Genomic DNA, 60948 nt, shown 5'->3' on the forward strand with positions numbered 1-60948 from the left:
ACCATTATTGTACCCTTATCATGGACCAAAATTGGACTGGACATTTTCACAAATAGAGTACATTTTGAAAACAGAAAGAAAGATATTTTATTAAAACAACCACATCACAAGACTTTTCACGCTTTCACTTCGTTCGATAATCAAATGACGTGAAAGGTATTCATCACTGGGTTTGGTTTTTGGGGAGACACAATTAGGTGTCTATAAAAGCCCTACTTTGACTGAGTTTGGAGAAATGACATGTTTCGAAAGCAAAAGTCAAAGTAACGATAGGGACGGAGAATGATTCAGAACGTTTTGCGATCCTAAATCATTCTTATAACACCAATACCTGCAAACTAGCGTTAGTTAAAACAGATAAGAGAGTTAAGAAACGCGTATCTTGCACCGTTGAGTATAGGTCTCTAGGGTAACCGTTTTTGTTGTGACGACCTCCACAAGCTAGGGGACATCGCTTGAAGACGGCTCTGCTTGTAGCTGTCTTCAATTTTCGCTGTAACAGTCTTCCACATCTTAGGGAACACCATCGAAGATTTCTCTGCTTGTAGCACTCTCCTACCGCTTTGTGACCATTTTCCACATCCAAGGGAACACGGTCGAAGATAACTCTGCTTGTAGTCATCCTCGGATTTTTGACCGTCGAAGATAACTCTGCTTGTAGCCATCTTAAGCCTTTATAACGATCTTCCACATCTTAGAGAACATCGTTGAAGATCGCTCTGCTTGTAGCAACCCTCTATTTTTTCGTGATAACCTTCTTAGGAAAGTTATCGAAGATCACTGCTTGTTGATCCTCAGTTTGCTAGTGCTTTGCTGGAATGTTTGCCGTGCTGTTGCTTATATTTTTTGCAGTGCATTTGATGTTTGCATTTGCTTTATGAACTAATATCTTGGTGCTTGCGATGAGCCAATATTTAGGCGCTTTTAAGCTATGTGAGACGATCATCATCTGGTCGATCACTTACTGTGATTGTAATTGAGCCGATGACTAATCATGTTAATTTGCTTATAGGGGCTAACTAGCATACCAAGGAACCTAAAATTTTTGCATGAGATCCGCATAAATCAATATGGGGGCCACAAATTGTGTCACTGAGGAAAGGGAGCCAGTGCGCGCTGCCATGCTTTATCGCAGCGCGGCATGCCTGCCGTATCGCGCTGGAGTTGGGTTTTCCGTATTTAAACCCCTTCTTCCACATTTTGCTGTTTGTGCCTCTTTCTTGCTCGCTTTCGCTCAAAAACTTCTCTTTGCTCGTTCTCCTTCGTTTCTCAACAAAATGCACTTAAATTTTTTGCAAATCAAAGCTCTTGATCTGTAGTTTGCCGATCTATGTAAGTTTTGCTCAAACTTACTTTATTTTGTGCGAATTTTGTGCGTGTTTTCTCGTGGTTTTCCAGAAAATTCGGAACTTATGTTGCTTAATTCGCTTTGTTTGTTGAATTTTATGCCATGAATTTGTTTGTTTATGTTTGTATATCACCTTAGGAGCATTTTGAGACTTGTTTGACTCAATTTGGTGAAGAAATGAGCGATTTGCCATTGTTGAACTCCTTGAATTCGTGAGAACAATGTGACTTGTTCTTCATGTTTTTGCTAGCTATTCATGCTCAATTTGTCACAATATTTGTCCTAGTATTGCAAGGAATTGTTTGATTGCTTGAAAATGCTATTTCTTCTTGAATTAAAATCATGCTCTGTTTTAGTACTACGTACTCTGTTTTTCTACGAACATAGTATCATGCAGCTAGGCGAACCTTAGACACTATAGAACCTTTGATTTACTGTTTGCTTGCATAATTAGCATGACTCCACGAAGCGTTTCTGGCTCACGCTCTCGTGGGGCTCACCGAGAGGACGAGCCTGTCGACCCCGACGAGGGTACTTCCACCAGTCTAGGGGAGTTCCCTGAGTAGGATGGGCGTACCTTGTACTTTGCGCCCCAGTTTCACATCTCGGAGCGAGTTCGTCTTGGGATGACCGACGAGCGAGTTCGTTGCCACGGCTCAGGCAACGACACCATCGGGCAGCTATACGAGTCTTATTTTTGCAACAACGAGGTGTTGCGCGGACTGTGGGAGTCTTGTGGTCTGACCCCACTGTTGCAGGCCACTTAGGTTCTCTATTCTGTCTTGGAGCCGTTTTCTGATTCGTGCCTTGGTGGAGTTCTTTTGGGACACCACCAACACTTTTTATTTTCCTTGGGGTGAGATGCCTATCACTCCTGTCAACTTCACTCTCATCACCGGACAAGAGTTCCGGACTACTGCAGTTCCATTTGGCAGCGGTATCACCGTTTTCTCTCCCGAGGTAGAGGAGCTACTTAGTCCTATCGCTGGTCGAGCTCACGGCGAGGCTCGACCGTTATAGATTAGTAGCCGATGCATTCGTCGGACCATGATCCTAGAGGCTTTCCGAGATGATGCAACCACCCCGGAGCAGCGAGTGCGCATCTTTGCTTTGATCCTTTTGTCAGGGACTTTCTCTCCTGACAAGGGTAGCCGAATGCTACTCTACTACCTGTCTGCTCTTTGTGACCTTTATATGGTCGGGTCATATGATTTGGCCAGCATGGCCTATGCTGACTTCCTACTTGGATTGCGACTCGCTTGTCGCCATCGCAGCTTTGGTGAGGAAGTCACACTTTCTAATTTCTAGAGGATCGTAGAGGTTTACCTTGCTTTTCTTTACTAAAGTTTACTTTCGATACGTGTTGGCACTTGCTGATGCTTCCCTATTATTATAGGTTTGGTTCTACGAGTACTTCTCGTCTCTTTCACTGGCAAGGCCTTCGCCTCGAGGGCTCCCCATTGCTGCTAGTTGGGGAGGCCGCTACAGTGACCAAACTGCTACCGCCCATGTTCGAGAGTTGATTCTCTCGGTATGCTTTGCTTACCTTTTTGTTCTTTTGCTGCTTAGTAGGATCCTATCTCATGGGTATTTATTTGGTAGGGGCCCGAGATTTAATTTCGGCCTGGGCCGATTTTGACCTTCTAGCACGGGCTTTCTAGTATACAGCTCAACGTCGCTATTTTCAGGGGATGTATGACGTTGTGGTGTATCCGGGTGAGAGAGTTGCGATTCAGCACTCTTTAGAGTCCTTTGTCGTTCTTGTTCGTCCCCCACGGCATATGTTAGACCAGACGGACATGAGAGTCCACCTAGGTAGATTACCAGCTGGTACGGATTGACAGCGTCACATCCATCCGGACCGGAGTTATGGCGAGAGTCATATGCCGCATTTGGCTCCGCCACCTTGTATATCAGAGGAGGCGTAAGTACATTTCGTGCCTTTGATTTATTCTCTTGATAGCCCCCTAGCAATTTTTAATCACCTTGATTTTACCTTGACAGGCGGCGGCAGCGGCTAGGGAGTTTGTGCCTTCACTAGTGTCTATCATCTACCAAGGGTCTTTCGGCCCGGTCGAGGAGATGATTCCTCTGGCCCCTGAGCCCTAGCGCTTGATAGAGAGGTCGATACCTCGCCACCAGACCTCGGTAAGTCTTTCATCATTATTTTGTTATGCATGTTCTTTGATTGATTCTGACTTTATTGATTAACAGTTCTCCCGCGAGGTGATGACGAGGATGACGAGAGCCATGGACGCCTTTCGTCATCCTCGAGATTGAGTCACCGAGCTAGGTGTCGCCGTGGTGATGACGACATGGAGGAATTTCTCTTGACATCCTTGCTTACTCTATTTGCTCGTTTTCCCATGTTTGACTTGATATGTTTTTTCCATTTCAGCCCGTTCCTCTGACACGCACTCGTACGAGACCCGAGGATCGGAGGGAGAGATTCGGATCCGGCTCGAGGTGTCGACGTACTTCGACAGGGAGCCAAGGTGGTCGAGTGGAGTCGGACCACTCTATGGTATTGGAGGATTCCGGTTCTTCCTCTGAGGGTGCTTCGAAGAGGCCGACTGGCCAAGGAGGCGCGACATCGCCTCCTTTAGAGGGTGGTGGGACGTATGAGGTTGGCTTATCGTCGCAGCAACCACAACAACCTCAGCAGTTGGGGGTGCAGCAGCAGGGTGAGGCAGGATGGATTGGCCCCACTCTTTCGATCCCGACCACTAGTGATCCTAATGCTGGCGAGGGGTTGAATCCTCGGGCTGTACAGTTCATTGACATATTTAGAGTTCCTCCACATTTGCGTCCTCCGCCATAGTTGTACCTGTATATATTTTTTATTTTTGACTTTGTAGGACTTCGCCTATTTGACTTGATACTTGTGTTAGACATATTGTATATATATATATATCCTATGATTACTATGTCTGTTTTATCTTTTGCACTTTTATTTTTCATTTTATGAGCATATTAGTGTGTGAAAAAATTGTGACTAATTTTTTGCGTAAAAATTTCCGTCATTTTTATTATTAATGGAGGGTATCCGACTTTCTCCCCCAAAAAGAAAAAATGAAAAAATAAAATCAAATTTGACTAAAAATAAGCTTAGATTTAATTAAGCTCAAAATAATCAAATATGGGATAAGTGTTTAGAAATAGATTTGCTAAAAAATAATGTTTGGATAAGGCTTTGAAAGGAATCAAAAGTCAAAGGATGAATCCAAGTCAAAGTCGGATAACATATGGTCAGCTAAATGCGTAATTTTGACGTGGGAATAATTAAATTGTCGCGGCGCGCTGGGTTTGTTTTTTCGAATCCTTCCGGGATTCGGTTTGCGTCAGTTTTGTTTATAAATAGCCCCCAAATCTGTCGATTTTGGTATAATACGAACTAAAAAAAATAATCTCCTCTTTAATTTTCCATCATGTCTAAGAGTTTTAGCGATTTTACTCGTGAGTGGTGTCGGTCTTTGACTACTAAAGAGAGGAAAGAGCTTGAATTTTTCCACTTGGGGGGTTTGTATGGCATTAAGGGGGTAGATCTTGACATAGACTCTATTCATACCGCCTTAGAATATTGGGATCCAGACACTCATTGCTTTAGATTAGATCATGATGAAATTTGCCCTTTACCGGAAGAATTTGGCGCCATTCTTGGTTTCCCTTCTTTAGATCTTGCGTTAATTCCTAAGGTGAACGAGTATTATTATAAGGATTTTGAGCGTTTCCTTAACCTTAGGGATAGGGACTTAAAATATATAGTGCATGGGAATGTGGTTAATTTGAAAGAATTTGCACGTTTTTATTTTGATAGACCACGCTCGGAGTCTTTTCATGTTTACAAAAGAAGGGCTTTCCTCTTTTGCATGTTTAGCCAGTATCTCCTCACTAGTGGTAATATTCGTGAGGGTCAAGCAATATTAGTGTCTGTCATGGAGAAAATTGAATCATGAAGAAATCCAATGCCATTAATTGTTGGAGAAACGGTGCTTAGTTTAGATGAGCTTAAAAGAGATCCAAAAGCACCTCTTTGAGGATCTCCAATATTATTACAGGTAGAAAATTAATAATTTTAATTGCAAAAATCAAAAATATTGAATTTTGTATAGTAATACTAATTATTTGAATTTTTACAAATATGGCTAATGGAGAGGCTTGAATTAACCTCCTGACAATATTGAAAAATATACACCAAATTGCTTTGTAAGGAGTAAAAAGCGCTTCTCCATAAAGATGGGCCGCCGGGAGTGGAGTAGGATCTCTGAAACTTGTGATTTTGCCATCAAATGGGTTGTTCCTTGGTGGAAGATTGAGAAGATGGTTGGTGTCAACAACCAACCTTTTTGCCGTCTTCCTATCTTGTCCAAGTTGACCTTTTATTACCCTTCTAGAGTGAAGAGATAATATGGACTTGCTCAAACCATTCCCTCTGGAGATCTTCGTCGCCGTTATGAATTTCCAGTGTCACAAGAAATAGAGAGGTTTGATGACTATTGGTGTGCTAGACCTTTGTGGGAAGTTGTTACCCAAAAGGTTCCTCCTTCTTTATCTAGGGATGTGAAGCAGTGGTTAGTTGGTAGATCTCAAAAGGACAAGAACAAAGCCCGAAATATGAGCAAGACTAATGTGAAGGACCGCCTAGGAGATAAGAAAATTCCTCCTAAGGAACTCTTAGGTGAAAGAGTTGAATTCAAGACCCCTGTTATGCCTAAGAAGAAAAGTACTACAAAGGGAAAGGAGAAAAGAAAGACTGACTTTGCAGAAAAGAAAATATGGGTTGAAAAGAAACATGGTGTAATGGCTATTGGAGAATGATGGGTCTATTTTATATATATTTTTATTCCCCGTCCCACGGTCATATATATGCTTATTTGAGCTCTACGGAGCTATTTTTATTATTAATATATGTTTTCTAGTGTTTTTGTAGTGTTGGTATTATTTTGTAGGAATTTGCAGGTTTATGTCGATTCCCGAGCTCATTGAACCACTACAAAGATATTGGAGTTTGATCGTATTTTATGACCGAGTATTTAAAGATGAAGGTCGTACTAAATAAATTTAGTTCGGTGATTAAGGGTTCATTTTAGTGAAGAGTCCAAGTTTTACAAACTGCATTGGACTGAACAAGTTAATGATTGGACTCAAGCTTAAGAAGCCCACTCCCATTAGAGCAAACCAAAAGTTCAGCTGGGCTAAAGCATTAAACAGCCCGGGCTTACTAAGTTAGCTGGGGGAAGTTATATAATGGGTCCGATCGGGCGGCCCAATTCCCGGTCAGTCCTAATACATGTCGGTTGCTTCAAATCTTGTGAAGTTTTATTGTGAGTGGGATTTGTGGGCTTATTCCTATATAAGGGGGGGGGGGGTAGTACGTAGGGCTGAAGGGAATAGTTTTCTTAGTATTAGTTTTTTTAGTTAAGTTTTGAACTATGAGATTCTTTTAGTTTTCTTCCATAATTTTCATAGCTTTAGCTTTAGTATTATTTCTTTGTTTAACTTGAGTTTATTGTTTTAAATATAGTTAATTTATTATTATTGATTTTATTATTCTTTATTTAATTGCTTTGTGCTTTTAATCATTCTTTCTTTAATTGCTTTGATTAGTCTAGTTTTAATTATGCACGAGTAGTTTTAATTCTAGGGTTGTGGGGATCCATGATTAATATGAAGGGATGCTTTATTATTGTTGATTGTTAATGTTGTGGGTTAATTTCCTATTGATTGATTTAATGCTATGCAATTAGATTTGCGCAGGTTTAATTGTATGAGTTGTGCAATATTGATTCGAGATTCGAGAGATGAGAATTGATGTTTATGCTTAGTTTCAATAGACAGATTAGGTTATAAATGGTTAAGTTAAGATTCGAGAGATGCGATTTAATACCGGTAGATTAATACTGTGATTATAATACGTAGCGAAAGCCCTTTATAATCTGGTTAATTTATGCATTGATAATTGATTGTTATGTTTTATCCCGGAGCATTTATGCATTGATAATTAATTGTTATGTTTCAAAATTTGGCGCCGTTGCCGGGGATACGGTTTTATTTTTATTTTTGATTGTTTTTGTAGTCTAAATTATATTCTCCCGTCTCGGAGAACGCGAGTTCTTTGAGACAATTTTCTCATATTTGTTTGTTCAGTTTTGTGTTTATGCCCAGGAGTTCTAGATCAGGTTACATTCCATTTGATCCTGAAATCGAACGGTCTTTTCATAGATAGAAGAACCTTTTTAGATAGGTAAGAGACACTTCTGAAGGTTATCCACCTTTAGAACCCCCATATGATTCTAGAGATTCGTTTCTTTAGAACCTGAATCAGAGATGACGGCAAATCCACCTCCACAGCCACCTCGCAAGCTTAGCGATTATTCGCAGCCGTCGCTGACAGATTTTCCACACCTTACTCCTACCCCAGCCCTTGATGGAGTGCAATTCGAGATCAAGCCCCAATTTATCAAGATGATAGAAAGGAAGCAATTCAGTGGAGCTAAGGGTGAAGATCCTAATCTTCACATTGCAGATTTCTGTCAATATTGATATACCATTGGGCAAGCTGGGGTCACGCAAGACCAAATCAGGGAGATTCTTTTTCCCTTTTCTTTATGTGGAAAAGCTAAATTATGGTATAACGGATTGAATAGAACTGCCCTTGGTATTACTGACTGGAGTACTCTTGCTTTGAATTTCTATAATAAATATTACCTGGCAGAGAGGACAGCTTTGTTAAGGAGTTCGATCCTAAATTTTGCCCAAGAAGCTGATGAAAGTTTATATGAAGCTTGGGAAAGATTTAAGGATTTGCAGAGAGAATGCCCCCATCATGGGCTAGCATAGTGGCAGATAATCCAAGCCTTCTACAACGGGCTTGGATATAATTCAAGAATGATTTTGGACTCTGCAGCTAATGGAAGATTTATGAATTTGGATGAGAATATTTCGAGCATTGTTGTCGAAGAGATGGCTATTCATAATTCCCAATATGGGAATCCCAGAGGATTTGCAAATAAGGGAAACCACCAGGTCGATTCTATATCCTTTTTGCAAGCACAATTGACTTATATTAGCCAGAAATTAGACAATATTAATAATTCTAATTCATCTTCCGTTGCTAATGTTTCTGCTATTGGTACTAACTCTGCAATATTTTGTGATAATTGTGGTCTTGTAGGTCATTGGGCGCAGGAATGTAGGAGTTCACTTGAAAAAATTAATGCTTTTCAAACCTATAAGCAATTTAGTCCATACTCTAACACCTACAATGCAGGGTTGAAAAATAACCAAAATATGTCATATAATAGTACGAATGTGCTTAACCTCCACCCCAAGTACATCAACCACAGCATAGGTACTACCAACCTCCACATCAGAGACCACAACAGGTTGTAACTCTTCCGTCTGATTCTGGCCTATCAGAAATCAAAACAATGTTAGCCAATATGCAGAAGCAAATGTAGAGTAGAGATGCGCAAATTGACTCATTAATAGCACATAATAAAATGATAGATACTCATATTGCGCAACTTTCCTCTACTCTGCAAACTCGCCAGCAGGGAGCCCTATCATCACAGCCAGTACAACCAACAGAATACGCAAATGCAATTGCCCTGAGGAGTGGTTCACACTATGATGGGCCTCCTATGCCCAAAGATGATGAACCTCTTACAACAAAAATTGCTAATCTTGATTTCTATTAAACCAAACAATGTTGTTACTAGCCCTACAGGGCTCCAGGGTAAAACTAACTCTTCTAATAATTCTTTGCAGGGTAAACCTCAGGATAAGAGTAGAGATGTGCAGGGTCTTGCTATCAAACTTCCATTCCCTAATAGACATTTAAAGAGTAAGTTGGATAAGCAATTTGGTAAGTTTCTAAAGGTTTTGAAGAATTAGCATGTGACAGTTCCTTTCACAGATTTAATTACTCAAGTTCCCGCATATTCTAAATTTATGAAAGAAATTTTGACTAGAAAAAGATCTATTAGTGAGGTAGAGACAGTTGTTTTTACTGCAGAATGTAGTGCTATATTACAGAATAAATCTCCACCTAAACTAAAACATCCGGGTAGTTATTCTATTCCATGTCATATTGGTAATCTGATGATTGATAAAGCTTTATGTGATTTGGGCGCTAGTGTAAGTGTTATGCCATTATCTTTGAGCTCAAGTTAAATATGGGTAAATTAAAAGCTACCAATATTACTCTGCAAATGGCCGAACATTCTGTGAAATACCCTTTAGGTGTTTTAGAGGATGTTTTTGTTAGAGTAAGTAAATTTTATATACCTGTTGATTTTGTTGTTCTTGATATGGGGGAAGATTTGCGAATTCCGATTATTTTAGGTAGATCATTCCTTCATACTGCAGGGGCAATAATAGATGTGAAAAGTGGTAAACTTACATTATGTGTAGGGGATGATAATATTACTTTTAATCTAAATAATGTCCCTAAAAGTCCCATGTTAGAGGAAAAGTGTTATGGTGTTGGTGTGGTTAATGTAAATAATTTTTCTAATAAGCCCCAAGCTCTCGTTTAGAGATCCCTTGGAGGCGGTATTTTGTGTTGCATCTTCCGCAGGAAAAACTAATACTTAGAAAGATGATGTGGATGCTATAGAAAGAGCTCTAAATTGTGTAGGGCTCGGGTTTGAAGATGAACAAGTGGAGATTAAGAAGCATATTGCAGAAATCAAGCCTTTAGAGAAAGTTCCACCCGATTGGGTGACATTTGCTCAATCAAGCAAAAATACGAAGAAAATCAAGGCCAAAAAGGAGTTTCGTACAGCAAGTCGTGAAACACCAGTTGATCAGACTCTTGTGGCGGGCCCGGTCGGGCCACGCTCGCCAGGTCTGGCGCGGGTACGCGTCAGAAAAATTCATCAACTTTGACAGGCCATAAATTTCTCGTTTCTTATTGGTTTTTGGCGTATGACCTATAGTTGGAAAGCTCTTCAAGTCTAATTTCCAATGCAATTAGAATCACTCTATTATCATTTGTATAAAAAAAGTTATGAGCAAAATAGTAAACATGACTCGTTTTTGCCTCTTCTCATACTAACACTTTGTTTCTTTTTTGTCCAAAAATGTACCAAGGTGATGAATTACAATGTTTGGGATGGTGGTGGATACGAGTTTGATGATGAGGGGTAGTCACTTGGATTACTAACTTTCCTTTAAGTCAATGTGGACATTGTCTGATTTAGCTTAGGGGGAATTTCTTATATATATAGGTACTCTTTCTTTCCCTTTTCTTTTTATTTTCTTTGGTGTGCCTAGTTTAGTTTTAATGCTTTCATAGTCTAGATTTTATTGCTTTATTAGTTTAAATTTATTGCTTTCTAGGTTAGTTTTTATTGCTTCAAAAAAATTAGGCTCGTCTTTGGACATGTTTTTTCTCACACACAGAACAGGGCCCCCAAAAATCAGGGGCCCACAATTTTTTAAAAAAAGTCATAACCTTACATACTTCCCTTCTTCACCATAAAAGACCACCATTTCCAACTAAAACCTAAAAATTCATCCTAAATCTTTGACGTTGCCTTTTTCCAAAACAAATTTAAATTGATTATGAAGATATAATTGAGGATTTTGCTTCAAAAAAATATTAGAAGGATGACACTTTTTAAATAAAAAGTTTTTGTTTGTTGTTTTATTGAATTACTATTAAACTTAGTAATATGAATATTTTAGCTCTATAATAATTTGTAGTACTATACTAAAACAAAAGACATTTTATAATAATAATATTTTTAACCTTTTAAAATAGTCCTTCACCGTTATTTATGGATATACATCCCACGGTTTCTTCTCAGGTTCCTCCTGTTCTCCATTAGCTTTCACTTTTTTCTTTGCACTTTTCCGTCTTGTCTTATGGATCCATCTTGATATCAAGGAACTTTTGAAGTTTTTGAACCTCTCTTGTACAAATGCTAAAAAAGATTTTCTCTTGGCCGGCTTATCAACAATATTGAACACGCTCTGGAACAATATATGAAAACATCCTCGTTAGGAAATGGCAAAATAAAAAAAAAATAGAACTAAAAAAAAATAACCGGGACCACAAGCAACTGCCCAGGCCAGTGCAGTAACCCAAGCAGCTGCCTAGGGAGCTGCAGCAGCACCCCAGGTAGCTGCACAGGGAGCTACAGCAGCACCCAGGCAGCTGCCCAAGTAGCTACAGCAGCCCAGACAGCTGTCCTGGGAGCTGCAGCAGCCCAAGCAGGTGCCTAGGCAGCTGCATCACACCACGCAGCTGTATTGGGAGCTGCAGCAGCCCAAGCAGCTGCCCATGCAGCTATAGCACCCCAGGCAGCTGCAGCACCCCAGGTAGCTGCCTTGGGAGCAGCAGCTGCCCAGAGAGCTGCAGCAGGCCCGGGCAGCGGCAGAACCTCAATGTTGTTCGGTTTTCTGCATTTGCCACTTCACTTGAGTTTGTGTTTGCCTTTGTCCTTGTGAATTAGTTACAAACTCGGTAACAACATTATCCGCAATAGGGGGGAACATTCAGCTGATCTTCATATTCGTCAAGCCTACGTAGCAACTCATCGTGAGCTTGGTCTTTTGGTTCACCCAAATTTGTCTCCTTGTTGATATCATACGCCTCATCATCTGATTGAGAATTCCCATGGTCTTCATCATCCATATTCTCATCACAATGAAGGTACTCATCATCACTGCCCATTATATATACACACCTAACATCACAAGTAAACCAAATCATTAGTCATCATTAAAGACAATCAAATTAATGGTGAGTACCCAAAATAGCCAAACAGTTACCCAACTTCTTTGTTTTGAAAACAAATTCACATCTAATTCATCTAACAACTCATATTTGGTATATATAACATGTTTATAAGTACAAAATGCTCACAAGTAATTGTTTTCATGCAAAAAGAAGCTCCTAGGAGCGAAATAAATTCAAAATGGCTTAAATGAGGTTCTTACTTCCCTAATTCTAAATAGTCATTAAATGTCTGTATCTAATTCATCTAACAACTCATATTTGGTATATATAACATGTTTATAAGTACAAAATGCTCACAAGTAATTGTTCTCATGCAAAAACAAGCTTCTAGGAGCAAAATAAGTTCAAAATGGCCTAAATGAGGTTCTTACTTCCCTAATTCTAAATAGTCATTAAATTTCTATATCTAATTCATCTAACAACTCATAATTGGTATACATAACATCTTTATAAGTCCAAAATGCTCACAAGTAATTGTTTTAATGCAAAAACAAGCTTCTAGGAGCGAAATAAGTTCAAAATGGCCTAAATGAGGTTCTTACTTTGAATAAAGTTGAAAATGCTTACAAGTAATTGATTTCATGACCAAACAAGATTGTAAGAGCGAATTAAGTTCAAAATGGCATAAATAAGGTACCTCATTCAAGTATTCCCTCGTTGGGGTCACATCGAATATAATTTGCATCATTGTCTACATCATTTGCTATATCAAGTCTGGGAGCAGTGAAAGGGGGAGAATCATCAAACACATCATATTCTTCCTCGTCTTCCACATCTCCAACCCTAAAATCCTTCGTTTGCCAGCTAAGACGATATACCATTTTGGATCGGCTGGGTCGGTTACATAGAACACTTGCTTAGCTTGTGACGCAAGGATGAATGGTTCCAAACTATCCCACAAATGGCCAAGGTCTACAAGAGTGAAGTCGTCATGTCTAACGTTGTGCCTATTATTATTGATCCATTTACACTTGAAAAGACCTACCTTGAACTCACGGTAATCCAATTCCTATATTTCCCGAATTCGACCGTAGTAGGATAATAGTGCGTCTACTGGTGATGTATCCTTCGCACTTGCAAACTTTCTTGATGAAGCCACTAGAGTCACACCACTATTTTGAGTCGATGAGGATTTCTGATCCCGACGCTCAGTCCAAAATGTATACCCATTAATGTCATATCCCTCAAATGAATGAACATCTTCCTTTGGACCATAAGCTAGCCACTTTATTGTATCAGAGACACTGTCATCCAATTGACGCATCACTCGATCATGGAACCACGTCACAAACATCTTATTATGAAACTGCATTAGTGCCCTTTCCCCTTTTGATGGAAATTCAACTCGCAAACTTTCCATGTGCTCTTCTAAATATGGGTGTACCTCCACTACATGATGAAGCACAAATAGCTGAGCTTGCAAGAATTGTTCTCGAGTGGGTGAGATCCGTTTCGACCCGATTGTGCCATGACCATCAAGTCTCCCTTTATGTCGGGAAGTGGGAAGCCCAATATGTTCGGCAATGGCAACATACTCTGCAACAAAATTACCAATCTCCTCATCCACAACCCCTTGAATCATACTACCTTCCGGATGGGCTGGATTTCTAACTTTATCTTGCAATGTACCCATGTGTCTTTCAAAAGGGTAGCACCATCTCATAAAGACTGGACCGTACAACTTAATCTCACGAACCAAATGAAGAATCAAATGCACCATTATGTCAAAAAGTGACGGCGGGAAATACATCTCAAATTTGCACAAAGTAACAACAAAATTCGCCTAGAGAGCATCAAGTGTAAAAGGATTAAGCACTTTGCTGCATATAGTATTGAAAAACGAACAAAGACTAGTAATAGCTTCTCTCATGTGCTTTGGTAAAATACCACGAATTGCAATGGGTAGAAATACTTGCATCATCATGTGACAATCATGGGATTTCATACTTGTCAACTTCAATTCTCCATTTAAGGAAATGAATCTTTTCATGTTTGACGAGAACCCAGATGGAAGCTTGATGTCATACAAACAAGCACAGAACTTTCGTTTTTCTTCCTTTGACAATGTGTAGCAAGCTGGAGGTAAATAAACCTTTTCCTTCTTGCCGGGTCCATCATCTGTCTTCTTTGATACACCCGTGGCCTTTCCCTTGCGCTTCCCTTTATGTGTTTTGCCAGCATCTTTGCTTCCCTTTTCCTTTTCCTTTGCCTTCCCTGCCTTTAGCTTAACCCACAATTCCGGACGAACCCCCCACACTTCCAAATCTAATCGCTCACCCTTTCCATCCTTTGTTTTTCCTGGAATGTTCATAATTGTCCCACCAATTGCATCATAAACATTATTCTCTATATGCATCACATCGAGACAATGTCTGACATCATGTTCTTTCCAGTACTCAAGCTTCCAAAAGATTGATTCCTTTTTAAAGAGAGCATGTGGATCAACAGGTTTTGATGTTTTACCAAAAACAGTTGGTATACCCTTCACTCGAGCATAAACCTCCTGTCCACTTAATGGCCTAGGAGCAGCATCCTCTTCTACTTTCCCATTGAAGGCCTTTTTCTTCCTACTATATGGGTGATCTCGCCTAAGAAATCTTTGAGTCCTCACGTACACATCTTTGCCGTAGTGATCAAGGTACACGTTCGGTGTGTCATCGACACAAATGGGACATGCTTTGTGCCCTTTGTTCTTGTACCCGGACAGGTTGCCATATGCTGGAAAATCATTAATGGTCCACAACAAGGCTGCACGCAATAGGAACATCTCGTTCTTATGGGCATCATAAACGGAAACTCCTTCGTCCCACATCTTTCTCAAATCATCAACAAGGGGCTCTAGGTAAACATCAATGTCGTTTCCAAGTTGCCTTGGCTCCGTTATCAAAAGTGAAAGCATTACGTATTTGCGTTTCATGCACAACAACGGAGGCAAGTTGTAGATCACTAAAAGTACCGGCTATGTGCTACGTTTGGTACTAAGAGTGCCAAATGGATTCATACCGTCCGTGCACAACCCAAGCCTTAAATTTCTTACTTCATCACCAAATGCCCTAAACTTCATATCGATGTTCTTCCATTGTGGAGAGTCGGCCGGATGCTTCAACAAACCGTTTTTCTTTCTTCCCTCTGCATGCCATCTCAAGTTCTTAGCGTCTTTTGGAATTGAAAATAGACGCTTTAACCTTGGAATAATGGGAAGATACCACAACACTTTAGCAGGAGGTCCCTTCATCCCAGCATTGCAGCTTGTTCGCTTGTAACGCGACATACCGCAACGTGGACACTCCTCCAACTTTTCATATTCTTTTCGATACAAAACACAATCATTAGGACATGCATGTATCTTTTTATACTCCAAACCAAATGGACACATGAGTTTCTTTGCATAATAGTAGAATTAGGAAGTTCATTCCCTTCTGGCAACATGTCACATAATGCAGTCAACAAAGAAGTGTTAGCACGGCCGAGAGTTTTGTGTATTTTTTGGACCCAGGATACAAAGCCTTTTTGGCAGCCTCTGATAAGGACTTAAATACATCGGATCGGTCCCTGAAGTCACCTTCAGCATCATGCATCATCTCATCCAAGTGATCAACGCCACCATCCTCGATCTCATCCCTCCCCTTATCCCCATCTTCACCATCATCAGTCCCATATTCCTCTTCCACACGAATCTCGGCACTCTTATCATGCGTATCATTTCCAACAACATTCTCTCTATAAGATCCCTTTTCACCGTGCCAAACCCACACATGATATTGAGGCCTAAACCCATGACATTGTACATGAACCATGATAGTATCAACAATATCGACTAATGTGACATTATTACAATTCACACAAGGGTAATAAAGGGCATTGACACTCGTTCTGAGCTGATATTGTGAAGCAGTCTTACAAAACTCTTGAATACCATTAAAGAATTCCAATGTATCACGTCTACCATACATCCAACCGCGATCCATCAACGTTTTTAATTGCCTTTAAGCATACCAACACATATATGATTAAGCATACCAACACATTTATGATGTCAATCAAAGTACAATCCATATATATAATTCATATTGCGTAAAAATGAATGCTCCAAAAAGGTCCTTATCACTCCAACCTAACCCATCCTTGAATGTTTAATCTCACTAGTGAATGTATGTCAACTTTCCAATTTTAGGGAAAATCCGGCAGCATTTCCCCCCAGTTCTCCAAGTACACTATGTAGGTAATAAATTACCTACATATGCATCCAGAGAACAAGGTGGGAAAATGATAAGCCAAGATATTCCTTAAAATCGAAAAAGAGACATACATTCACTACCTAAGTGAGATCAAATGTTCAAGAACAGTCCCAACCAAGGACTATTCAAGATTTTCTCCTAATGAGAAAGACTCGAATGGGTATCTAGGCAAATGATGATGCAAGAATTCAATAATTTGCATTTATTTGACATTCAACAATACACAAGTTCATTCATTTATATAGTGTTAATTAGAGTAACTACAAGCAAACTAAGGTTACTTACAATCCATACATTCATTCATAACAATCCATACATAAATTATATTTTACTAACCAATTTTAACAAACTAACTAGTTAACTAACAAGTATTATATTCAATGAAATTACTTTAAAGCTACTTTAATTCACACAACATATAAATATATAACATGTAAACAATTAAACAAAAAATTAACAATATGAAATAAACAAACAATTAATAAAACAATTAAGTAAAAATTGTGTTAACTAAATTTGAAACCCTAACTTTTAAGTTTGGAATAAACAAACAATTATATCATATAAAAGTAAAATTGAGCAATAACTCACCCTAATTTGAGAGTGAGAAAGAGAAGGAATGTGGAGTGAGAGAGGAAGGTGTAGTGGTGGTGCTAGGTACTTATGGCAGGGAGGAAAGGTGAACACCAACAGCAAACCCGAGCACCAACACCACGAACACCACCAGCTTCCGGCTGCAGCAGCCCACCCACATGTATCAACACCACATCAACACGACCAGCAACACCATAGCAGCTACCACGACCACCTACGAGCACCAGCACCCCCGCAGCAACAACCACGACCAGCAGCAGAACCCACGAACAGATAAGGAGTGGTGGTGGACTTTCGTCGGCCTTTGGACTGAAATGAGAGAGGAACAAAAGTATGAGAGGAGTGGAGGGAAATGAGAAATTGGAATGAAAAATGTGAGGAGAGAGCCGAAAAATTCAAGGGTTTTTGTGATTTATGGAAGCGGTTCGGTTCAAACCGCTTCCCTTTTCAAATCTTAGGTTGTTTTTTTTTGGGAGGGTTTTTGGAAGCGGAAATGAATAATCGCTTCCAATTTAGGGCTTCCAAATTGGTTTTTTTCTACTAGTGTGTTTCCCTGTGGATTCGACCCTACTTCCCTATCTATTTTAGTTAGTGGTTTTAGGAATTACTTTTGATTAGGTGATACGACTTTAGCCTGTCAGAGAAACTATCAATTCTAAGATTGTGTGCAAATCTTCTAAGGGATCACTATTGCTGAAGGAGATGGATGATGAAGAGGAAGCAGAGAAGAAATGGAAAAGGGCCAGAAAAGAGAAGACAGATTAGAGCATTGTTTTTACTATCAATTTATTAGTCACTTTTATTTTCAAGTCAATTTTATTTTTAAGCCTTTATTTTTAATTCCATCAATAATATAATTTTACTTTTATTAATGCAATTTTCAGCTTTTTTTAAAATAAGTTGACTTATTTTTACATTGAATTATTTATTAAAGCAATGAAAACGACTTGAATTGATTTCGAAATTATTCGAGTACGGAAGTCGAAAATTCTCGATATACACCGAAATTTGCCCAGATCGACAAATAAATGCTGGCGCTGGAATTTTGAATTTGTCGCAGCGCGACGATCCTATCGCGCAGCGCTGAATCCTGCAGTTGTGCGACATATACTGTTGTGTTGCGCTGGTCTTGAATTTTGCGCGTCGTTGGTTTTGTGTTGACGAACTGATGCGGGATGCAAGATTTGTAAAACTTAAAGTGGTCGCACCGTGTAAAGGGTTGCCTACGTATCCTTTCCTAAGGAATCAGGCCAAACGTAGCTCTCTTAAGTATGTTACTCAAGTTATCATGGGTAGAACTTCTTAAGCCGGTCAAGATTTGTCATATTTGAGAATTCATTACCATCCATATCAGTTAGTTTTGTGGCACCTCCTGATGGGATAGTTTTGAAAATGTATGGTTCGGACCAATTAGACCTAAATTTGCTTCTTCGGTTTAGAACATTTTTCCTTAATGCTTTTAACACTAAGTCTCCTACTTTGATGTTTCTTGTCTTGACCTTTTTGTTAAAGTGCCTAGCCATGCGAGTTTGATAGCATTGAATATGACGTAGAGCTTCTAGTCGTTTTTCGTCAAGTAGAATTAGCTCCTCATATCTTGCTCTAGTCCATTCGACTTCATCGAGTTTACTCTCCAACGCGATGCGTAGGGAAGGTATTTCTAGCTCTACAAATTGTACGACATCCATTCCATAGACTAAGGAGAATGACGTATTTCCTGTGGATAAGCGAATTGACTTGCGATAACCCCAAAGAGAAAAATGGAGTTTGTTAGGCCAATCCTTGTAATTTTTTGTCATTTTTTCGATGATATTCTTTAAATCTTATTGGCTGCTTCTACCGTACCATTTGCTTGGGGCCTATATGGGGAAGAATGATGATGTTGAATACCATACTTTTGAAGCAATTCTGCACATTCTGCTTGAAAGTGAGTTCCATTGTCACTTATCATTTCATGTGGGACTCCATACCGACATATTATGTTTCTTTCGATAAAGTGCTACATGTTTTACAGTGAGTTTTGCATATGATGCTGCTTCAACCCATTTTGTGAAATAATCAATTGCCACTAAGATGTATTCATGACCTCCTGTCCTAGGAGGAGTGATTTTTCCAATAATGTCTATACCCCATGTTGAGAATGGCCATGATGATGTGTAGGTGTAAAGGAGCGATGGAGGAACATGTTGCAAGTTAGCGTATATTTGGCATTTAGGGCATCTTTTTACATATTGATGGCAATCCCTATTCATGGTAGTCCAATAGTATCCTTGATGTATTACTTTTTAGGCTAGCATTTTGCCATTCATATGAGTTCCACATACTCCTTAGTAATTATTCTCATTGCTCTTTGAGCTTCCTTTTTGCCTACGCATAGGAGAGATCTACCTTTAGGTACCCTTTTATGAAGCTCATCGTTTATGAGTACATATTGGGAAGCCAAAAGCCTTAGTGCTCGCTTTGCTCTCTTGTCAGCGTGAGGTGGGTATTCTCCTTTGGTGACATAGTTGAGGATGTCAGTATACCAAGGTTCTTCCTCTTCTTCTTGTTCTTAAACTACCTCATCATCTTCTATAGCTTGGATGTAAGCTAGTTTATGCCTTTTCTCTATTGTTAAAGGCATTTGCTCAATTTTCTTAGGAATTCTAACCATTGAGGTTAGTCTTGCCAAGGTATTAGCAAATTGATTTTCTTCTCTTGGTAGATATGTGTATTCTACCTTTTCGAGTTGATTAGTAAGAGTTTCTAAGTATGTTTGATAAGGAGCTAAGCTTTCACTCCTTACTTTCCATCTTTTGGAAATCTGATTGATTATTAAAGAAGAGTCTCCGAATATTCGAAGTTTCTTTACTCCTTATGCCAAAGCAGTTTTGAGGCCTACCACACATGCTTCATATGCTGCAGCATTGTTAGTAATGTCAAAGTCTAGCTTTATGGAGATTGAACGTGTTCTTCTTTAGGTGATACTAATAGTACTCCTACGCCACAACCCTTTTGGTTTGAGGCTCCATTGAAGTATAATGTCCAAGTATCATCTTCTGTGAGCATCAAATCTTTGTCTAGAAAATCGTTTTCATGCATTGGCGTCGAATCTTCTATTGGGAAATCTGCTAAGAAGTCCGAGACCACTGATCTTATGATAGCCTTTTGAGGCATAAACCTTACATCAAATTGGGCTAAGTTAACTATCCATCTTGATATTCACTCGTTAAGTGTAGATTTCTTGAAGAGGTACTTTAGTGGGTCCATTCGAGATACCACATAAACTGTATGAACAAGCATGTAGTGTCTTAACTTGGTTGTGGCCCACACTAGTGCGAGGCATAATTTCTCAAGTGGTGTGTAGCGTACTTCATACTCAAGCATCTTCTTACTTAAGTAGTAGATGGCATTCTCTTTTCCTTCTACTTCTTGCGCAAGCATAGCTCCCAACTGTTAGGTATAATCGAAGAGGAATTCCCAAAAGCACTGGCACTAATACAGGAGGATTAGCAAGATAGGCTTTGATCTTTTCAAAGGCTTTTTGACATTCATCGTCCCATATTACTGACACATGCTTTTTTAGTTTCTTGAATATTGGTTCGCATATCGTGGTTAGCTTGGATATAAACCTACTTATATATTGCAACCGGGCAATGAATCCTCAAATCTGTTTCTCGGTCTTGGGCGGCGGCATTGACATGATTGCTTTAATCTTAGTTGGGTCTATCTCTATTTCTCTAGAGCTAATGACATAGCCCGAGAGTTTTCCTGAGGTGACTCCAAAAGCGCACTTAGATGGGTTTAGCCTCATGTTGTATTTTCTTAGCCTTTCGAAGAATTTCCTTAAGGCTACTAGTTGTCCTGGACGATCTTTTGATTTTACGATCACATCATCCACATAGACTTCTACCTCTTTGTGCATCATGTCATGGAGTAAGGTAGTCGCTGCTCTTTAGTAAGTGGCACCCGCGTTTTTCAACCCGAATGGCATTACCGTGTAACAGTAAGTGCCCCATGGTGTTATGAATGTAGTCTTTTCCATGTCTTCTTTTGCCATGAGAATCTGGTTGTACCCTGCGTACCAATCCATAAATGAGAGAAGTGCGTGATTCGCTGTATTATCTACCAAACTATCGATGTGTGGTAAAGGGAAGTCATCCTTTGGACTTGCCTTATTTAGATCTCTGTAGTCGACACACATTCTTACCCTTCCATCTTGCTTAGAGACTGGTGTAGGGAATATTTCAAGCATCCCACACTTGACCCCCACTGTGATCATACAGTTAAGCATGGTGGCGTCTAAAGGGAAGGAAGCTAGAGCAAAAGAGTTGCCAACAAGTTTTAGGAACTTGTAAACCGTTCACAGGGTGAAGGTTACACCCCTTAACGATCCAGGAGATCGTTAACTCCAATAGGTCTGGAACCATGACTGGAAGTTCGGGGATGAAGGTACAAATCCAACCTAAAAGAGATTGAACCTGCCCTAAATAGGCCTGTACTTTATTCTTCTCGTATTCATGTGCGCTTTCTGACTAACATGCAATCAATAGATTAACCCTAAACCTGTTTAATCTATGTTGGTTGAATATTAATGCACAAACAAAACTATTATTGGCGATCACTTGAATTATAATCATATTAACCTAAACAAGATTATTAATTATCTTATTAAGCGTGATTACAAGTACAAATTCCCTTTAAACATTCATAAAAGGTGTGATCAAGTAATAACAATGATAATATATAATAATATATAATACCAAGCAACATAATAACAATCATCATCATAATAATAATATTCTCAATCTCAAAGCATAATAATATTAGCAAGATCCTAGGCATGATACTAACAAGATTAATAACAAACCCTAGCATGTCACTAAACATTAAAAATCAAAGCTCCCACCCTAGCATGATACTAACATGATATTAGGAAAGAAATAGGAAGCATCATCATGATATTAGAAATTTCAATTAACCCTAAACATGATACTAGGAAGCAATAAAACATCCTAACATGATACTAGGAATCAACAAAATAATCCGAGTATGATTTCTATATCAAAATATCAATAAAGCAATTAAAGTACTCACTTCGATGCCTCGCATCTCTTTCTAATAACAAAATACACGCGTTAGTAACTTCAAGGAAAATAATAAAATAATTAAATTAAATAATTGAAATAGAGATTTGGAACCAAACCCTCAGAAATAATAAACCTTTCACGCCTAGGGCGAAGGAAACTTCGAACTTGGCTAGGTGTGTCTAGAACTAATGTATGTGGAATGGTGTTTGAGGGAAGGGTTTAGAAAAAGAATAGAGAAAGAGAAAGCTTCTAGCTTTTAGAGAGAGAATAGAAATGTAGATTGTGATTCTCCAAAAAAGGAGAAATACGACCCCTATTTATAGAAAAAATAGCACGGGATCAAAGAAAATCATATTCGGAATAAAATACCTCCTGTCGCCAACGACAGGAGTCGGTGCCAGACGACAAGCTCGTCGCCTGACGACGAAAGTCAGCGCCCGGCGACGATTCTGTCGTCTCGCGCTGGTTTAAAAGTCAACGCGCTTTTACACGCATAATTACCTTGAAAACCGGTTGCAGGTAATTATGCGTCCAAGAAGATTTAAAATCAGATTTAACATATTTTATTCAAAATAAAACATCTTTTCCTAAAAATATAATTATCAATCCTAATCTTATTAAAATTAAAGAGGACCTTCTAGATATTTCTAGAAGATCAAAATCACTCCTAATCAATTTAGGAATAATAATTAATAAGCCCTCCTCTAGATCATTGGGCCTAATTTAATCCATAACTTCCTCATAATTCATCTTAATCGGGCTTATAATATATCGTTGAAAAGGTATTTTCAAGCCCAATCCAACTACACTATTATTGGATTGGCTATTTTTATATAAATAGAGTAAGAAAATAAATATTTTTGAAAACAGAAAGAGAAATATTTTAATAAAAACATCCTCATCATTAGACTTTTCACACTTTCACCTCGTTCAATAATCAAATGACCTGAAAGGTATTCATCACTGGGTTTGGTTTTGAGGAGACACATTTGGGTGTCTACAACTGGTACCACATTTGCGACACATTCGGGGTAAATAGATACCCTTATAAAACCTGTTGTTATTTGTTTTTGAACTTCTTCTTTTATTTTAAGAACTACGTCAGGTTTCATTCGACGTAACTTTTGTTTTACAGGTTTCATTCCTGGGATTAGTGGTATTGTGTGTTGAGCTATTTCTCTATTTATTCCTGGCATATATTCGTATGACCAAGCGAACACATCTATGAATTCTTTTAGTAGATTTATTAAATCGGTTCTTTCTTCTTTATTAAGAGTTAGACCAATTTTAACTTCTCTTTTAATGGTTGAATCTTTTGAGATATCAACCGTTTTAGTATCTTCAATTACTAGTGTTTTATTCTCAAGTGTTTCCACTACCTTAATTATTTCTTTGTCATTTTCATTGTTAGCTAAGCAATGCTCATCATCTTGAGTAAGGGAATGACACGAGGAGTAAGCGGAAGAAGACATATTATTAAATTCGAAAATCATTACATCAAACAAAGAGATGTCCGTTGGGACTTGACTACCAACTCTCCTAGGAGTAGACTTTGAAGTAGAAGGGTGATATGTCTATTTTATATAGTATTTTACCCTCGTCCCTTGGTCATAATTAGTAGTGTTTTTGGCTCTTTAGAGCCACTTTTATTACTAATATGTGTTTTCTAGTGTTTTCGTAGTTTTGGTTGAGTTTTGTAGGGAGTTGCACCTTTGGAGCATTTTCCCGGGATTTTATGGAGCAACTACGAGCATTGGAGGAGCACGACCATCTTTCATAGCCCAAGATCGGTTAGAGTAATCAAGCCGGTGAATAACGGCTCGACTTGTGTGAAGACGAGACATTTGGACCGAATGATTTAAGCCCCAAAGAGGATATTTGGTTTGGGCCAAGTTACGAGCCCAAACGAGGAGTCCAAGCGGCCCAAAGGTGTCCGCCCGATGGTCAGCCCGTTGGTCCGCCCGATGATCCGCCCGATGGTCCGCCCGATGATCCGCCCGATCAAAAAGGCGCGCCCGATCGGGCGGTGCCTCGCCCGATCGGGCGCGTGTTTCTGGAGGATTTTTAAGCGTCGTTTAATTTGTTTTAACTTAGGATTTTCTAGCTTAGTATAAATACGCTTTTGTTAAGCGAATTTAGGGGGGATTCTTTTCTCCCTTCCCTTACTCTCTCTTTTCTCTCTCTAACTTTTTTTCTTTCTCTCTTCTCTTAAACTCTTAGTATTATTTTCTCTCTCTACAACTCTTGTTCCTTTTAACTTTGGTAACGATTTCTTCTCTTTTAATCTCAGTTATTTATTTTATTTCTTTACTCTATCATGACTACTTTTATTGCTTCGTTTAGTTTAGATTTAATTATGTGTGAGTAGTTTAATTCTAGGGTTTATGGGGATCCATAATTAATATGAAGGGATAATTTGTTATTATTGATCATTGATATTGCATGATAATTTCTTATTGAATTGTTTTAATTCTTTGCAATTAGATTATGAATCGAGCAGATGTAATTTGATTGTGAATGTTTAGCAATATTGAATTGATGAATCGAGCAGATGTTAATTTGATATTAAAGGCTATTTTCAATAGGAACTTAGATCTAGTAAATTGCGAGAGCCTGTTAGATCTATGTTGGTTAATAAATTGCGAGAGCCTGTTAATCATGTTATCTGTGCAATGTTGATTAATTGATTATTATGTTTTATCCCGAAATATTAATTATTGGTGAACCTGTGACCCTAGGCCTTCTTATTATTGTTTTTCTCCCGAACTTGATCTTCGTAGTTTAATTCCTTTTTACAATAACAATATTGGTTACCTTGATAATTTAGATTATAATAATTAGTTAGGAATAGAAAGACCAGTTTCCCTGTGGATTCGACCCTACTTCCCTATCTATATTTAGTTAGTGGTTTTAGGAATTACTTTTGATTAGGGGATACGACTTTACCTTGTCAAAGGGAGAGAAGGAGATGCTACTACAAAAGTTTTAGAGGACTCGACTAAAGAAGACTTGAATTCAGACTCAGACTCAGATGACTCAGACTCGTCGAACATGGGTCCTTATCCTGTTGTTATGGATATCTTTCTTCCACTTGGCGTAGTCACCTTCACAATCTTTCTCCATCCTTGAACTAATTCTTCTGCCAGAGTAATGAGTTTTGTGGGATTGAAGTCTTCGTTTTGCAAGGCCATTTGGATGAGCACAGAATTTTCATCGATACGCTTAGGCTCGTTCTTCTCATAGCCAAAGAGTAATCCCATAACATTAAAGTCAAATCATGGAGGTGCTTTCTCCTTATGGATAGGAGTTGGGATGTCATCTAAGAAATTGCAATCTAAGAAGATCTCGAACCCAGGTTGTCTTATCCCATCTTTGACAAAGGGTTCAGGAAATTCGTAACATGGGTAGTCCTCACCCTCTCTTATGAATTGACCATTCAGAGTGAGAGGATATTGGTCCATTGGGATTGCTTTCTTTTGAGTACGAGCATTCCTCCATACATTAATCATTAATCCTTTCTTCTTTCTTAGAGTCATTCCAGGAAAGTGTCCTTGCTTTCGGAGTATACCATTGACTATCATGTTCGAATGGAGGTCGTAATGAAGAGGGGTCTTTTCATCTACGTCAATAAAAGAGACCTCTTCTGCGTTAAAGCCCCATAGGTCTTCATCGTTTTCATCGCGCTTCACATTTATAATAGGCTTATCAATTGCCTTAATTCTCACTGGAGAAGCATCGATTGTGACCAGAATTCCTCCAACTATGGCCTTTACTTGTTGATGAAGGGATGAAGGGACAGCTTTAAGGTCATGAAGCCAAGGGCGTCTCAACAACAAATTGAAAGAAGCCTTGATATCTGCCAATTGGAAAGTAGTAGCATGCTCGATGACTCCTGCCGTGACGTTCATAGTGATAGTCCCAAGAGCTTGGCGACGAGTGTTGTCATAAGCTCTTATGCCTTGTGTAGATGGAGACAAGTCTTCATCTCTTATTTCTAACATCCTCGCAGTTCGTAGTGGATAAACATTAATTGCTGACCCATTATCTACAAGAGTCATTGGGACATTCATTCTCTTGCAGATTACTGTGAGGTTTAAGGCCTTATTATGTTTATCACCCTTTGGAGGTAGATCCTTGTCAGAAAAAGTGATTAGATTAATGGGACTTGGAAGATCACTCATGAGGAAATTAGCCAACCCCTCAGGAGTGGTTTCAGAATCTATCCCTACTTTAGCCAAAGCATCCATTATTGCAACTCTATGCTCACAGGATGTAGCTAGTAGTTTTCATACGTTCATCTCGACCTTAGTCTTCTTAAGTTTTTTGACAACATCATTGTCTTCAATGATGGGTATGGGAATTTGTTGGGTAGTAGGAATAGGTTGTGTTGTAATGGGAGGTTGCATTCTCCCTGATCTTGTGAGGACATCTATGGGTGAGTCTTCTGCATCCCAAATGTCATCTACTGGATAGATTGTGGAAAGTGGAGTTTCTTCCAAATCTTTGAGGTAGACATCCTCATCATCACTTTCCCAAACTCCATTAATAGTGGCATCTTTTTCTGGAGTTATTTGGACCAACTTCTTGCTATCAATTAGTCCTTGGACTTGAAGTAATTTTCAATGGTGTGTACCCTAGATTGATGGTATGGACAGTAGATTCTATCTGTCCTTTTTAGTGATTCAAAAGGTCTTGGCTCGAGAGGTTTAATCTTCCCATTCTCGAAGAGCTTTTGAAACATATTTGCATAAGAGGTCCCAATTGGAGTATGAGGCTTATTGCTCCTTTTGGGTTTTTCAACTACTTGGAGAGAAAAAGGTTTTCTCTCAGTAGCCTTAGCAGTTGTCATCTTTTCCACATCACGCTTATTTTGAACCATTTTTAGATGGTCGAGGGTTTCGCGACATATATCAATTGCCTCTTTCATCTTGTTTATGAGGTGCCATACCTCCTCTTTACTGGCCGGCGGTTCACCTATAGTGTGTTTCTTGGCATCGAAAAGATTTCCTCTTTTTTTTCGATGGCATGAATCTTTTCAACTGGTTTAATGAGGGTTGTTGGATCGACATGATCTTCCTCATCAGAAATAGCCAAGGAATCTGAAAGTGGAGCATTATTAATACTTGGCTTCTTGCTTGCAGGAGGAAATGGAAGTTTGTTATTGTCAATGAGATCTTGAATAGCTCCCTTTAGCTTCCATCCGCTTTCGGTAAGATGGCCCCTACCTTGATGGTATTTGCAATGTGTATTAGGGTTCCAACTAGCCGTTCTCTTTTCGACTGGTAGATCCTCAAATGGTCCAATGGGAGTTATAAGACCTTTTGCATGAAGGCGATCAAATGCGGTGTCATAACTCATGCCATTAGGTGTGAAGTTTCTCCTAAATGCCTTCTTTTGTCCTTGATTGTTCATAGCTAGGACCTCATTCAGATTAAGGTGCTAACATTATTTGAGAGGGTAGTTTTGGAAGAAGAAGGATTGTCGCTCTTCTTTCCTTTCCAGCAACTGTTGGAGTTGTTAGCAGCTTTTTGCTTTGCAAGGTCGTCTTCAATGTTGACTCCTACGTCATAGACGGCCTTGAAAGTGTTCAAATTTCTTTGATATTTGAGATGCTTAGAGTACTTTTCCTGGATATTCTTAATGAACATCCTTACAGATTCTTTCTCAGTGGGCACCTTAACCATTTTAGTGGAAGTTTCCTTCCACTTATTGAAGAAAGAAGTAAAGCCTTCATCCTCTTTTTGTTTCAACATCTCAAGCTCTCTATGGTCAGTTTCGACTTGGACGTTGCATTTGTATCCATCTATGAAAGCGTTTATTATGCCATCCCAAGAAGAGGTTTTCTCCTTTTCAAGGGAAAAGAACCAATGTTGACAAACGGTTTCCAGAGATAGCGAGAATAAAGTATGGAAAACCTTCCTGTCAATCCCCTTGATGTTCATTATAGTTTTAAAGGCTCTTAAGTGAAAGTAGGGTTTGTCAGTTGGCTTGAACTTAGGGATGTCATTGGCATTGAACTTCTGCGGAAGAAGTTACTTGTCCACTAAGACCCCTTGTGAGCTAATCCCTTGGAACTTATAGTCACTGGAGAGCTTGCTCAAGCTTTCCTCCATTCGCTCTATTTGTTGTTGTTTCGCAGGGTCATTGACTTGAAGAGCAAGGGTCTTCATCATCTCGGTCAAACTAACAAGGTTTTGCCTAAGCTCATCAACTTCGTATTGGGTTTCCATTAGTATGAACTTTTTTCTGTTTCTGATGGGCTTATCAAAGAGTAGAACTTGAATGAATGTGGTGTCCTTGATTAATCGTCCTTCTCTTCTTAACCAAGTACTGTAAATTAAACCATATTTGTTTTAATGACTTGACTCAAATTGACTTTGACTTTACCGGTGTAATACCTTGTATTTTTATACATATTTTAATTAAAATAAGTATTTTGAGAAGTATTTACTTAAATTGAAACGTTTTATTTAAAGTATTTTAATTATTTATTTTAAATAAGTTTGAAAATATTTTATAAAGGGAAAGTTTATTTAATTAATTATTTTAATTAAGTTGGGGTTTAATTTAAGGAAAGTGTTGTTTCAATGAATACTACAAGAAGGGGGGTTGAATTGTAGTATGAAAGTTTAGCCAAACTTTTTGCGGAATTAAAACTAAGTAAGCTAAAGGAACAGAAAGATAAACTGAAGGAACTAAAAGATGCAAGAGAGATTTTTACGTGGAAAACTCCTTGGCCCTAACAAGGAGAAAAACCACAACCACTTGGGATTTTGGGAAAAGAATCTTCACTAGAATAGGGCAAATGGTCCTATTACAAACTAAAGACTCAAACTCCAAGTTCCTCAACGAACTTGAAACCCCGAGGAACAAGTCACCCAACTTGTTACTCTTCTCTTCTCTCTCTCTTCTCTATCTCTCTTCTCTTTCTCTTCTCTTTCTCACATACAGACATTCACTCAAACTTCCCCATTCCCCAAATTACAACTCGAAAAATAAATAACTCTAGTATAAGAACATAAGAACACTCTATTTCACTTATGTAGAATTGACACTTAACTCGAATTAAAGCTTGAAAACTTATGTGAGTAAGGGTGAGTTTTTCCAACTGATTTCAAAGACTATTTATAGATCAAATTCGTTTAGGAAAAACTTCTTTGTGCAGCAAATCCATTACTCCACTACTCCAACCCACTAAGAAGATCATGTTCCTAAAATTGAGGAAACATGAACTCCTCAATGTGCAAGACCATGACTTGAAGAAGATCATGGAAGAGTAGGCCGCAAGTTTTTAGAAAACGTGGAAGATTTTATTTGCAAAAGATATTTTTCAAAAATCAGAATAAATAAAATCTTTTAGTTAACAAAAAGATAACCGTTAGAAGATAACAGTTTTCCTAAAAACTAGCATGCACAATTTTATCAACTTAGACCAATTCCACACAGCTTTTTTGAGTGTAACTAACTTCTTATACTTACATAAATCCTAAAATATAAAAATATATTTAGTCTTCATGTCCTCTGATGAAGCTTCTACTTCGAGGCTTTTGCTCCTCAAGGGGAACTTCTCTTCTCTGGTGAAGCTTCTGCTCTGAAGCTTCTGTTCCCTGAGGGGAACCTTCTCTTCTCAAGTCTTCATTTCTGAAGCACTAGTTCCTGCAAAGGAACTCTTCTTTTTGGATAGCTTTGCTTCTAGCTTTCTTGTTCCTCATGGTATCTTTGCACGACACTTCATTCTCCTAGTCATTGCATCTGATTACACACTTAAATAATCAAGCTCTTATTAGTCTGTAAGTGAGGTTGTGTCATCATCAAAATCATTAAGTCTAACAGAAAGTTTTATTTTACTAAAGTTTTATTGGGGAAGGGATTAGGAAAATTAAAAGAGGAAAGTTTAGGGAGAAGGGTTTTAGAGAAGGGGTATAAATATTCAACAGATGAGGCAAATCAAACTTTGCCCAGAGTGGAGAAAACCCAAGGTAAACTTCTCTCCCTTTTCTCTTTATTTTTCCTTATTTTTCTTTCTCTTTTTCCCCTCCCCTTTTTCGGCTCCCCCTCACCGCCGGCCGACCACCACCACCAGCTGTAACCGCCAGCCGCCGGCAGCAGGCAGCCACCGGCGCCGGCAGCAGCCAGGTGGCTGTCGGCTGCCACCTCTTCTTTCGATAAAAAAAATTAAAACTTTGTTTTAAAAATCAATTTAATCCTAGATCTAATTATTAATTATGAGTTTTGTGATTTGATTTTTGATGTTTGATTATGAGTATTATGTTAATTAATTTTCAGATTATATTTTTTAATTGAAAAGTCACAATTTTTGAAACCCTAGGTTCTTGAATTATGAATTATTGAAGGATTATGATATATAATGGTTTAAACCTTTGATTAAAGTGTTTTAAGGCTAAATTACATCAAGTTTTCAATAAAATATAATGCTGGAATTTTTAGTAGTGTATTAAAAATCAAGTTTCTTTAAGGAATTTCAATTACCCATTAATTGGGATTAAAGTATGATGTTTTAAATATAATTGCAGCTTATTTTAATTAAATTATGAGGGGTTTTATAATAGTATATATTGCTGGAAATTTGTGTAGAGAGGATTTTAATACTCTTCTATGATTTTAAATTGTAGGAGATTTCGAAGTGAGTGATGTCTATTAATTGTGGCGATATTAAGATCGTATTCAAGGTACGTTCGCGTACTTAGCATAACTTTAATGATGTAGTAGCATGCAAAATGTGTTTAATTGATTACAAGTAGTATCATGCTAAATTTGGAATGGAAATTATGATTTGGATGTTATTGATGATTGAATAATGAAGCATGATTTATTTGTGATGGATTAATGGATGGAAAATTATAGTTTGGAATATTGTTTATGAACCACATATTTATTTATGGCATGATAGAGAGCATGTTTAATTAAACTAAATGTTTAATTTGGTTTAGAATATTAAAAGGGAATTTTATTATGGTTCATATAATTTTTATTGATGCTTTAAGGATGGGAAAGGAGCTATTTAAGTGTCTTTGTACACGAGGAATAAATTATAAGTTGGTGCCTTAGTGCACTTAAGGTGTTTTTAACACCGAGGGATAGGATTTGTGGCGCTTAATGCGTTTAAGGTGCCTTTGACACCGAGGTAGATTTAAAAAGGGTTCAACATTAAATATTATGTGGTCACTAATTATTCAAGAAGTAAATTGGTATATTTGATTGTTTGATTAACTATTGTTGATTGAATGATTATGATTTGAGAGTCATCACCGAGTTTAATAATCTGTAAATAACGTAAAGTGAAAGAGATTACGCACCAAAACTCTTGGAACGTATATATCTTGTGTATGAACATATGGGGGGAGTTATGGGGTTTTATATTTAACCATAACTTCTACTAGAGTACAGGACGCTGTACATTCCTTTTATTATTATTATGCGCGGGAATTCCGCCACTTACGAGTGGTTATTGATGCTAGCACGGTTAGCTCCCGTGTCAGTAACCTCAATTTATTGGGGGAGGTTAGTGGGAAACCCATTCGATGCGTAGTCAACGCTAAATAAATTATGTAGTTGTCTAGTGAGAAGTTTTGCTGTATGTTGTATGCTTGAAAAACAGGGGCAACAAGGTAAGTTGTGTGTTGATAGGTAAATGCATGTTAGTGTGGTAATTACTCTTATGTAATCAGCTTTGCTGATTGTGTGCTTTGTGTGTTGTTAGCCTTGTCTTTATCTTGGCCCTATGATGACCCATTTTTAATGGAGAGTAGTGGAAACAAGTAGAGAGAAGCTTTTCAGGTGATGAAGCATATTCATGAATGGGCATGAGTGAAGAGCGAATCATGCTAGTTTCTATAAGTATATGATGTGTTTATTGCTTTAATTATTTATGATATTATTATTATGCATGACAAACGAAAAAGGTTTTGAATTTGGTTTGGTTTTAATAAGGGCCTATAATGGTTCCAAGTTGTAGGTTGATTTTATTTTACTTCGTTTGACTTTGGTTTGACTTTACTTTCGTTGATTGACTTTTCAAGTTGACTTGTTTTGAAATTAGTCTTCCGCTGTGTGTCTTTGATGGTTGCCTTAGCCGTTTTCACGGTGGCGGTAATGTCTTAGATATTCCTATTTAAAGTTTTAAACAGGGGAAAACAAGTATTTTAAAAGAAAGGAATTTGTAGGGTGTTACAATCGGTTTTAAAGGCAAAAAAACAAAAATAGGGTGCATATTTTTGGGAATCAAGTATAGGGTTCAAACAACATGATTATGTTTGGAGGATTAATATTCGACTTACCTCCCTAAAAAAATGACGGAAAACACGCGCACACAAGACTCTCTAGACATGATTACGGATACAAAGTGTGTGCTTTAGAAGTGAGTGAAAGTGGCATGATTTAACACTTGTGTAAGACCATGGGACTATGTTCTTAGACTCAATTAAGGACTAAAAAAATGGTTTTTGCCGTTAATAAACTGATTAATTAGACTCAATGCGAAAACTGAAGTAGGAAACTGGACCATCGCGCAAACAATGGAATTGTTGCGACGCGCCGGACACTAGCGTGTCGCGCCACATGCCAAACTTCAGCGTCATTGCTGAAACGTCTGTCTGGGCCTGTTTCCAGTGTTCTACTGTAGAGGGAAAATCCTATAGCCGTACTAAGTCCGATTCGATCAATTTATTTGGACTTTAAAAACTCATATTAATTGGTTAATTAATTAAGCAAAGTCCTTTAGTCATTAATTAATTTATTTAGACTTAATCACAAGTCAAACAAACGGTTAGTGTAAATATGCACAAGCAAAAGATGCACAAGTAGTCAAGTAAGCACAATATGATGAAATGAGTTTGCAACCTAACTATAGCTCTAGTTCTCTAAAGTTCAAGAATAAGGGTTAGTCAAAGAGGGTCCATGGTTATGAGTCCGGATGCATCGCACAGAATCCTTACCTTTGGTGAATTCACAAACTCGGATGTACCCTTCGTTGCCATGAGCGTTCGATTGGGTAGATGGAGCGTGAATTCCCAGAGGGTTATGGCCATATCTAGAACACATATGGGTTCAGAAAAGTGAGAAAAACTCAATCAGGAAGTAGAATCGAGCAAACAGTACTAGAACTGGTCAAAACAAGAAGGTAGATTTCTGGCTCGTTATTGGAAGAACATAGTGCGAGACAACAGAGCCTATCGCGAGACGATGACTCTGTCGCCATGCGACATTGTTGTCACACTGCGACGGGCACTGTTTTCTCAGCGCCAGTTCTTACATGCCTCAGTAGCTTTTTGTTCTTACAAATTTCCAGTTTTTCGTAGCATTATTTCGATCCTAGTTGTGAAAGATATTTCCCAAATTTCCTACGTGTAACAATCCTATGTTTTTGACGCATTACGGATGGCCTATCCAATGCGGACCTTTTTTATGCTTATGCCAATAATGTCAATCAAAATTACGCACAAGAATACTTAGAACGTTTTGAGTCTCATCCACTCATTCTAAATCATTGCCAAAATAAATTTTAGGAATTAAAATAGAAATCCTCCCCAGTGGAGTCGCCAAAAACTATAGGGAATATTTCAAGCATCCCACACTTGAGCCCCACTGTGATCATACACTTAAGCATGGTGGCGTCCAAATGGAAGGAAGCTAGTGTAAAAGAGTCGCCAAAAAGTTTTAGGAACTTGTAAACCGTTCACATGGTGAAGGTTACACCCCTTCACGATCCTAGAGATCGCGAACTCCATAGTGGTCTGGAACCATGACTGGATATTCGGGGATGAAGGTACAAATCCAACCTAAAAGAGATTGAACCTGCCCTAAAAATAGGCCTCTACTTTATTCTTCTCATATTCATGTGCACTTTCTGACTAACATACAATCAATATATTAACCCTAAACCTGTTTAATCTATGTGGATTGAATATTAATGCACAAACAAGTCTATTATTGGCGATCACTTGAATTAAAATCATATTAGCCTAAATAAAATTATTAATTACCTTATTAAGCGTGATTACAAGTACAAATTTCCTTTAAACCTGCAAAAGAGGGCGTGACCAAGCAATAACAATAATATATCAAGCAACATAATAATAACAATCATCATAATAATATTCAATAAAACATAATAATATTAGCAAGATCCTAGGCATGATACTAACAAGATTAATAACAAATCCTAGCTTGTCACTAAACAATAAAAATCAAAGCTTTAATCCTAACATAATACTAACATGATAGAAGAAAATAGGAAGCAATCTAAACATGATACTAGAAAGCAATAAAAGCATCCTAACAAGATATTAGGAATTAAAATAATATAAGCAAGCTCTCTAAAGCAATAAAACTACTTACTTTGTTGCCTCGTATCTCTTTCTATCAAAACAATACACACGTTAGTAACTTTAAGGAAAATATTAAATCAAATAATTAATTTAAATAATTGAAATAGGGATTTGGGACCAAACCCTCATAAATTATCAACCTTTCACGTCTAGGGCAAAGGCAATTTTGAACATGGCTAGGTGTGTCTAGAACTCGTGAACACGATATTTTATTTGTAAAAGGAAGGCTTAGAGAGAGGGAGAAAGAAAAGTTATTAGCTTAGGAGAGAGAAGAGAATAGAAAATTGTTGATGATTGTGAATGAATAAAAGAGAGGAGATGCGACCCTATTTATAAGAAAAATAGCCTGGAAACGATCAGAAAAAGACCGAATCCCATCTGGAATAAAACTACCTCTGTCACGGAACGACAGCGTCCAGCGCGACGCGACAGGCTTATCGTGGCACGCCAGCTTTGTCGTTTCGCGTTGGTTCACGCGTTTTCTTAAAAACCTGTACGAAATCCTTAATCTAATAAAATTCGATTAATCATCGTCCATACTTATCTTTGAAAATCAGATTTAATCTCTTTAAAACACTTATTTTAATCCAAATAGAATTCTTTATTTTCATAAAAGATATAATTATTATTCCTAATCCCATTATAACTTAAAATAACCTTCTAGATTATTCTAGAAGATTAAAATCAATCATAATAACTTTAGGAATATTAATTAATGGGCCATCCACCAGATCATTGGGCCATAAAACCATTTCAGACCCAATTTAGTATTTTGGCCATAACTTCCTCATGATTCAGAGTTGTTGTTACCTACACCCCCCCTTTAGGCATCATTGCCTACACCCCGACCCCCACTAAATTACCATAATATCTACGACCCTTCCCCCTTAGTTTCCTACATTTTCTCTCTCCTCTTATAAATCAGTTTTCTTCATAATTTTACTAACATTTGAAATTTCTCCCTCCTTATTCTCTCCTCATAAATTTAATTATCACTTTCTCTCTCCTAAACTACCATAATCTTCTAAATATTTCTTGAAAAATAAATCAAAATACTCTTAGATCTCTACTTGTAAAAGAAAAAATCAAGAAATCAAAGAAAATTTCTACAAAAGAATGACCATCAATCAAATTGTAAGTTGATAATTTTGCTTATTTTTCGAAAAAAAGATCAACCCCTAACTTTTTATTTGCCTTATTCTTCAATAATATTAAATTTCAATATTAGTAGTTCATGATTTCTTATAATTTTACTTGGTAATAATGATTTCTTAATATTATAGTATAATGATGTTTTATATACTCTATTTTAAGTTGATTTAACTTGTTCTGTGTGTTATTAGCCTATACAATTACTGGACAAAGAATTAAAAATAGAGTTCAATTGCCCTAATATATATAATGAATAATTTAATTTATTTCGTAGAATTATAGAAATGTAAATTTAGTTCATAATGGACTTTTTTTTTATTTTTTTTTTTTAATGAATGTTTATTTTTATTTTGGTAAATGTTCATTTATATACTAGTATATGGTCATTTACTTATTAATAAATAATCATTAGAATTCTTCACATATCTAATAAGAATTTCAATTAGAGTTTGTAGTTTTTAATGGAAGTGATTCTTATTATAATAATTATATTATGCTACAAGAATTTTCCATAATTATATTATAATTTAATTAAAATTATTATTCGGTGAATTTTGGCTAGTACATTTATTCTATCGTAAATGTTCATTTTAGATGGACTGTATGTTCATTTGTAGAAGGATTAATGTTCATTTAGATAATATATTTGTTCATTTTCTAGCAATGTGTTCAAATTTGGTTTGTGAATTATTATTGTCATATTTTGTTTAATGGAAGTGATTTAAATGTCCATTTAGAATACAATACATGTTCATTTAGATTTTATACATTTTCATTCTCATATATTGAAAGATTTTAATATCTTTATAGTGTGTTTATTTCTGAATTCTAATTGTTATTCATGCGTAAATGTTCAATTTTGAATCCTTAGATTTCACATACTTTTGTTTGGAATGTGTTGTTATTATTTTTTTTTTTTTTTTGAAAAAACTTGATCGATCTCTCATTGTATAGGATAATCAAGTAAGGAAGTTGAAGGCAATATATATATATATTGTGCTCAGTTTATATTTTCATGGAAAACACACAAGTATATGATTAGAGTTCAACAAGGAGGATATATATATATACAAACACTTTAATATATCAAATGTAACTAATAATGTTCATTTAGCAAGATACATATGTACATTTGATTCAGTTCATGTTTATGGAATAATTACATGTAATAATATATCTATACAGAAATGTGTTATCATTATAATTAAATTAAATTTATATTATTTTGGGAAATATTTGCTAACAACGTTTTATTTAAATAAATAGAAATTTAAGACGTATGTATTTGCATACATCTTACTATGAAACTTATACATAACTCTTGAAATGAACATTTGATGATATAAAAATGAACATCTGTTGGGACACGGATAAACAAATATGAACATTGGATGGTGCAATACTTCTTATGATAAAATGATTTGAATGCAGTAATCCTTATAAAAAATTTGCTCCCATTTTTATTTATAGAAAATTCTTAAAATTCAATTCAAAACATATATTAATTTGAACAAAAAACTCCTTGTTATAAAAATGAACATCTTATGATACATAAATGAACATTTACCAATAAATAAATGAACATTTTATAAAAATTTGCAGAAAATTCGTAAATGAAAGGGGCGGGGGCTGAACACGCGCGGATGGTGAGGGGGGTGCAGGCATTGTTCCCTGCCGTGGGGTGTAGGTACAAATTTGTACATTATTCATCGAAATTGGGCTTATAATATATCGTTGGAAATCTCTTTTCGAACTCAATCCAACTACACCATTATTGGACCCTTATCATGGACCAAACTAAATTGGACTGGACATTTTCACAAATAGAGTACATTTTTAAAACAGAAAGAAAGATATTTTATTAAAACAACCGCATCACAAGACTTTTCACACTTTCACTTCGTTCGATAATCAAATGACGTGAAAGGTATTCATCACTGGGTTTGGTTTTTGGGGAGACACAACTAGGTGTCTACAATTACTCATGCCTTATATTAATATTAATCTCATCCAAAAGAGACACACATGTATCATTTTAAAACTAAAACTTTTTTTTCCTTTCAAGTCTTCTTCATACCCTATGGCTATATGAAAGGAGCACTATAAATAATTTATTTATTTTGGAATAGAATGCCTTATAACTTTTAAAGAACTTTTGTTTAACCTTTAACTCCATCATCGTTCAGAAGGGCAAAATTTCCTTATGCATTTCTTAATAAAGAGACAACTAACTTTTAGTTAAGTAAAACATGGCTTTGTATGCTTGTATCATTTTAGGAATAAAATAAACCTTGCGAGTTATGGTTTATGGCTTATATTTAAATAAGAGGGAATTTCATACTTTTCCTTAAACTCATGCCTTATATTAATACTTTTCCTTAAACTAATTGCATTATTTTAAGGAAAAGTATGTGAATAACCATAACCAATTAACAACGTATTAGTAAGAGTCTATTCGTTAGAACAGAGGAAGAGACGAGTTCCAAACGTTCGATCTTCCTAACTTATACCCCGTACCTAGATCTCCAATTTTCTAAGACCATACTTATACAGTGCCTCACCTAATGGAGTCAATATTGTTTTCTATTTGAAAATGGTCATAAAAATACCGTCTCTATTCGGGCAAAAATAGAGTGGCGACTCTAATTTCTTTTTTAAGTCAAATTATCGACTTACTTGAGATTTTGACTTCTTATTTTAATTAGTAAAAAAAAAAAAAAAAAAAAAAACGGGTACCACAGGTGTCAAACTTTAAAATCTTTATTTGACCATAAAATCTCATTAAACAATAAGAGTTAATATAGTTATATGGGGTCTTGTTACATTCGTCTCATTGTATATTTTATCAATATCAAGTTTTATAATTTTTACGCGTATAAAAATAGAATTATTTACGCTTTAAGATGTGTTTTAGAGACAGTGAAAAATCAAATGGGACAAAAAAATAAGGACATAGAGAGTAAATATTTGGCCTGAGATTAACAAAATATAGGTAAAATTTATGTTAAAAAAAAATAATATGAACTTAGATCATTCTCAAATTCGTAACGTTAGTCGATCCTGTTTATTTGTACTCCGTACTAGCTACTCAATAAAAAGTTAAATATAATAGCCCACACCTGTATAATAATGACCACAAAAATTATTATAATTATTATTATTATTATTATTATTATTATTATTATTATGACATAGATTTATAATTAAAATTAGAAACAAATTAATTTATTTATGTTTTTAAATATCTCGTAATTACGGATAAATAAACTAACACAATCTTATTTTTAAAACATTTAAACGTGGAGCTTACTCTAACCTTACCCTATTCCTATTTTTCTACATAAAAGTGTCCTCTCCTCTCTAAACCCAAACGAACGTAAATTAGTTTTAAACGAAGATTTTCAATCAAAATCTCAATTTTTTTTACCGATCTTTCCCATATTAATGACGACATTTTGGTGTCCAAAAATTTGTTGCTCCCACCAACAATTTCGTGATGCTGTTAAGATTGAATGCAAATTGAAGCTCCAAGAGTTTGAAAGATTGGTTACTTATCAAGTCGGCGAAGGGCCAATTCTCCGTCGTACAAATCACACCATATCGTCTCACCGGCAATAGCATCGTATTGGATCCCTTTAACCCCTTTTGTGCTCGTTGCCACTCTGATAATGTCAACTTAATTAAGTCTTTGCGTCACACTAATGAATGCTATAATAATTATTTGCAAGATATTAAAGATTATGTTGGTAATAAATTAAGTCTCTTCAAAGAATTTGATTATAATCGGGATTATCGGTATGTATGGGATATACCTGCCTATACTGATCGTGATTGTGAAGATGATGAGGAATTAAGGGCATGGGTGGAGTTAGAGTCGTTTGAGAATGAGGAGGTGAAACCTACTCCGGCAAGGAAGGTGTCAACCGAGGCTTTAACAAGGTCAAGCATCAAGAACTCCGAGAGTACTAATTGTACTATATGTCTTGAAAAACTTTATGATAATAAGAGGGAGCGGTTAAGGTTACAATGCCGTGTGAACACGAATTTCATGAAGGTTGTATTGTTGAATGGCTTCACACTAGTCATTTTTGCCCTCTTTGCCGTTTTGAATTACCAACGCAAGTTAGTAGGTGACGATGCAAAAAAAAAATTACTCCTGTGTTAATGTATTATTAATCTTGTTACTTGTACGTTAAAAGTCTGTAACTTTTCGTTTTCGTTTTAATAAGTTTGTTGTTTAAAGGGGAGATGTTTGTCATGACTTTTCTCCCATATTGAATGATAATTAAAATTTGTTATTTATGTATATGAAACGACGAGATTGATCTCTCTCAGCTCAAAAGTTTGTCATAGTTTAGTGTTGTACTAATACTCATGAACTTTTCTTTGTAATTAGTTATATATTTTAATTAAATATTTTCATATTGACCTGTCTTGTTATTTTAGATACTCAAATGTTTGTCAATTTATTCTTCCGAGTAATTGTAAGAAATAAAACTACTTTATTACGAGTTATATTGATCTGTCTTGTCATAGTTTAGTAAGATTGTTGTGAAAATATTATTTATAAGGTAGTATCTTTTAAGTAAAGATATTATTTAAGTAAAGATATTATTTAAGAGCTTTTTTCAGAGTACTACCTTTATGAAAACGAAAATTGTTGTAAGAAATTATTTAATAAACACTATGTGTTTGTAAGAAACTACCTTATAAATAATTTAATGCTGTAAGTAGCTATCTTTTGCCGGATTACCACATTGAATAAGGGACGTTTAATGACCAACATTTAGTTTTTCAGCGGGTTTTGTGTGTGCCCAGCTAACACACAAGTAACCCCTGACCGACCTAGTATATTACATTACTGATGCATGTTTTTCTTTTTTTTTGTTTGTTGGTAAGGAGGACCCTACCAGACCGGAATCTTGCACCGATCCTCCTGGTCCAAATTAGCAGGCTAGACAATTTGGAAGAGTGGGGGAAAAATAAGGGAATCCCACTCCCCCAATTAATCACTAGTGGGCGGGGATTGAACCTCCCGGCCCAGACCAAGCTTAGCTTAGTTGATGTATGTTTTTCCTAATAAAACTACACATCGTACTTCCAAATTATAAGCTAAGTCCAATAACAATAAAAAAAAAATTAATAGATTATTATTATTATTGAATATCCACATTCTATTTTGTAAAACGCAATTTTTTTTCTTCCTGAGTGGAGGATTACTTGATTAAAAAAGAACGTATCCAACTTGATATCTGATATTTTGTTCAACATGAATGCAGATTTTTTGATTTTTACCAAAAAAAAAAAAAAAAATAAAAAAATAAATCCATAAAATGTTTTTTACCATTAAACTTTTTAAAAGTTTTATTTTTCACCACTTGCCATCGAAAACCTAACGGAATTTTTTATGTTATTCGATTTTCATGTCAAACACATGGTCTCTAAGGATTTTGGGGGACATTTTGGCCCTTTGAAGCCAATTTGAGGTTAGAATTGACAAAAAGTGATCGAAAATACATCATTTTGCGTGTTTAAAAATACCTCGATTAGCGTGAATACGCAAAACGAGGCATTTTCAATCACTTTTTTTTTCTTAAATCAATTCTGGCTTGAAATTGGACCCATAGGACAAAATGTCCCCCTAAACTTATAGAGAACATTAGGACCGATATCATCCCAGAAACCGATCTCAAATGTATGATTTGCGAGAAATTGAGGATCCTAAAGCGAGCCAAGAAAGTAGCTAGGAATTGCACCGAATGCACCCGAATTGTTATTTATGGTAGGTTAATGCCAGAAAAGTCGGTCCAAGATTGGAATCCGCCCAAAGATAGTCTTTTACATATTTTACCTTAATATTTTTTTTTTCTTAGATAGTTTCTCAAATATTTTAGGTTTATTAAGTAGTTTCTCACAAAAAATTCTTTTATTAAACAGATGATGAGATGAAGATAAAAAGCTAATAAGTTTCGAAGGTGACTGTAGTAACACGATAGCAAGGGTCCACCATATCCTTAAATAAATCCGCACACTAATTTTCCAAAACAATAGTTTGCATCAGTGAGCAAAAGAGTTGAGAGCAGTTAGAATTTGGCAGGAATGGTAAAAAAAAAAAAAAGAAAGAAAGAAAGAAAAAACACGGATAACAAGTGAGTTTATTTTTTTGACAATACAAGTGAGTAGGTTTTTTTTTTTTTTTTTTTGAAATATAGCTGCCAATTATCATTAAAAGAGATTGATTTCCGCCATAGTTGTCAAGTTTTTGGGAAAAGGGCCAAGAGAAACACGTTCATTACATCCCCTAGTATCTCATCGTGCAACACTATGAGATAGAGTATTACCGCAAGCTTGATATGAGAGAAACAAAAGGAACTAAAACAAGAAGCCAAATTAGAAATATCATCATATAAAAGGAAGATAGGAGAGAAGCCCTTAGCTTTCGACTTTAGGGCATTCACTACACTTGCTGCATCAGACTCAAGGTGCACATTGTTAAAACCCAACCTCCTCGCCACTTGCAAACCATATCTGCAGGCTGCTGCCTCAGCAGCATTATCCACATCCCAATCCGCCCCAATTACACGAACAGCAGCAGCCAAAATCACACCCTGCTCACTCCGAATCACCACGCCCAGCCCTGTCCTCACTCCTAAATGTGCATCACAGTTCACCTTGACCATCCCAGCAGCAGGGCAACGCCAGGTACTCGAATCATTGTTAACAATTGGAGCATTCACAGCATATTCGGCACTTTCCTTCACATAATTCATCCAGCCACGCGCAACATCAACATCACTAAAATTATCTTGCTCGAAAATTGTCTTGTTTCTACAATGCCATGATGCCCACGCAAGGGTAGCAATAGAGAGTAACTCCTCCTTCGAAACATTCTTTGAGCACATAGAAACCGCTCAACAAAGCTATTTGCAGGGGCCACACCCACCTTGGATGCAAGTGGGCTTGCTGCTCATATTTCTTCTGCTGCCTTACATTCGAATGTGGCGTGAATGATAGACTCTTCAGGGGCATTGCAAATACTACAACTCTTTTCAGTTACAATGTGGCGATAGAACAACCGTTCTTTAACAGCGAGAAATCCCTTACACGCTCTCCACAAGAAATGATGCAACTTCGAGTGACATTTCAAAGACCAAATCAGCTTCCAGACCTCATTCATATAAACTGCATAACAGCCGGAACCTTCTTGCAAAGCCAATACCCCGACTTCACCGAGTAAGCGCCATCCTTAGATGGCCATCAAAACATTTTGTCCACGGGGCAGCTTGGAGACAACGGAATCTTGAGAATTTTCGCCGTATCCTCACTGTTAAAATTACTTGAAATAATGCTCATATCCCATTGGCCACAATTGTGATCAATTAAATCACTCACTCTTAATCCCATGTCACTGTCTGCAATTGGAGTCGGGACTATTCGGCAATAGTGGTTACCAGGAAACTCTTCGGCAATAGTCCCGACTCCAAATACAAGTGAGTTTATTATAAGTAAAAACTTCCTTACAAAAATAAATAAATAATATTATTAGTAAAAACTTAAAATATAAACATTAAAAATAAGAATTATAAATTTAAACTACGAAAATAAATTTAAACTATTCCATATTAAAAATTATGCAAACGCTCATAAAAAGAGATAAATAACGAAAAAAATAATAAAAATAAAGGTTAAATTGAGCTAAATTATTTAGCAACAACCACCCCAATTTTTTATTATTTTTTTTTTGGTGTTCTACCCGATTCACCCTTTGGGCTAATCCAAATTCGGGATCAGTTTTGAGTGGTTAGGTTCCAGTCCCCTCCTACTTGTTGTTATGGGAGATCGAACACGGGTCCACCCTACTAAGTGTAGTCCTAATCACGAATCACCACTACACCAACTACCAATTGGTCTAATTTTTTATTAATTAATCCTTGTTTAAATAATTTTTTTTTTTTTTGAGGGAGTTTGTTGTTAATAATTTATTGTTGCAACTTCGTTTTGATGATGGACGGTTATTTTCATTGATGAATAGTTTTTTATTTTTATTTTCTATTTTTAATTTTAAAATTTATTAATAAATTTTTGAAATTGAAAAAAAAAAAAAAGAAAATTATCTTATAATTATTTTTAACATGAATAAAATAACAAATCAAATTACTCGGTACATTGATAATATCACATAACGCTACCTAATTTATCCTTATAATAGTCGTTTTTTGGAAACCACAGTAAAACAATCGTAAACTTCTAATCAAACTTCTAAAACATAGATTTTGTATATATAATTATATATCATATATCCTCGACACAGTTTAATTTCCTTATTTATGGTATCGCTTTCCTAACCAATGCATATCGTGTATCTATTGTACGATTGGGGAGTTATATAGAGAGCCAATATTTTTTAAAAAAAAAATACAGTATCAAATACTGAGTAACTGATTTTTTCAACGCTCAACAAACCCTTTTTTTTTTTTTTTTTTTTTGAGGAAAACGCTCAACAAAACATTGTCATAGAAGAACGTGTGCATTTAGATTTGACCATAGAGTCCGGAGAAGCCCTAAAGTATACAGCTTGGATCCGGGCACAGAACCTTGGTCGGCGAATACGTACCTACATTGTAGTGTCGTTAGTTTCGGCTAACTAGATATTACACAATAATAATAAATATATATTGTGCTGCTTTGGGGTTTATGACTAAAGATTGGCTCATTGGCAGCACAATTTTAGAGACGAAGAAAATCCCTATTGATAAATGTGACTTCCGTCATCTACAGTTATTTCGTGAGACCGATGGCGGCCTACAAGGGCTACCACTGCAGCACGCGGGGTGCAACATCAGGACCAATATCATCTTGGAAACCGATGCCGAATGTATGATTTGCGAGAAATTGAGGATCCTAGAGCGAGGCAAGAAAGTAGCTATGAATTGCACTGAATGCACAATTTACTTGGAGAGATGGGATATACCCGAAAAGCAAAGTGTCCAAGTTTTGAAGACATGTGGTCACAAATTTCACAAGGATTGTTTGCTTTCTTGGTGTAAAGTGGCCAACAAAAACTCTTGTCCTAATTGTCGAAGCGATATAGCCTCTTTAGATTTAGGGTTATTTCCAAGATTTGACTTTTTTCATGCTACTAGTGATAATCTGGTATTAAGGTTTTAGTTTGTTTATGATTGTGCCAACTGCCAAACAAAGAAGAAATATAAGTTTCCGTTCAAAAAAAAAAAAAGTAGTATAAGTTTCATAATTTTAAGTACTAATAATCAGTCCATATAATGTCTTTTTCGGGGGCTAGAGAAAATGTGTCTCAGGTCCATCAATTAGTAGGTATGAGAGGATTAATGTCGGATCCGCAAGGACAAATGATTGATTTACCTATTCAAAGCAATTTGCGCGAAGGACTCTCTTTAACAGAATATATAATTTCTTGCTACAGAGCCCGTAAAGGGGTTGTGGATACTGCTGTACGAACATCCGATGCTGGATATCTCACGCGCAGGCTTGTCGAAGTAGTTCAACATATTGTTGTACGTAGAAGAGATTGTGGGACCCTTCGAGGTATTTCTGTAAATCCTCGAAACGGTACGATGCCGGAAAAAATATTGATCCAAACATTAATTGGTTGTGTATTAGCAGACCATATATATGGGTTCACGGTGCATTGCCACTCGAAATCAAGATATCGGGGTTGGACTTGTCAATCGATTCATAACGCTTCGAACCCATCCAATACCCATTCGAACTCCTTTTACTTGTAGAAGTGCGTCTTGGATCTGTCGATTATGTTATGGCCGGAGTCCTACTCACGGCGACCTGGTTGAATTGGGAGAAGCTGTAGGTATTATTGCGGGCCAATCCATTGGGGAACCTGGTACTCAACTAACATTAAGAACTTTTCATACGGGCGGAGTATTCAAATGAGGTACTGCAGAACATGTACGAGCTCCTTCTAATGGAAAAATATAATTCAATGAAGATTTGGTTCATCCTACACGTACACGTCATGGACACCCTGCTTTTCTATGCTATATCGACTTATATATCACTATTGAAAGTGAAGATATTCTACATAATGTGACTATTCCCCCAAAAAGTTTTCTTTTAGTTCAAAATGATCAATATGTTGAATCCGAACAAGTGATTGCTGAAATTCGCGCGGGGACATCCACCTTGAATTTTAAGGAAAGGGTTAGAAAACATATTTATTCTGATTCAGAAGGAGAAATGCACTGGAGTACCGATGTGTACCATGCACCCGAATTTACATATGGTAATGTTCATCTCTTACCAAAAACAAGCCATTTATGGATATTATCAGGAAAGCCGTACAGATCCAGTGTAGTCCCCGTTTCGCTCTCCAAGGATCAAGATCAAATGAACACTCATTCTATTTCTTTTGAACAAATATCTATTTCGAATTCCTCAGTCACTACCAATCAAGTAAAAGATAAATTACCGGACTCTTTTAGTAAAAAACAGGATAGGATTCCGTATTATTCAGAACTTAATCGAATCGGTCATTGTAATCTCATATATCTTGCAAAAAATTTGGATTTATTGGCAAAGAAACGACGAAATAGATTCATTATTCCATTTCAAGCGAGTCAAGAACGAAAAAAAGAATTAATGCCCCTTTCCGGTATCTCGATTGAAATACCCATAAATGGAATTTTCCGTCGAAATTGTATTTTTGCTTATTTCAATGATCCTCGATACCGAAGAAAAAGTTCGGGAATTACTAAATATGGGACTATAGAGATGCATTCAATCGTTAAAAAAGAAGATTTGATTGAGTATCGAGGAGTCAAAGAATTTCGACCAAAATACCAAATGAAAGTCGATCGGTTTTTTTTCATTCCTGAAGAAGTTCATATCTTACCCGGATCTTCGTCCATACTGGTACGCAACAACAGTATCATTGGAGTCGATACGCGGATTACTTTATATACAAGTAGCCAAGTAGCTGGAGTGGTCCGAATGGAGAGGAAAAAAAATTTTGAACTTAAAATTTTTTCGGGAGATATCCTTTTTCCTGGGGAGGCAGATAAGATATCTCGACACAGTGGCATTTTGATCCCACCAAGCAGGACAAATTCCAAGGACTCACAAAATTTGAAAAATTAGATTCATGTCCAACGGATCACCCCTACTAAGAGAAAATTTTTTGTTTTGGTTCGACCCGTAGTCCCATATGAAATAACGGACGGTATCAATTTAGCAACACTTTTCCCTCAGGATTTCTTGCAGGAAAGGGATAATGTGCAACTTCGAGTTGTCAATTATATCCTTTATGGAAATGGCAAAGTCACTCGAGGAATTTTTGACACAAATATTCAATTAGTACGTACTTGTTTAGTATTGAATTGGAATCAAGAAAAAAAAGATTCTTCTATCGAAGAGGCCCGCACTTCCTTTGTTGAAGTAAGAACAAATGGTATGATTCGAGACTTCGTAAAGGTCAATTTAGCGAAATCCGCTATTTCATATATTGGTAAAAGGAATGATCCATCATCCGAAAAAAAAAAGAGGGAGTAGATCCTACCAATATGAATCCATTTTATTCCATTTATTCAAAGACAAAACTTCAAAAATCATTTAACCAAAATCAAGGAACTGTTCGTACGTTGTTGGGGATAAACAAGGAATGTCCTTTTTTATAATTTTGTCATCATCCAATTGTTTTCGACTAGGCCCATTACCATTCAAGGGTGTAAAATATCACAAAGAATCAATTAAAAAAGATCCCCCAATTCCAATTTGGAATTCGTTTGGTCCGTTAGGAGCAGCCCTTCAAATTGCGCATTTTTTTTCATTTTACCATTTAATAACTCATAATCAGATCTTGGTAACTAATTATTTGCAACTCGAGAATTTAAAACAAATCTTTCAACTACTTAAATTTCAATATTATTTAATAGATGAAACTCGAAGAATTTATAATCCCGATCCATGCAGTAACATCATTTTGAATCCATTCAAATTGAATTGGTATTCTCTGCTTTCTCAAAAAAAAAATTAAAAAAAATTACTAATACACTATATCGCCTCGGGTCGATAACTCGATATATATTCTTACTAGGTTAGAACCTGTGCGATGCACGTTTATATAAAGCCTATTTTAAATTTACATATTTTAAAAATAAATCGCTATTATACATGAATATAAATAAGAATTACGTATATTTTGTAATTTAAATTTTTTTATTTTAATCAAAATAATGATAGTATCTGTTCAACGTTGTATAATTCATAGTTCAATGTAGGAGGTCATTTATTAATGTGTTATTTAAAATTATTTCAATTTTCTACGATAAATTGATAGGTTTTAGTTGTAATGTATAATCTTCTGATATTTAAAATTTTAAAAATGTAAATATGATAGCTTTAAAAAAATAAAAAAAGATGACATCATCATTGCATTTAAGAGAGAAAATTTTTTATTGAGAAAGCGACATGTGGGCAATGGTGACGTCAGCAACTTCTGTTTTAGTAATAGTTAATAAATTCATTGATTTAAATGTTCATTATTGGCAAGGTAATTTAATTATTATATGGTTTCATTAACATCTCACAAAAAATTATAGAAAAAGTTTAACGGGTCAATTATAATTTTTTTTTTTTTTTTTTTTTGTGTTAAGAATTACCATAATGGGTATTGTTGTATGAATCTTTCTATATTTCACTAGTACATTGCTCAAATAGCCAAAAATAATCTTAAGTAGAAATATATTTCCCTTGTTTTTGGACTGTCGAGAATCTCCCTTTAGTCCGTATACCTTGTTTGGTAGGTGGCAATAAATCTTGATAATTTGAATGAATTTGTTCGCACATTTGTAAAGGAAAGTCCTACGTACATCTATAACCACGGTAATTCTAATTTTTTCCAATGGGAATTTTTGTAAGAAATACTGGTTTGGGAATAAATTTCCATTACTATGGACGTTACACGTTACGATACACTATTTGTAAAATTTCACTTGATACATCATTCTTTCCGCTTATTATAATGTTATGACTCTTTCTAGTTGTATAATGTTTTAATTTTTGTTATGGTCATTTATTTATTTAAATTTAGGATTTTGAGTTAGTCTATTAAAAAAATAAATAAATAAAATTATTACTTTGAGTTTGTGGAATCGTCGGTAAAGGGAGACTAAGGGCCAATTCTTTTCAGATTATTTTCAGTTTAGTTCAGTTCAATTCAGTTCTAATAAGTTCAGTTCAATTCTTAATTTCCTTCTCTCATAAAATATTTAGTTCAGTTCAGATCTAATAAGTTCAGTTCAGTTCAGTTCACCTCAGTTCAGTCAATCAGAACAGGCCCTAAGTTGTCTCAAGTTTTCATTTCTTAATAAATATCAGTAAGTACATGTTTGTGTTAGGTACTTTTATTTTTACTACTTGTACACTCCCGTGTCATGGTACTAGGGATATATGCTTGTGTGTGTGTGTGGCGAACCAGTTTACTTCTTTCTCATGCTGGGCTGCATTTGTGAATTGTTATGGATATTTTAGGTAGATACAATAAGAAAACATAAATGATGATCGGATGGAAATCTTTATTTGATATCCTGAATTAATTACAAAATCAAATCAAGGCAAGATTGATGATATGTTTATTAAGCTATCTAATAATCTTGTTCAATTAGTGAAAATAAGTTGTTTATTGGTATGTGAAGTTCTGTCATCCATAGAAATTTGATTTGAATTTTGTTTTTAAGCCCTTAACTGGGGTTGATTGAGTTAGGATAAACTTGATGTTTTGAGGATCTAATTGAGCAATAAAGATCATATATTAACTTGATTTCTGACCTTAATAAGTATAAAGCATGAATAACTTCTAGCTAATTATGAAATGCTGCTAAATAAGGAATCCATGCAACCGTGGTATTGCAGTGGAGCCATCATACCTAGTCAAGAGTCTCAAGACCAACGAAAACCCCTCTAACCCAGGTCCCACTCCTTCATCTCCCCCTTCAGAGGATGTAACTTGTGATTCTTACTACTCGTGCCCTTCTGCAACCACCTGCTGCTGTGTCTACGAATATGGCCCTTACTGCTTCGCTTGGGGTTGCTGCCCCTTGGGGTAATTGTACTAATGCTCTTTAATGGCAACGACGTTACTACTATGTCAAGACATGACACAATGCACATTGGCTTTAAGGAATCATTGGTTATGTAATTAGTTTATGCTACCTTTACTTCATTATGATTGCGTATTCAATCTCTGCATTCTCATATACATGTCTGACAAATTCAATTGTGCTTTGAGATTAAAACTGTTGAGATAATATTGCATTACACGTACTTTAGATTTGCTACCTACTAATGTATATAGAAATTTGTCTATTAGAGTGCTATCTAAATCACTAATGTATATAGAAATTTGAACACATGAAAGTATATATATCATTCCATTTACCATGAACAAAAATATTAAACCTAAGCTATCTACTGCTTAACAAGCTCTTAATTAACAATACAATGACGCAATAACTGAACATTTTTTTTAAGGGACGCAATAATTGAAGTTAAAATAGCAAAAATAATAAATCATGTAACTATGTATGTAGATGTTAGATTAATAACTATATTAGTTATCACTTAACTAATAAATTCGGACAATTTTTTTTATTTTTTTTTTTTTTTAACAAATTTTAAACACTCATACAATAAACTACCACTACTAGTAAAGAAAAAAAAAATAAAGATTACACATGCATAATAATACTCCTAACATTTAAACAACAGAGGAATTCAACGATTGTTCCATGATAATGCGTGAAATACATCGTTAAATATATTCGCCTATTTTCTATTTACCTTATGAGTTATGATAGTCGTTTTTAGGATGACCACGGCAAAATATTTTGTATATATCGTATATCCTCAACACAATGATTAAAAAAAAAAAAAAAAAAAAAAAAAAAAAAAAAAAAACTAACTAAAAGATATATTTTATATATATCGTATTTTTTTAAAACCTATTTTATATATATCGTATATCCTCAACACAATTTAATTCCATTATCTATATTATGGCTTTCTTAACCTATTTATATCTTGTATCTATTGTACGAATAGGAAGTTAGCAACTTAGCAACATATATACATAGAGAGAGAGTCATTATTTAATACTTCTATAAAAATAAAAAATAAAAAAAAAAGTCGAAAAACTGATTATTTCTAACGCTCGACAAAACACTCTAATGGAAGAAGGATGGCGTTTAGTTTTGACCTTAGAGTCGGGAGAATCCGTAAAATATACACCTTGGATCTGGGCACAGAGCCTTGTTCAGCTAATACGTACCTACGCTGTAGTCTTTTCTATCCCGGCTGTGAATTTTCGTATAACTCAGACTGATAAGTGTGATGGTTCGAACCCAGTTTTCGTATTGTTTGAGCAAAGATTTGTTGTTTAAAACCCAAACCAAATCTTACATAATAATACATATATATTGTGCTGCTTTGGGGTTCATGACTAAAGATTGGCTCATTGGCCGCACAAGATTAGGGGTGAACAAAATCCCTGCTGATAAATGTGACTTCCGTCGTCTAGAGTTAATTCGTCGGACCAATGACGGCCTTCAACTGCAGCGCGCAGGGTGGATAAATATCAGGACCAATATCATCCCGGAACCTGATCTCGAATGTAAGAGTTGCGCGAAATTGAGGAATATAGAGCGAGCCGTGAAAGTGATCCTAGAGCGAGCCAAGAAAGTAACTCAAAATTGCACCGAATGCACGACTTGCGTGGAGGGATGGGATATACCCGAACAGCAAAGTATATGGGTTTTGCAGAGATGTGGTCATAAATTTCACAAGGATTGTTTGTTTTCTTGGTGTAAAGTGGCTAACAAAAACTCTTGTCCTACTTGTCGTACCCAACTGCTTCAATCCGACATAGTCCATCTTTAGTCTTAGACTTAGGGTTACTTTTTGCTAATATTCAATTTTATAGTAATATGTAACATTCTTATACTTTACCATTATATTTTTTATTTAATTTAATTATTCTTGTTATGCGTCATTCCCTAAATACAAGGTCAAAACTTTAACAACATAGTTTTTTGCGAGAAAATTTTTTGATAATACATGTAATTTTAAGATATTTATGGAAAATTATCTTAGCACATTTTTTTTTTTGAATAGCAAAAATATTTCATTAATTAAAAGTCATACGATATCTACAATAGAGATTCGACGTTAACAAATACATAAGATATTGAATCAAATAGAATTTTCCTTCATAAAAACTACGATCGTCGAGTAGATCTTGCACTGCGGAGCATCTCCCGCTTATATCGCTGAAAATTACAGCCTTGTTGGAGAGACAATCTAACGATCCTTTGTAGCCGTGAGGATGTTTTCCTTCTGATTCATCTGTCCGTATTCGAAAACTTGATAACTTTTTCACCAACGAAATAATTTCACGACAATCCATTAGATCTGCTACCATGGATTCAAACCTAAGAAAATTCTCCCTCGAAAAGAGGAGATAAACCTTGTCTTTCGAAGGAGGTTGAAAAACCCTTGTCTTTCGAAGGAGATCGGAAACCCTTTCTTTCGAGGGAGAAAAGTTCCTCCCAAAAGGAGGAAGCATTATTATAAACCTAAAAAAACAATAAATAAACAAGGATTGGGGCTTTCCACCGATTAAAATCGATGGAAGCCCCTTTAAAATTCAACAATGGAGGCTAGGGTTTTGGAGAGAGAAAGGAGGAGAGAGAGAGAGAGAATACGAGTAAATGGTCGTTTCACATTATCTTAGCACATTTAATTTTGTAAAACTATACCTTTTTTTTTCTCAGTGGTTGATTCAAAAAGAACTTATCCCACTTGCTGTTCTTGATATATTCAATGATCCGTAGTACCAGCATCAAATAAACTAAAAATACATACTTCGTATTTATTTAATATATTAAGTGCAAAGCAAATATATACCACCACCACTACAGCTACTTTGCCTGCCTATTGATATGCTCCCCGCATCTTTTAAAGATGCATTTTCCATCAAAATTGCACTCATCAATTTATGGAAATGAATGTCACAACAGCATCATACGCTTCACCACCTTGCTTGGTGTCCCAAGAGGTGAGACTGATCCTCGCTTTGAGAAGCTTCAATAACCTTGCCTCTTATGATTTCATCAAACAGATTGTCTTCGTTCCTAAACTCGTTTTTTGTGCCAGAGCTGCAACTGGATAATACAAGCACATGGATGTATAACACACTGGTGAATATGCTACAGAAAGAGGAGCAATCTTTGTCGAGACCAGACTACTATTGAGGAAACACAGGATGATACTTTCAAGTTTCAACACTGAAGAATTTGTTACAACATAAAGGTTATATGTACAGGAAAGGGGTTTTCTTTACAATCGATGACAATTTAGAGAATCAAATTTTTATCCCAGGATACAAAGTCACATAAGCAGGTGAACAAAGGATATCGTCATCATCTAAAGAGCAGATAAATATGGCATGCAAGGGTTGTCGGCATAACATCTCCAAGTTCCCAAGGTTTCACATAGTTCTACCAAGGGTACCTCCATCAACTACAGATTCTTAATCTCCACGAAAAACATAAGCTTTTATTGTACATACTCGCCCAAGTTGAATCATACAGAGGTCTTGTCACTCTTGTGTCACAACTTTCGTCCATACGGAGCTGTCTTCTAGCTGGTTTGATCTGGTTGATTTTCTGTAATTTGGCTATTGAGGAATTCCAACACTGACAGTCGCTGCAAGGCAAGTTTAAAGGTAAGCTTTGTTTGATATAAGAATATCTATCTATCTACTTCTGCATGGAAGTAAACTACTAAATTAAACAACAAGAATTAAAGAACCAGGAGGCTATTGACTACATGTCCAACTACTTCAAACATTGATACACAAGAAGAGGTTCAGAAAGATCAATGGGCTTAATAAGATAATACTCTGTAACTTTCAAACAGCGCTAGTTGTGAAGGGGCTTTAAGTGAGAAAAGCTTAATAGAGGTAATATGTATTTTTCAGGAAGAGTTTCATCCTACATGACATGTCTTTTTACAAAGCATGCTAATAAACTTTAGATATAGTTTTGAGGATTAAAACTTTACACAGTTCAGCCATCTCAACTGGAAATGACTGCAAGTCATCAGGTTGCAAGATTTTTCATTTTTCTGGTTAAATTGCCACATATACAAGCATTTACATAGTATAGCGAGACATGAATCTGGCAATCTAAAAGAAGCCAAGCAGATGAAATTTGACCTTCAAAACATAAGGGCCTTAGTAATTTGGTATCAATTGAAAAGCGAAAAAGGAAAACCACCAAAAAAATTATTTCAATAGGAGAGCTTGACCAAGAAGACATACCCTTTGTTCAAGTGCTACTTGACTAGCGTCTATCTTCAAAGATTGTAACATGTTTACACCTTCACGAAAGCCAGAAATAGCTCCCTCTTCATTACCAAGCCCTCTGTCAACGTCAGCCACTTTTGCTAAAGAAACTGCTACATCTAAAGTCTGGAATCACAGGAAGCAATAACTTAGGAAGAGAAACATTATAAAATTTGCTTAACTACATAAAAAGCAGAAGAGAAGGTAGTAACTAGTAAAAAGCTATGCAGTTGGGTTTTTGTATGTACGGCTGAGGAAAACTGTCTAAAGATTCAAAGATCCAATCCGATAATTTAGGATATCCGGTCAAAATTAATTTCAGATCAGGTATCCGATCCGAATTTCTCGGATATCAATTTTCGGATTTTCAGATATCCAATATATCCAAATTATTTCGGATTTCGGATAATGGATATCCGATCAAAATATCTATATTTTGAGTATCGAATAAAGGTATCGAATAACTCTGATCCAAATATCCAAATTTTGGGCTTATTTTATATTTTCTTTTTAAAAAATTAAAATTAGATATTATTTTATAATATTTCAGATGTAGGATATCCGGTATATCTGATCCAAAAATTTTCAAATATCCGAAACTTTTCGAATCGGATTCAGATATCAAATATCTCAAATTTCGGATTAGATATCTAATTCCTATATGTTGAAATGTTATTCTGACAAAACATATAATTCTTTTAAACTAAAAATTTGTTGAATAAAATGCTGTTCTGTCACGGCAGCATTTCATTTGAAAAATTTTAAATTAGAACCACATTTCATTTGACAAATTTTTAATTTAGAAGAATTAGCATCCTCATATTCATCAAGGGATTATAAAAAAAATAGTTAAAAAAATAAACACTTTTTAACTGCTGGTATAAAAGTTGATCTCATTATTGCCATTAAGGTTTCCTTTCCCATATTTATTGTTCCCACTTAACAAAAAAAGATTTACATTGAGATACTCCCAAATCCCAATTAGCTACCACTGCTTAACTCCAACACAAATGTGTTCATGGATCCTTATAAGTTATAAGAGCATAAAGACAAATACAATATGGAAAAAAAAAAAAAAAAAAGAAACAGGTTATTATATCACTCATTGATCACCACTTGACAAGAAACCTGTGTTTTGCAACCATAAAAGGGAGAGAGAAAAAGAAAGATATAATATATAACCCTTTCTGCTTTCCTATTTCACAACGAAGAACAGTTGCAAAAGAGAAATTTATTAGGAATATTCAATAAACTAAGCAGCTAAGACATCATATGCAACAACAAGAAACAGGAGCTAACCAGAGATGCATTATCATGGTGATTTAACATGGCATTACGACGAACTTCCAAAGAACGGAAATAATAAGTTCTTGAAGCTTGCAGATCTCCATCATAGTACTTCAAGTCTCCAATTTTATTCAGTGAAACGGAAAGAGTGTGTATAATCTGCCAATAATATATTCATTATTAATTAGTGTCAATACAGTAAGATTTGCAGATTAAATTTGCAGCTGTCACATGATGTGTGAATGTATCACCTCCATATCGTCAGGAGGCACTTGTGACAAAAATTCAACACTTTCTTCAAAGTAGGTGACGGCAGATCCAGCATCTCCCATTGCACGACTGCAATAAACTTGGTGAGTTCAGAATATTTTTCTTAGTTTAAGAAGATAACAATATTCTTCTAAAAATGCCAAAGAAAAAAAATAAAATAAAAAACTAATAAGTACAGTCATAAAGAAAATAAGCAAATGATGAGTGCAACAGCAATCTTTAAGTTATAGACACGTAAGGGACACTGTGAAAGATCACAACAAGCTGTGCAAATTGAAAAAATTAATATATATATATATATATATATATATATATATATATATATATATATATATATATATATATACACACACTCCATTTTTCCAGAATATTGAAAATTTTATAAGCTCAAAAATCAAAATTGAACATTTAGTGGGAAAAATATGCACATTTAGTGAAAAACTTTTGCACATTTATCCTTCTCATTCTACCCTATATATGATGATGATGATGCCCTCAATTACTTCAGGACTCAAAGATGCACACTGTCAACCAGAAAAGTACTTTTTTTCCCTTCCCCTCTCTTTTGCCTGTAGAAGAAAATAGGCGCTATAAAAAGAAGGGAGATCCAGAATCTTCAGACATGTCAAAGAAGGTTCTTCTCAGAGGGTTGCTTTTGGAGGTTGTACACCTAATATGGTACAAAGCATTAAACATGCTAAAAAGGCTTGAGCTACTTGCTTTTGATGGGTCCCAGTTATGGGTATAGTATCGTTAAGAGAACAGTAAGACCAAAGTGCGTTACTCAATTTCTATTCCTCGCAGATTATTCAACCTCCTAAAAGTCTTCAGCTATGTTCTTTTGCAGGGCCCAGTGATGGGTATAAGATCATTAAAAGTATAGTAAGACCAAAGTTCTGTAAACAATTGCAGTTCTACAGGTAATAGTGCAGACACTGAGAAAGACGACAAGACAAGCTGAGCAAAATGAAAAAGTCACATGGAGAATGATCCCCTCCACTCCTTCTTCAGTGATCGCGATTAAGTGTCAAAGATGTATGCGGCATTATCCTTTTAACTAGAAAAATACTTAAATCTTTTCGCTAACTTCTCCTGCAGAGGAAATAGCACAAAAGATACAGGCATTTCTGACACGTCAAAGGAATTCTTCTCACCCCTTGTGCTAAATATGATACAAATTAATATTGCATGCTTAATGTCTTCAAAGCGGTTCTTCTTGGTCCCAAGAATGATGGGAAATACACGTAAAAGTAGGACAATGTTTGGAAAACTGTGGGAATTTTAAAGCTTTAAAAGTGAATACATGTATTAGAGTTTTAACGATTGTGTCATTGCTTCTTCCATCTTTCACACTTTCAAAAAGTAATAAACAAATTTATTACTGCAATTAGGTTTCAGCAATACAGTCATATCTATGCATTGGTTGCATATGAACTTGCCACAACATACGCATCTGACCATGGAAGAACTCAGTGTAAGCCACAAGTTATAGAAAATAATTATTGAGGCCCACAAGATGTACAAAGGTTACTACATTAGTTAAATCAAGGGATGAAAGATTCTAACAATGATTCTAATGTACCAAATACATTGTTCTTGAACAAAGACTAGATCTCTCAATAAGAAAGACTATGGAAATTGTCAATATAATAGGATTCAGAAAAGACCAACACATATAGCATTCCGCCTACCCCTAGTGCTGTGTAAATAAAATATAAATTAAAGCCACCCTTGCTTTTATGAACAAGTTAACACTAAGTGAGTCATCTCAAACATTTCAGCCATGCATTGAATACCCTTCCTTGATCTTTGTTAACTAGAACTTTCTGCAGAGCCATAACCTGTCAAACATCTAGATAGCCCTGTAAATAGCCCTTTCCTCATCACTCCTCAAACAATCAAACTATATGAAGGTTTCTTCAAAATTATTATCTAGTAAAATTGAATATACACCATTAAAGTGCTAAACTAAGGTAGCCTTCTATAAACTTCTGATGATGCTAAAAGGATGAGCAATCCAGATGAGTGTATGAGCAGTTCCTAGCACATAGTGAAGTTCTATGAGGTGTAAGTAAGAGAAAGGGGGGAAGAAAGGGAGAGAGTATACCAGCAATCTCCCAGCATTCCCAGCACAGCCCCAAGTTGGGAGCACAATTCTGGCTTGTTACCAGATTCCTTTAATTGTTCCCTGATATCGGCAGCACAAAGTGACAGCCTGGATTTAGCACTTTCCACGTTCTGAGCACGAAATGCCTACAAATGCAAAAGAAAGTACATGATTGAACATACTTTTAAAGTCAAAACTTAACAGTTGACTAACTTCAAGTTCAATATCCATCGGCATGCTTTTAGACATTAATTATTCACACCACAACTTACCCTCATGGCATGTTGAACCAAAAAAGCACCTCTCTCTAATGAGACATCTTCATAAATCACAGATTTATTTTTGCTAACTTCCTCCTTGGCATCTGTACTGGCAGGAGACCTCTTGATCCTGGCATGACCAGCAATGAACTTATCAACAAGCTTTTGAGTTTCTTCATCATGTTCAATCTTCTCAATATCAGCCCCACATAATGGACAGTCATTAAAGCGAGATATGCATGACCTGGATTGCCAAGCAAAATAAGAAACCTAGTCAAGGATAGAAAGGAGCAGTAACATAATAATCGTGATATATCTTTAAAAATAAAGGCGTTGAAAGCAGTAGTGATCACGAATAAATATAACTTACTTGCAGAATATGTGGGAGCAAGGCACACATTTACTGCTCTCAAACAAAAGGGCTTTGCATAGCACACAGCTGAGAGGGCCAATTTTGAATGAACGAGAATCATATCCAAGAGGACACTTAGGTTCAATTACGCCAGAATCAACAGACTCGCTTTTAGCTTTACTCTCATGTTCTGCAGCATGTTTACATATATTTTCACCACTTCTTTTCGAAGAGGCATCATCAGGACGAGTAGCTTTGACAAATGGGCAAACTGGGGTCATCTGTTCCAACACTGAAAAAAGCAAGTATCAGAGATCAAGCATTTAAATGATCTATTAGCCTATAAGCACATGATAAAAATCCAACCAGTTTCAGTTTAAAGTCAAATCTGATTATCTGAACCAAACAAGCAACCACCGAATGGAGAGAAAAATCTTGGAGAAGTTACCCACAATCAACAAAAACAAGAGTATAGGGAGCATTCTTGAAAATACACAATAAAAGGGTGATAAAGGCTACTCTGCCAGAGCTACAATTACATCTGAAATCAACCAAGGAAACATATAGAAAACACTTACTCCAATAAAACCAGAATATAGCCAAGAATTTTCCTTTCTAAAGGAAGAAAAATGATATCAAGAGAGCCAGATATGAATATTTAACAGATTACAGCCAGCCTATCAACCAGAGAGAAGATTTTTTTTGTTGAAGGCAGGTGTTTTGTGGCAAGAAAGCTGCCATGTCTAGCCATCTCTCGCATGAGCAATTGCTTAATCGACAACAATCATTCTATGTAGCAATAAATGTAGCATAATCCCTCACACTCTAATTGCAGAAAGCCAGGATAAAAATATTGCCTCATCTCACAATAATAAAAATCTCCCCAAGGGAATCTCACCATCTATCTTTTTATAAGAGATGATCTAAGATCTGAATTGCCCTCTTCCCAGCCTAGAATTACAAACTTGCTAATGTCCCAATCCTTTTTGAGTTTAAGATCTCCTTTCCAAATCCTTCCCGAAGTTATGTCCTAGAGTGGTCACATTATATCATTTTACAACAGTGAATTTTAAAGATAAAAGGTTTAATGCAAATAACATTGCACAACTCTAAACATTTTCTTTTTCACTAAGTATAAAATGTGCTTCAATTAAGTCATCAGCTTCCACTCATGGATAAACTAATGTCCACAAAATTACTTCCACAAGAGCAAGAGGGTTCTGAGGATTCTTCCTAGAGATTGAATGACCAAAAAAAAAAAACACTCTTGATTTTAATGTGGAACGGAAATTGGGAAATAAGAGGGTTGAATTTAAAGACCTCTAAATTGATATAATTTGCTCGGACCAGGACAAAATAAAAAACACCTAAAATTCAATTAGAACTAACATGATACTTTGATGTCTTGCATACCAAAGATGACTCTGCATTCATCGGGCATAAGATAGGAAAGGTACATATTGACCGTATCACAACAATAACATGGTGAAAAATTATAATACTTCATACATGATTATAGCACCAACTTAAATTCTCCTTTCAATAACGAATGAAAAAAATAACGCAATCATATTGATATCTTCGGCAGCTTCACCGACTCTTGCATTGCCACTAACACTATGTTGATTTACTATCAGAATATAAATTTGGCTTAGAATACTCCAACATATGCAAAACAAATTTACCAATATAAATTTGGTCCACACCGGCCTCAAGTCTATAACTACGGATATTGTATTACTCCCTCTATCCCTTTTCATTTGCCCCATTTGACTTTATTTATGAATGCAGAGAGTACAAAAGAACGGAGCGTATACAACTTATCACTGTCAAACCGCTCAAATTATGATAAACAATCAAAATCACAATTTCAAAAATTAGACTCTTCACCTCTCATAAGAAAACCCCATGATGAATTTTGACATTACATCTATAACTCATACAATTCAACACCATAATACTTTCTTACCCAAAAAAAAAATGATTTTCGCATATTAATTGATAAATACAATTTCAACAATTACCCAAAATATATCATTCTATAAAAAAATTAAAAGTAACCCAGATCATGCAATTATAAAATACAGCAGCAGAAACCAAAGAATACTACTCAAGAAATTATTCCGTAACATAAACCATAGGATCTAGACAACAAAATGAAGATTAATTATAATTGATTTTCATAAATAAAAGAAATTCAATAATACCTGAAAAAAACAGATCTGAAATAGGGAGATGAAAGGAGGATGGTGTTAAAATGGCGGGGGAAGAGTAAGTGTGAAAATGGTGTTTGTTTGGATAGGATTTTTTTTTAGGAATGAAGGAGGTGAAAATGTCAATTGTGCAGGTATTGAACGGGAAGTTTGTTTGCAATTGCCAGCATTAAATATATTCCTGTTTTGCCCCTCTCAATGTGGAACCTTCTAGAGGTGATCAAAGGGCGGGACAGAACGGGTTGAGGCTCAAAATTTCAGCCTGTTTGGCCGGGTCAGGACAAGGTTCATAAGGAAAATGCTGGTCTAAAAGCCACAAAATTAAATCGGGTTTAGTGGGAAAATGCATGACTGAGGCCCGTGGGAAAATTAAAAAAAATCCGGGTTGGCCTAGTCGAACCTGACTTTTGGGATGAAAATTTCCGCCTAAAACCAATTGTTATATAGAAATAGGTGGATCATACCTATAATATGAACATTTATTTAAAAAATACGAACACATCAAAAAAAAAAAAAATGAAATCTATATTACTATACTAAAGCGATACTTTTTTTTTCCGGGAATATACA

The 60948-nt window shown here is 36.0% G+C and overlaps 2 protein-coding genes and 1 pseudogene across 2 annotated transcripts; all 3 read right to left on the reverse strand.

The window, feature by feature from the left end:
* Positions 1 to 8080: 8080 nt before the first annotated feature.
* Positions 8081 to 8176, reverse strand: LOC145577135 (small nucleolar RNA R71; annotated as a pseudogene).
* A 33576-nt stretch (positions 8177 to 41752) lies between these two features.
* Positions 41753 to 42400, reverse strand: LOC145575329 (uncharacterized). Its single transcript, XM_081633212.1, has one exon. It carries the CDS (start codon positions 42398 to 42400, stop codon positions 41753 to 41755), a length of 648 nt encoding a protein of 215 aa, XP_081489338.1.
* Positions 42401 to 52791: 10391 nt separating this feature from the next.
* Positions 52792 to 60532, reverse strand: LOC145574671 (protein NCA1-like). The gene is made up of 8 exons (XM_081632510.1): positions 60373 to 60532; positions 58184 to 58457; positions 57826 to 58057; positions 57554 to 57699; positions 55428 to 55515; positions 55189 to 55335; positions 53866 to 54015; positions 52792 to 53249 (listed from the first exon to the last, which is right to left on the reverse strand). The coding sequence occupies exons 2-8, from the start codon at positions 58444 to 58446 to the stop codon at positions 53184 to 53186; spliced, it is 1092 nt and encodes a 363-aa protein (XP_081488636.1). The 5' UTR covers positions 58447 to 58457; positions 60373 to 60532; the 3' UTR covers positions 52792 to 53183.
* Positions 60533 to 60948: the final 416 nt, after the last annotated feature.

Source organism: Chenopodium album, chromosome 13 (genome assembly GCF_948465745.1).
Source record: "Chenopodium album chromosome 13, dcCheAlbu1.1, whole genome shotgun sequence".
NCBI classification, from domain to species: domain Eukaryota; kingdom Viridiplantae; phylum Streptophyta; class Magnoliopsida; order Caryophyllales; family Amaranthaceae; genus Chenopodium; species Chenopodium album.

Coding starts and splice junctions, on each gene's coding strand:
- LOC145575329 (XM_081633212.1), bottom strand. CDS start 42,400: ATGTGCTCAAAGAATGTTTCGAAGGAGGAGTTACTCTCTATTGCTACC.
- LOC145574671 (XM_081632510.1), bottom strand. CDS start 58,446: ATGACCCCAGTTTGCCCATTTGTCAAAGCTACTCGTCCTGATGATGCC. Junction 58,058..58,183: donor TGCTCCCACATATTCTGCAA/GTAAGTTATATT, acceptor TTGGCAATCCAG/GTCATGCATATCTCGCTTTA. Junction 55,516..57,553: donor GGAATGCTGGGAGATTGCTG/GTATACTCTCTC, acceptor AGTTTATTGCAG/TCGTGCAATGGGAGATGCTG.